The sequence below is a fragment of the Phascolarctos cinereus genome, unplaced genomic scaffold (genome assembly GCF_003287225.1).
Source record: "Phascolarctos cinereus isolate Bilbo 61053 unplaced genomic scaffold, phaCin_HiC Scaffold_726;HRSCAF=1367, whole genome shotgun sequence".
Classification (NCBI taxonomy): Eukaryota; Metazoa; Chordata; class Mammalia; order Diprotodontia; family Phascolarctidae; genus Phascolarctos; species Phascolarctos cinereus.
The window spans coordinates 263,239,115-263,311,203 of record NW_027556098.1 but is presented as its reverse complement, the minus strand read 5'-3'; the positions used below and the strand labels follow the sequence as shown (position 1 = coordinate 263,311,203).

General features: G+C 39.7%; 1 protein-coding gene across 1 annotated transcript; it reads left to right on the top strand.

The window, feature by feature from the left end:
- Positions 1 to 15,288: 15,288 nt before the first annotated feature.
- On the top strand, positions 15,289 to 46,487 carry LOC110195885 (potassium-transporting ATPase alpha chain 2). The gene is made up of 23 exons (XM_020968815.2): positions 15,289 to 15,518; positions 16,690 to 16,845; positions 20,032 to 20,091; positions 21,019 to 21,222; positions 21,793 to 21,906; positions 23,112 to 23,246; positions 23,597 to 23,714; positions 24,022 to 24,290; positions 25,376 to 25,574; positions 25,752 to 25,861; positions 29,273 to 29,407; positions 32,817 to 33,009; positions 34,357 to 34,532; positions 36,035 to 36,171; positions 37,539 to 37,689; positions 39,192 to 39,360; positions 39,475 to 39,629; positions 41,131 to 41,254; positions 41,432 to 41,577; positions 43,682 to 43,815; positions 44,859 to 44,960; positions 45,436 to 45,527; positions 45,658 to 46,487. The coding sequence occupies exons 1-23, from the start codon at positions 15,510 to 15,512 to the stop codon at positions 45,684 to 45,686; spliced, it is 3,117 nt and encodes a 1,038-aa protein (XP_020824474.1). The 5' UTR covers positions 15,289 to 15,509; the 3' UTR covers positions 45,687 to 46,487.
- Positions 46,488 to 72,089: the final 25,602 nt, after the last annotated feature.

Genomic DNA, 72,089 nt, shown 5'->3' with positions numbered 1-72,089 from the left:
CAGACATCCTTGAAGAAAGCTTTGTCACCTTCATCTTTAGTGATCTTTCTCCAGCAGTCAAGTGTCCCAGTGTACATGATATCAGCCCCTTTGCACCCAGACTACATCATTCTCCACCTTCCTGTATCGAAGGGATATGAGACCACACCTGTTATAGCAACCAATGTTTGTGCAATCATCCATCCAACTTATCACAATAGGAATGTTCTTAGGATCTGGGAGCCTACTTTTGCAGTATCATAGATTCCAAAGTAGGCTGTTTCATAGATAGTAATACCCTGAACTGAGACATTGAAACCTTGATATAAGCCGTGAATTCCATCAGACTTGGTGATTTTCACAAGGCAGTCTCCCAGGACTTCTGATTCTCTCTTGGGGCCTTTCCATGGTTTATCTGCAACAATTTGTTACTTGTAGACTATACCTGCAATAGTAGCTTGACTCTCTCAATTGAAGCCACCTCCTCTTGGAGATAGGCGTGGCAATGTCCACTGGCCAGAAAGGCCTTGGCAAAGGCGATGACCTGTTCCATCATGATTATGGAGGGCCAGGTGGTGGAGTTGGAGGCAGAGAGCTGGTGTGAGAGGGCTAAAAATCTGCAAACGCATTACTGCCTGCACAGCCAGGTAAGCATTAATTGTTAGAGAATATTCTTATTTCCACTGAACTGAAACCAACCTCCTTGTAATTTATGACTATTTATTCAATTTATGCACTCTTGAGCTAAATGAAATAATTGTAATTATTCCTTTTAGAGGAAGTATGGTAAATTGAAAAGATTACTGAATTTGAAATCAAGGCAACGGGATGTAACTCTCTGCAATTGATTACCTGTGGGACCTCAGACAAGTCACATAACCTCTCAGGGCCCTAGTTCTCCTTCTGTAAAAGGAAGGCATTAGATTAGATGACCTCTACGGTTTCTGCCAGCTCTAAATCTAGGATCTAGTTCCTTTTCCATTTTTAATGTAATTCAATAAAGTTAATTAATATGGTAAGCACTGGGATATGAGGCAGTGTGGTATATTAAAAAAGAACACTGGACCTGGAGGCAGAAGGGGAATTAAAATACCAGCTGTACCTCTTATTACCTGTGTGAATGGGTAAGTGATTTCCCTTCCCTGGGCCTCATCTTTTTCATCTGAAAAATAAAGGGCTTTTTTTCTTCTTTTAAATTGAAGGAGGGATGTGAGAAAGGAAATAAATATTTGTTCATTCCAGCTTAGCACAGTGCCTGATACATAGTAGGAATTTAATAAATGCTTATTGACTTAATTGAAAAAGAAGAAGAGAATTTGTGAGAATAGAGGAGGGGAAGGGAATAGAGAGGAGAAGAGAAGAGGAGAAAGGAGGAGGGAAAGGGAAGAGAGGCATTGGACTTGAGGACCCTCAGATGTCCCTTCCAGGTCTATAATCCTATGATCTCTGCCCTCAAATGGGTAACAATCTAGGAATATGACAGAGGGTAATATTCCAAAAGAATAGAAGATCATATACAATATTTTTTACCAACAAAAGGCAGCTAAAAAAACCCAGCAGCAATTGTGAACACATATGCCTGTTGTTTCATCCCCTTAAAAACCTTTATGAGAGGGGTCTATGCATGTATCAAAGGTATCCTTGATGAAAACATTAGAAGGAAACAGGAAAGCATTCACAGATAGTTTTCTACAGTGAACTACATCTTCAGAGTCAAACACATGAATTATAGAGAAGTGGGCCTGCCCCTATATGTAAGATATATGCATGTGTTTGCCTCACTCATAGCTCAATGTGTTGGCACTGCTCCAAGGTGGCATGGACAGATAGGATCTGGGGATTTGACATACCTTCATGTATCTTTATATATAGTATGAACAGGGCTATGATGGCACTGTCAGTAGCCTACTTAGGAGGAGCAGAAAAGATCCAGGCATACTCTCCTCTAATCTCCAAGAGGGGCCAGAATTATATCTATCTGACACCATTCAAATATTGCTAGTCTAGGGGTATGTGTATGGGTTAAGAATGAAAGCTGACACCCCTGATCACTTTGGGGGTAGGGAGAGAAGAGGGGAATAAAGGAGTCTTAACTTACACTCGCCAGTTTAGCACCTTCCCACCAAATGCTAATTACACAAAAAGCCATCACAAATATCAAGTAAACCTATTTATCCAAGCAAAACACTACACAGAGGTCAGAGAAGTTAATCAGATTGGAATAGGCCAAAAAACACGCTATAACAAAGGAAGTCTTTGTCTGGGAGTGAGATAAAATATGTCAGTTTGGCCATGGAGAAAAGAAACAATCTCACCAAGGGAAATCCATTCTTAGGGGCTGCAAAGGCTGGAAGTCAAGGGACTAATGTGGGCCTCTTTCCCTACCAGCTATGACCACATAGATTCCCATTAACCATTCAGAAGTTCATGCTTTACCTCTCTTAATCTCTTTTAAACTATCTCCAACAAAGCGAAGCAAGTTCCTGCTCTCTCGATCAGCATCAGTGTTCTCTCAACCAATCAGGAGTTATCTCCTCTTACAAAAATGTAAGGCAAGTCACAGGGCTATTCCTCAGGAAAGCTGTACCACCATGGGGTAGAAACAGGATTACAAAAGTCTGTGTTGTATCTATTTTGTGTTATTTTTTTTCAAAGCATTTGATTCAGCCAAACAAAATACAGCCTTAAATTTAGACTCTTCTCAAACGAGGCAATTCCCATTCATATTTAATAACATATAAGAGCCCAGAATAGAAAATATTCTAGATTCAAGTCTATTCAGCAACCTGCTTGCTAAGGATCAACATCAAACATAAAAGAATGCAACATGTTTGTCTTAAGTATTATTCAGTGTCATAGATGGTGTCTTGTACAGAGTCCATATAAAAGAGAGATTTCTCCTATAGATAACACAGTTCTATTGATTTTCCTGTTCACAGATGACATTGTACTGATAATATGAGAGTCTAGGCCAAAACAAGGGCTATTCAGTGAGTTATTCGGCAGAGGTCTCTCTGGTGACCTAAAATGGAAAAAGACAAAGTGTTTGAAAAGCACATATTGTCCAGAGAAAAACAAACAGATGCAAAAAGCAGTTCATTGAATTAGTCTTTCTCTCTCTCTCTTTCTCACACACACACACACACACACACACATACTATATATATGTATGTATGTATGAATGTATGTATGTTAGAGATGTATTTCTATAATATATATATATGTGTGTGTGTACATATGTGCATGTATACACACACACACATACATATATATATAGACACTCGCTATAGCTATGTGGTGAGCTGTGACCAGAACTGAACTGGTCAGAGAAGGAGATAAAACTTGACCATTTGAGACATTTTGTTGCATTGTAAATTATCCCAAGCTTAGGCAAAAAACAATGTTTTTATTACCAATATTCTCCCCATAATGATAAATGTCTCCAAACTGTGATCAGAAGAATGAACATTTCAGGAGATCCAAAGGGCACTGGAAAGAGGCAGAGTGGATACAAATAGGCTGCACCCTCTTACCAAATGAAGAAGTGCCACAAAATAATGACAGCGTGCATTTATAAAGCACTTTCAGGACTGTGGAGCACTTAGCATACATTACCTCATTTGATCCTTACCACAGCCTGTGAGGTAGATATGATGGATATTGCTGTCTCTTCTAAACAGGTAAAGAGGCTGAGGTTCAAAGAGGGAGCTGACTGCCCCCCAGCCACCCAACCATAAGGGTCAGAGATGGAATTCAAATGCTGGTCTCTCTGGTCTCAAAGTCTCTCACTCCTTACACATAGATGACCAAAAAATGGAAGGGAAATAGAAGGGAAACAAGCATGTAGGCAGGCCAAGTGCTGCCCTAGTAGCCATGAAATGTTAAAAGAAGCAGAGAAAAAATTCCAGGAAGGTGGGTAGAGCTAGCATTTATGTAGTGTTTACGGTCTACAAGATAACCTCATTTCAGTCCCCACAACCCTGACAGGCAGGTGCCATCATAATTCCCATTTTATAGATAAGGAAACTGAGTTAGAGGTTAAACAACTGGCCCAGGGCCACATAGTGTGTCAGGGCTTCCTAACTGTAAGTCCAGAGTTCTATCTGATGGGCCACCTGGCTGCCTGATAATAGCTAACATTTACAAGCTGGTTAAGGTTTGCCAAGCATTTTGCTTGTTTTACTTGATGGTCATGACAACTCTGACAGGGAGGTGCTATTATCATCCCCATTTTCCAAACGATAAAACTGAGACTGAGATAGGTTCAATGTCAAGGTCAGTTAATAAACATTTAAGCACCTGTTATGTGCCAGGCAGTGTGCTAACTGCTGGGGTTACAAAGAAAAGTAAAAGACAGGCCCTGGCCTCAGTGAGCTCATAATCTATTGGAGAAGACAACATGCAAATGGCTATGTATAAATAAGCTATGTATAGGATAAGTTGGGGGGTGGAAAATCAACTGTAGAAGGTGAGATTTTTTTTTTGCTTTTTTTAGTGAAGCAGTTGGGGTGAAGTGACTTGCCCAGGGTCACAGCTAGTGACCGTTACATATCTGAGGTCAGATTTGAACTCAGGTCCTCCTGACTCCAAGGCTGGAGCTCTATCCACTGCACCACCTAGCTGCTCCAGAAGGTGAGATTTTAGCTGGACTTGAAGGAAGCTGGGGAAGCCAGGAGATAGAAATGAGGAAGGGAAACATGGAAAGACTTGCAGGAAATAATGAAGAGTGAAATGAACAGAACCAAGAGAACGCTGTATACAGTAATAGCAATATTGTTGCTCTGCATGCAGAGAATGAACTGATAGATAGAAGTGCATATAGAATACCCTTACATACATACATACATGCATACACACACACACATGTATTTGCATCTAACAGTTCTCTAGGATGAGGGGGAGGAAACAATTTACATTATAACTTGGATATTTAAAAGGAATAGCAAATTGTACATACATGGTAAATTTGCAGTATGGTGTGCAATCATCTCTTTTATTATGTTGTTATGGAAATGCTTGTTTTATTCCATAAATTAAAAACAAAATAGCTATTCTTAAAAAAGAAAGAAATGAGGAGGAAGAGCAGTCCAGGCATGAGGGACAATCAGTGAAAATATCTAGAGTCTAGAAATGGAGGATGTTGTGCTCCAAAAAGAAGGTTAGTGTCATTACATCTCATAGTAAATGGAGGAATATAACCTATGAGAAGACTGGAAACGTATGTGTGGGTGAAGGTTTGGTTTTGAAGAGCTTTGAAAAGCAAACATAGCGGGGGCAGCTAGGTGGCACAGTGGATAGAGCACCAGCCCTGAAGTCAGGAGGACCTGAGTTCAAATCTGGCCTCAATCAAACACTTGACACTTACTAGCTGTGTGACCCTGGGCAAGTCACTTAGCCCTGATTGCCTCACAAAAAAAAAAAGAAAGGAAAAGAAAGAAAACCAAACAATAGGATCCTAGAGGTGATAAGGAGCCACTGGAATTCAGTGAATAGGGGGAGTGACATGGTCAGCCTTGCACCTTGGGAAGATCGTTTTGACAATTGAGGGGAAAGTGGACTAGAGTGGGGAAAGACTCACAGCAGACAGACCAACCAGCAGGCTATCTCAATAGTCCAGGTGTGAGGAAATGAAAACCTGCACCAAAGTGACAGCAGTGTCAGAGGATAGAAGGAGACATATTGAAGAGATGTTGTGAAGGTAAAACTGACAGGCCTTGACAACAGATTAGATGTGGGGGTGAGGGAGGCATGGATTGACAATGACATCTGCACTGAGAGTCAGAAGGCCTGGAAGGATGGTGGTAGCCTCTGTTAGTAGAGAAGTTTATAAAGGAGGAGTTGGGGGACAGATAATGAGTTCAGTTCTGGATATATTCAGTTCAAGATTTCTACAGGACATTTGGTTTGTGATGTCCAATGGGCATTTGGAGACGTGAAACTGGAGTCCAGCACAGAGCTTAGGGCTAGGTACATAGATTTGAGAATCATAACCATAGAAATGATAATTGAATCTATGGGAGTCAATGAGATCACCAAGAGAAATAATGGGCAGGGTGGGAGTGAGAGTACCCAGGACAAAGCCTGTAGGAAATCCAAGATTAGCAAAGACTTGGATTTTTTTTAAAAAGGCTGAAAAAAAAATAAAGTAAAATTCAAATGCAATAAAAAGAAGGCTGAAGAGGTGGAGCCAAGATGGTAGAGTAAAGGCAGGACTCACCTGAGCTTTCCCCCAAACCCCTCAAAATAGCTTTAAATAATGACTCTAAACAAATTCTAGAGCAGCAGAGCCCACGAAAAGATGGAGTGGAACAATTTTCCAGCCCAAGACAACTTAGAAGTTTGCAGGAAAGGTCTGTTACACCGGGGTGACAGAGGAGTACAGACCAGTGCTAGCCAGGCCCATGTTTCCCCTCCTCATTTCCACTCAGAGCAGGCCTTGAGAGCCACTGAATCAGCAGCAGGATCTGCTGCTTCCAGAGCTCTAAGCCCACAGACAGTAAGGGGGTCGAACAACCAGTCAGAAGGAGATTACAGGGGTCTCTTTGCTAGCACTGGGGCAGGACTCTGTTGCTTTGCCCATAATCAGAGCAGGGTCACAGTCCTGAGTGGCTGTCCATGGCAAGGAGGAGCATTAGCACACCAAAGCTTGCAGTTACAGTGGAGCAGGGACCTTCCTTACTGTTCCAGAGGAAAAAAAGAGTGCTTGTGGTCACTCACAGATCACAGCACAGACCAGAAAAGTAGTAAACACTTAGATTCTACCACCCTGGAAGAACTGAAAACTTACAGGTCCCTAGAAGTATCCCTGAAAACATCTGCAAAGAACCCTAAAGCTTAGGACAGTGCATTCTCTACCCTGGAAGCAGAGCCCTACTTTAACAAAGAGTTAAAAGTCAAATAATAAGCTGGGAAAATGAAGGCAAACAATAGAAAAAACAATTCTGACCACAGAAAGTTACTAAAGTCAAAGTTCCTAAATCCAAAGCCTCCAAGAAAAATATGAATTGTCTCAGGCCATGCAAGAGCTCAAAAAGGATTTTGAAAATCAAGTAAGAGAAGTAGAGGAAAAGTGGGAAGAGAAATGAGAGTGAGGCAAGAAAATCATGAAAAATGAATCAATAGCTTGGTAAAGGAGACACAAAAAAAAAATTGAAGAAAATAACACCTTAAAAAACAAACTAGGCCAAATGGTAAAAGAGGTACAAAAATCCAATGAGGAGAAGAACACCTTAAAAAGCAGTATTGGCCAAATGGGGGGGGGGGGAAGGTACAAAAATTCAATGAAGAAAAAACTCCTTAAAAAATAGAATTGGTCAAGTGGAAAAGGAAGTACAAAAGCTCACTGAAGAAAATAATTCCTCAAAAATTAGAATTGAGCAAATGGAAGCTAATGACTTTACAAGAAATCAAGAAACAATAAAACAAAACCAAAAGAATGAAAAATAGAAGACAATGTGAAATATCTCATAGGAAAAACAACTGACCTGGAAAATAGATCCAGGTGAGATAATTCAAAAATTATTGGGCTACCTGAAAGCCATGATCAAAAAAAGAGCCTAGACATCATCTTTCAAGAAATTATCGAGGAAAATGCTCTGATATTCTATAATCAAAGGATAAAATGGAAATTGAAAGAATCACCTCCTGAAAGAGATCCCAAAATGAAAACTCCTAGAAATATTGTAGCCAAATGCCAGAGCTCCCAGGTCAAGGAAAAATATTTCAAGCAGCCAGAAATAAACAATTCCAGTATTGTGGAGCCACAAGTCAGGATAACGCAAGATTTAGCAGCCTCTACATTAAAGTATTAGAGGGCTTAGAATATGATTTTCCAGAGGACAAAAGAGCTATGATTAAAACCAAGAATCGCCTACCCAGCAAAACTGTGTATAATCCTTCGGGGGAAAATGGATATTCAATGAAAGAAAGGACTTTCAAGCATTCTTAATGAAAAGACTGGAGCCAGAGAGAAAATTTGACTTTAAATACAACACTCAAAAGAAGCATGAAAAGGTAAACAAGAAAGGGAAATCATAACAGACTTAATAAAATTAAACTATTTACATTCCTACATGGGAATATGATACTTGTAACTCATAAGGACTTTCTCATTATTAGGGCAGTTAGAAGGAGTATGTATAGACAGAGGGCACAGGTATGAGTTGAATATGAAGGGATGACACCAAAAAAAATAAAATTAAGGGGTGAGAGAGGAATGTCCTGGGAGAAAGGGCTAAATTATCTCATACAAAAGAGGCAAGAGAAAGCTTTTACAGAGAAGGAGAAGATGAGGAAAGTGGGGGAAAGGGGAAGTGAGTGAACCTTATTCTCATCAAAATTGGCTCAAAGAAGGAATAACATACACACTTGATTGTGTATAGAAACTATCTTACCCTACAGGAAAGTAGGAGGGAAGAGGAATAAGAGAAGGTGGGAGGGGTGGTGGAAGGGAAGGCAGATTGGGAGAAGGGGTAGTCAGAAGCAAAACACTTTTGAGGAGGGATAGAGTAAAAGGAGAGAGAATATAATAAAAAGAGGAGGCGAGAAATAGGATAAAGGGAAATATAGTTAGCAATAGTAATTGTGAAAAAAAAAATTAAAGCAAGTTTCTCTGATAAAGGTCTCATTTCTCAAACATGTAGAGAACTGAATCAAATTTATAAAAATGAAAGCCATTCCCCAACTGGTAAATTATCAAAAGATATGAACAGTTTTCAGATGAAGTAATCAAAGCTATCTATGGCCATATGAAAAAATGTTCTAACTCACTATTGACTGGAGAAATATAAATTAAAACAATTCTGAGGTGCTACCTCATACCTATTAGATTGGCTAATAGAACAGAAGAGAAAATGACAAATGATGGAGGAGATGTGAGAAAATTGGGGCATTAATGCACTGTTGGTGGAGTTGTGAACTGATTCAACCGTTCTGTAGAGCAATTTGGAACAATGCCCAAAGGGCTATGAAATCATGTATACTCTTTGACCTAGCAATACCACCATGAGATCTGTATCCCAAAAGACATTAAAAAATAACAGGAAAAGGACCTATATGTAAAAAATATTTATAGCAGCTCTTTTATGGGGGTAAAGAATTGGAAATTGAGGTGATGCCCATCAATTAGGGAATGGCTGAACAAGTTGTAGTGTGTGATTGTGATGGAATACTATTGTGGTATAAGAAATGATGAGTGGAATGCTCTCAGAAAAGCCTGGAGAGAATTGCATGAGCTGATAGAAAGTGAAATATACTGTGTACTAAGTAACAGCAATATTGTAAGATGACCAGCTATGAATGGCTTAGCTATTCTCAGCCATATAATGATCCAAGACAACTCTGAAGAACTTATGATGAAAAATGCTATCCATTCCCAGAGACAGAACTGGTAGTGTCTGAATACATATTGAAGCATACTAATTTTTCACTTTATTTTTCTTGAGGGTTTTTTTTTTTGGTCTATGTTTTCTTTCACAACATGACTATTATGGAAATGTTTTGCATAACTACACATGTATAACCACCTATATCCAATTGCTTGCCTTCTCTGGGGGTGGGGAAGGAAAAAGAGGGAGAATATGGAACTCAAAGTTTTAAAAATGAATGTTAAAACTGTTTTTACATGCAACTGGGGGAAAATAAAATACTAACAATTTTTTAAAATTTTTTAAAAATAAAGAAAAGAAGGCTGAGAAGAAGCAGTCAGCTAGACAGGAGGAAAAACAGGAGAGAACAGTGTCTTGAAAACCTAGAGAGAAGAGAGTATCAAGGAGAAGAGAGTGATTCCAAGTGTCAAAGATTGCAGAGAGGGAACTGAAAAAAAAGGCCATTGGACTTGGCAACTAAGAATGATTAGTAACTTAGGAGAAAAGAGTTTGATTTAATGATGAGGTTGGAAGCCAGACTATATAAAATTGAGGAATAAGAGGTAAGATGTTGAGGTGTTTAGCCACAAATGGCAGCAGAGATATGGAATAATAACTAGCAAGAATGGATGGATCAAGTGAGAGCTTTCTGAGGATGGGAGAGATGTGGGCATGTTTATAGGCAATATGGAACAGCCAAAAGACAGGGGAAAATTAAAGATAAATAGGATAGTGGGGATGATAGAGGAGTCAGTCTGCTGGAGGAGACAGGATGGAATGAGATCATTTGTACTTTGACAAGGAGAAGGGCCATCTCTTCATGTGAGAAGGGTGAAGAAGGAGAAAGTGGCAGAAGACATATGGGTAATGTGAGATGAGGAAGAGGGGCAGAGAGGGAGCTCTTGGTGAATGATCTTATTTTTCTCAGTAAAATATGAGGCAAGGTTCTTAATAGAGAAGGTTGAGAGCAGGAGAGTCATGGGAGACTTAAGGAGGGATGAAAAAGTTTGGAAGAGCCACTATGAAAAGTGAGATAGTGAGTTAATTAATGAGTTAAAAATGCCTCATAGCAATGAGGAGTCAATTGAGGTTATGTAACATAAGTTTGTAGTGGACTCAGTCAGCACAGTTTCATTCATTCTACAGCATTCATTCATAGCAATTGTGTAGGAGCAAAGACAGAAGATGCTGGAGGTGATCCAAGGCTGAGGCTTGGTAGGGTACAATCAGTGCTATGAGAAGAGGGCAAGGGAATCAAGAGACCAGCATAGTTGAATAGATTCATCAAGGGGTGCAAATGAGAAAAGGAAGAGAGTGTAGTGTAGCTAGTGCAGTGCCAGGGTGACACCACGGCAGTGAATTAAGGGGTCAAGTGTTTGGAGGTCACATGGCAGATGAACAGTGTTTAGAGTTACAAGGCAGAGGGGGAGATGAAATGCTAGATCAGATGATCTGGCAATGAGCAGATAAGGGAATTTCAGAGTTCACGAACATGGAACATTCCATAACCATAACTATTTTTGTATGTGACTGAGGTGGAGTGGAGAAATTGGTCATGTGAAATGAATTAAGTTGAGGAATTATGAGGTTAGAGTATTTGACATAGTATCAGTATGTATGTCAAAGTTCCCTATTATGAGGGCAGGAGTTAGGGAGGAGCCAAAGACATTCAACTTGTCGAGGAAAGAAGAGGATTGCCCTGGAAATGGATTCTCCAACCTCTTGTGAGCAGGAGCTGTCCTCTGTTGGATTGCTTAGGGGATCCAGTTTGCAAATGGAGGTTGGTATACAGGTTTAGCTACCAGAATTTTCATGGGGTGGTAGATACTGATTGAGTGAAACTCATAGGGAGATTTCATCCTTCCCTGCTGCCTCCACAACATGACACCATACCTCCTGCCATTTCTAGCATCCATTTGTTTATTGCCATCCTCCATCAGAATGTAAGGTCCTTGAGGACAGAATTGTCATTACTTTTTATTTGTATCCTCACACCCTAGCACTTAATCCACACAATAAATTCTTTATCTATCTACCCTAAGGTTAGTTTTCCCTTTGAAAACCTTTAGCTATGCATTGTGAAAAGCATTTTCAGTGTCCTATTTTTAATCTTATTTTTAATTTATGTAATAAAATCAAGCATTTCCATAATATCATATAATAAAAAAGATTATAGCCTAAAATTGCAAATCTATTATGTATAACTTTCTATTTCTTTTAAATATACAATAAAGTTATTATGCAAATTTCTTTTTTTCTGCTTCTCTCCTCCCCCACCCTAGAGATGGCTACCATTAGATACAAATAGGGGTGTGTGTGTGTGTAAGATTATTTTATACATACCTCCTTTCTCTGGATGCAGATAGCGTCTTTCTTCATTAAAACTATATTTTAGGAATCCTATTATCTCTCACTGGACTTGGAGTCAACAAGACCTGAGTTTGCATCCTATGAGATAGTCATTAGCTGTGAGACTCTGGGCAAGTCACTTAATTTCTCTCAGCCTTAGTTTCCTAATCTGTAAAATGGGGTTAAACATAGCACCTCCTTCACAGGCTTCTTATGAGGATCAAATAAGATAATATATGTCAAGTACTTTGTAAACCTTAAGACTATAAAAATGCTAGCTATTATTCTTTTTTAACAGCATCAGGACCACTAGCAGGAGAGGTCCTTTTCACAGATACTGACACTTCTCCATAGTGAGCTTCTTTCAGCAAAATGGCCCCACATATTTGCCATTCTTGGGCATCTTAATCAACAAAGGTCTTTCATGTGAAATCATATTCAGCTAAAATCTTTTCACAATTTTCCTTCAGGCTCTGGGAAGCTCTCACTCAGTGGCAACTGGTCTAGCCATTACCTAAGGATGTAAGTGAGACACAGGTATCGAGAGGAATTATCAAAGGTGGGTCAGTGCTTAGTTGGAATATGAAGGGCAGATGAATCATAAATTGACTCAGATGTGGAACAGGAAGTAAAACCTTGCTCTCTCCATCTTAGCCCAATTATTCTCTTCCCTGGAGCCTAGCCACCACCTCTCTCAGTTTAGTTTACACTTTGGAATCCTTTTTGGGTAATGCAAGATGTACAATTCAGTAAGGGACTAACTATCCCCTTTTCTAGATAAGTGTTCTACAAAATGTGATTTCCAGGAATCCAGTAATCCAATATTCCTGGTTTCCAGAAATCCAATACCTTTCTTCTCTGCTCCGCCTTTCTGAGATGGAAGACCTGAGAAGTGGAGAAGCAAAAGGAAATAATGAGCAATTATGATCTTAATTAAAATCTTATTGGTCCTTTCCTGATCTATTTCTCCTTTAAGCTCTTAGAGTATTTATTCGCTCTTACTATACATTTTCAATTTCTCCCTGTTGTTTTGTGTGTCAGTCTTGTCTCTCCAATTAGACTGCAAACTCTTTAAAGGCAATGATTATGCCTGACATTTCTTCTATCACCACAAAGCACTGAGATTAACCCTGGGTAAAAAGAAGGTACACCACAATACTTGATTGATTGACTGAAAACCTTCCAAGAATAACTTACACATTCTGGTGAGCATGCAAAGTATTGCACATATAATTACTATGGCACAATGGAAAGAGTGCAACACCAAGGACCTGGGTTCAAATCCTGGCTCTATCAGTGTCCATCTATACATGCCCATAGCAATACATTTACTCCCTCCAGGTCTTAGTTTCTTTATCTTTAAAATGAAAGGTTTGAACTAGAAGACCCTTAAAGTCCTTACAGTAGTCAATTATAATCCCAAGTTCAAGTCTCAACTACTCCTTACACCTGATTATGACCCCAGGACAATACTTGAAGTGATCCCTGTCTTGAACCTTTTCTCTAACAGACGTCCATTTAAACACATAAACTCACTTGGAGAGAATCTAAGTTAGATTAGAGTAAAGAAAAGGTCTTCATTCCACTAGGTGGCACAGTGGAGAGAGAGCTGGCCTTGGATTCAGGAAGATCTGAGTTCAAATTTGAACTCAGATACTTCCTAGCTATGTGACTCTGGGCATATGATACTTTATCTCAGTTTCTTCAGCTGTAAAATAGTGATAGTGACAAACAAATGTGATATTTGTAAAATGCGTAGCATAGTGCCTGGCTCTTAATAAGTGCTTAACAAATGCTTATTCTTTTCTCTGACCCCTTCCCTCCTTCAGACTACAGTCACAATTCCACTTCCCTAAAAGATTCCCTAAAAAAATTAAAAAGATTCCCTAAAATATCCATTAGAGATAGGTAGAGTTCAGAAGTCATTGCCCAAAATTGTGTGGATGACTTCCCCCAGGGAAGGAGTTTCCCGAGAGGAAATCCATTCCATAGTTTTACAAGGTGGAGACCACACCAGGTGCCAGCTATGTTGCTTGAGTTATGGCATAACAAACACCTGGTGTTCACAGGGAAATTTAGAGGGCTCATCATCTCCCTTGTGCTGCAGGACACTGTGGAATACCCAGAAGGTAAGGTAGGAGGAGTTGTAACAACAAAAAAATGAGCCTGGAAGAAAAGTACCATTTGTTCTCCCTGGAACATGTCAACATACATGCCCCTCTGGGACACCTGAGAATCAGGCATCCAGTAGATGGCACATGGTCACCATAGTGGTGACCAAACACTAATGCCTGGAAAAGTTCAGGGGAAATGTCACCCAAAGGGACCTGTGGTACCCAAAGGAGGATAGGAGCTGATGTTTGAAACCTGTATGTCCAGTTAGGCAGAAATCCTTTTCTAAAATTAATGAAAAAGAGAATGACTAGACATTCTCCCATTGTCAGTTTATAAATGGTATTAGTTTTTTAAATCTCTGTACTCTCTTTCCCTCCTCTCCCCCCACCCCAAAAAAAGAAGCATATCAACAATTCAGGTTTTTACTTTCCTTGATGACCACATCTAGATCTGAGTTCATTGACATCAGCTTCTCTGTTCCATGGTTTCTGAAGATGGTGATAGTCAGTGGAGTAGTGGATTGTAAGGAGAAACAGGGGAGTTGCAGTTGTTACTTGCTGTGAAGCCTGTGTTTTCTTTCCAGCAACCACCAGAAAGTCAGCTTTATGTTCATAGCAAATTGCCTATCTTCTGACCTAGGGGAAATAGCAGTTACTTCTTCATTTGATAAACATCATTTAAAAAGAAAGCATCTTCCAAGCAGATGGCTCTAGGTTGAATGTGTGTGCACATAAATGTATGTGTATTCCTTTAGCAAGCAAATCTTATCTCTCACATGAAGATACCAACACATGAAAGGATGTGCGTAAGTCAATAGAGACTTTAATCCCACTATATGCAAAGAAAGGGAGGAGGTACTTTTTTTTGCACCTAGGTGGGCCACATAGGGGTTTGCCCTCACGGGAGAAACAGGCTGGGGAGCAGAAAGGGAATTTATTAAAACACAAATTACAGAATTATGTCAAGTAGAGTTTCCTATTTCTTCAAGGTCTTGCTGGCCCTTGAATTGGCAAGTGAATGAAACACAGCCTGAGCATCTCACAGACCGTCCCCCTCCACCACCCCCAATAGCAATTCCCCTTCTCAGATACTCCTGATACTGTTTTCAATTAAGGCTTGAGAATGGTGAGGGTTTTGTTTGTTTGCTTGTTTGTTTTTGATATTATTTATGTGGGGAGGTGAAAATTAAAGCTTAGATTAAAAGCAAGCTCCTTTCCTTTCTTCCTCCACCTCTCCCCACCCCCACCCCACCGCTGACCCCGAGTGCCTACTGACCCTAGATGGCCTTGTGTCTGGACTCCAGGTTCTGCATCCCTACCCAAGGGGTTCGCATACTTGTAGTATTATTGTCCCGCCTCCCCAGAGAAGGCAGAGACCCGGTTAGACCAGCACTCAGAGGTGAGAGTGGGAGGGGCCCAGGTGTTGATTCAAAAGGAGGAGGGCATGGGCTCACTGCCCTACAGGGAGTAGTGCACTGAACCTGTCAGGATGTCAGCAGAGGGAGAAGCCTGCAGCTAACATTTGATTTGCCGCTGGGACTCGGTAACTGTCCAACCCTAACCTGCGAGCTCCTGTGACCTGATCGCCGGACTCCTGAGTTCTTTGACTTGCGGCTCAATTCCTTGAATTCTCCACTCTCTCTCAGCCCCGGACCCCACCGCCTCACCCCGGCATCAGACCTAAGCCAAGCCATCAGCACTTATGGGCAAGGTGCGTGTTGCGTTGAGCCTCACCTCAAACCCTTACCGCTCATTCTTGGACTGATCGGGGAGGAAGAGCATTAGGCTGATGGGGCAAATAGGCACTCTCACAGCTGTCCGCACCACTTTACGGTGCCTGTCTTTGCCTGGAGAGAGCTGACCACCACCCTGACAGACCCCAGGGGTTGGGAAAGGCAGGGGAAAATGCGGGTTGGGGGAATTCTACAGAGTAGATGGAAGGATTGAAATCTGTTCATTAGAATCTGTCCTCAGGTTTTATTCGTTTCTGCAGAAATGGAGTGGCATTATCTCCACATAAGTTTCCCCAATCCAACTATCTACAGTAAATTTCTAAAAACTTCAGATTCAGTGTGAAGAGTTGAGCCCAGATCGGCTGTGGTCGGGGAAGAGAAAAAGAATAAACCTACTCAGGGACCTTGGAGATGCGAGAAAGCTAAAAGAAAATGAGTAATCATGGTCCTGGGGAGCTGCCTTCTGTTTTAGCTTCTCCAGCTCATGTCATTTGGACCTACATCCCCTTTTTTCAGAAAGGGGACTTAGCCAGTTGGGTTTGATGGAGGGCAAGTGAAGTCTTGGCTTCAAGTCTGGGATGTTTATTTTAGCCAAAGGAAAATATCTGAGGGATATGAGACTTCTTGATCAAAGGAGATATTTGTAAAGTGCTTTCATACAGTGCCTGGGACATAGTAAGTACTTAATAAATGTTTGCTTCATTGAAAAACTGTACTCTAGAGTTAAGGAAGAGTGGGACATTTTCCTTTCTGGTCTACCCTAAGATTGCATCACCCTGCCCCTACATCCACTTTAAGGGATCATCCATTTTAATCATCTGTTTTTAAAAAAGTATTTAGCTAGCTTGTCTGTGTGTATCTTGCCTTTCCTAAAGAGTAACACAGAAATCCTAAGGCCTTTGCATAAGGGAAGGAAAGAAAAAGGATGTTATCTTTGGGGTTAATGGCAGGAAGATAACTTGTTCATGCATACTCCACTTATCTCTCCCTTTCTTTAAGGTTGTGGAGATGAGACAGGGGAACCAGAGGAGATGTTTGTAGACCTATCATGATACAGTCTCTTTTTTCTCACCTCCCTGACCTGAGATGACCTCAACCCAATTCCTCAAAAGACCAATTTTCAGCTGACAATCTTTGTTTCCATTTCAGAAAAAATCAGAAGTTTACTCTGTTGAGGTCAATGGAATAAAAGACATCGAAACAACAGATGAGAGGGATGGCAAAGAAGAGTACAGGGGCCTGAAGAACCACTTGGGATATAAGAAGGACCACCAGAAAGAAGAACTAAAGAAAGAACTTGATCTGGTCAGTTTTCTCAAGGAGCATCCTGTTGTTTTCATGGCACATTTATTTTGCCAAAGGATCACAAATGTTTTAGAGCTAGAATTGACCTGAACAATCATCTAGTCCAACAATATAATTTTGCAGATGAGGAAACTGAGGCACAAAGACTGTTACACAAGTGGTAATTAGTAGAATCAGGATTCAAATCTCTATCTTCTAGATTCTATAACCCAATGTTATTTTCATTAATTATATCATCCTGTCCATAGGAGCGAAGGTCCCATTGAGGTCTGCCCCTTTAAGATACCTCTTGCAGAAGAAAAATACAGTGTCTGAGATTTTAAAAGAAAATGGACCCAAGAAATTTGTCCCATGTTAAAATTAGGCTGATACAATCTTTGCCTGGAGGCCAGCTATACTAGATGGTTCCTGTACTCTGCATAAAGGCACTGAAGTGTAGAGCTCAGAGTTAGTAATCCTAATCAGAAAGATCATTGGCACATAGTTTAGGATTTCTTTTCTACCTGACTGCTTAAAGTGAGATGGAACAAAATTATTTTAAGTCCTTATAGTGACATTAGTGGGGCAAGAGACTAATAGAGAAGCCTTAAATTTCTGTTTATCACACTTTAAAATGGGAACAATAGCCAAAGGTTGGAGGAAGAAGGATTATGCCTTTTCTTGCTGGGGAAAAGTGGATTGAAATCGGAGTAGGGAATTCCCACTACAGAAATACATATATATTTTGCAGGTAAGATCTACTGCCAACATATACTGTTAGTTGACTGAGGAATTGAGTGATTAGGTAATTTACCCAATATCTGATCACACAGACATTATATATGAGAAGCAAGACATGAATCTAAGTCTTCCTGACTCCAAAGGCAGCTATCTATAGACTCTCCTGTCATTTTGCCTCTAGATTACCCATCTGTACATATTCACTGTGTGTGTGTGTATGTGGGTATATGTGTGTGGATGTGCATGTATGTATGTGTATATATATGTATATGTATATGTGTGTGTGTGTGTATATGTATATATGTATGTATGTATGTATATCCCACTTCTGATACCATGAGGCAGCTGGTGGCTCATGGATAGAGCACTGGGCCTAGAATCCTCAGGAAACCCTGAGTTCAAATCCAGCCTCAGACATTTCCTAGCTGTGTGATTCTGGGCAAGTGACTTAACCTCTGATTGCCTGACAAAAAGGATCCGCTGGGGAAGGAAATGGCAAACAACTCCAGTATCTTTACCAAGAAAACCCCATGGAAAGATATGGTCCACAGAGAGTAGAACATGACTGAACAAAAAAATATACCCAGTATCAGGAAAGGCTCTCTAACAATGGAACTGCTCAGCCATCTTAACAGTTCTGCCACACAAAGTAGGAAGTTCCCTGTTACTGAAAGTGATCAAGTAAATAAGGTTCAAGACCATCTGTCAGAAGTTTTGTGGAAGGGTTTACTGTATTTGCAAGAGAAGCTGTTTATTTCAACATTAAAATCACAAATTAATACTGATACATGTGAAGCATCTAAAATTAAGATTGAAGAAATGCCTTTTTTTCTCTATGAAAGGATTACTTTTAATGAAGATATAATTCTAAATTTTATTGTGACTCTTTATGATAGTAACCTTCTTTCTCTAGGCATTTCATATTTTTCTGAGATGATAAATGTCTCTGAAGTAGTGTAGGGAAAAGAGTAAGACACTGGTGGTCTGGAGATCTGAGTTCTGGTCATAGCTATGTGTGATGTTAAGCAATTATTCCAGCTGTCTGAGTTTCAGTTTCCTCACCTGGAAAATGAAGGATTTGGACTAAATGATCTCCAAGATCCCTTGCAGTCCTAAAGGCTTGTGACCCAAGGATTCCTAGCATATTTGGTCAAAGTGTTCTCTTTCCTTTCCTGATACCAATAGGCCCATAGGTAAGGTGGTGTTCTGAGGAATTCCTTCCCCTCTAGCCAATCCATTTGTCCTGTGGACCACTTTGGGACCTGTTACCTTTTCACTTCTGCCCTGGGAGCTCTAGCTGCATAGAGCATGACTGGGCTTGAGGGTGGAGAGAGGGAAGGTCTCTTTACTGCCTAGTTGAGATCGTTTGCATTGTGCTATTATTACACAATGTCTAGGAACAAGAGTCCAGGACCTTGTACCAAAATAGACTAGTTCATTATCAAAGCCACTTTTTAAAGCAGTGGAAAGAAACAACAGTAGGAGAAATTGTTCTAAACAAAGCAGAACTGAAGTTGCGAGAGGAAGGCTAGAATTTAAATTTAATTCTTTTCATGGGAAATGGAGTGTTTTCCCATCCAGGGCAAAGTAAAATCCTGAAAGTTGAAGGCAAAGGCTGTTGCTGATATAAGTTCTAATGCTAACCAACATGAAGTAATGATACTTAGGGTCTGAAGAATAAGACCTCAGACCTGCAGGACTTTTGATCACTTAACCTCACATTTAGCTTGAATTTTCATGGGGATTGGCATTCATAGGGAACCTTGGAGTTTGTTTGAATTAAGAGGAAGGTTATGTTCCCTTAGCCTAGAAATGAGGTGGTAGAATAAGGGATTATAAGCATTACTGCTGGTGAGTTTCACATAGGAAGAACATTTATGCCAGATAGTACACATCATCCTGGGATAGTAGGAAGGCAAAAATCCTAACAGAAATAAGCCAATGAGACCAGGGGCCAGACTGTGTGAGAAGATGAGCATCAGTTCTTTGCTCAACAGCTAGCAGCCTTCTCTCAGGGCAATTCACAGTGTCATGAACACAGCTATCTGTGAGTCCTAAGATGTGTGTCCTGGGAAACTAGGAAATATTTAGCCTGGAGAAGAGGCTTAGTGAGAGACAGCATAGTTGTAAAAGGTACATATTTGTTTCAATGTAAGGAAGAGCTTTCCATCAATCTGTGTTGCTCATCAATGGAATGAGGTGTGTTATGAGGTCATGAGCTGCCTAGCTGTAGAAGAACTTAAGCAGAAGCTGGACTACCACTTGCTAGGGATGTTGTAAACAAAATGAGTGTATTAAGGTAGAAGATTAATTCAGGTGTTTTCCAAGACACCTTGTAATTCTGGGATTCTATAACCTGAATCCAGTTCTACCCCCATCTTCCAACAGCTTTTCAAAAATATAGCCACTTAATTCAAATGGCATCTCCTTTACTTGGTTCTCTCTCTTTTTTCTCTTGAATGTTAGGATGACCACAAACTCAACACTAAGGAATTAGAAGACAAGTATGGAACAAACACCATCCGAGTAAGTCACAGAGAGGATGAATGATCAATATCAGGGATTTGCCTTCTGTCAGGGATTGGGTAAAGGTGGAAAACAATTTTTACTGTGAGTAATTCATTGTAGCAAGGGAGAGAAAATGGGTACCATGTACACAAATAAATATAACACAAGGCAGTATATATTAAGTGTAAGAATGGTACAACCAAAATTGTTTAGACTGGCCATGACAGAAACATATTTCTTAGAGGTCACATAGTACTAGAATAACAGAACAATGTTTCATGGAGGAGGTGAAATGTAAGTCATTGAAGGATGGAGAAGATTTCATAGTTGATAGATGACATGCTTTGTTGGGGAGATATAGAGAAAAGGGCTGGATATAATGTCTACTAGAGAAGTTTCAGTTGAAGGTGTTTTTCTGTGTAAGAGCTGTTTTGATTTTAATCCTGGTTAGTATTGAAAAATCAATGATCTATAGTTATGAAGAATCTCAGAGACCTTCTAACCCAACCCACTAATTTTACAGAAGAAAAAACTGAGAACCGTGGAGATTGTAACTTGTCCAAGGTCACACAAATAGTGTCAGAGGCAAGATTTGGACCAAGATTCTCTGTCTCCAGAGCTACCATCCCCTTGTTTTTACTTAATCTCTACAAATCCTTGTTCTGTGCCCAAGAAAAGATATTTCTCTCTTTTTATATAAACATAATGGATAGGAAATTTGAATTTGAATTTAGGGAATTTGAATTAGTCTTTGTCTTGTTCTGAAAACACAATAACCCAAAGGTAAAAGTTGAAGGATTGCTTGGAGCTTTATGAAGCCAGGATGTTCACTCCACAAACAAAGTCCCCTTCCAACTGCCCTTTTCCCCCACCCCCACATCTGCATGGTTAGGAATGTCCAGTCAATCTTTAACAACTATTTTTCTCTTGGCTGTGTCCTTGAAGGGTCTCACCAGCACAAAAGCAGCGGAGATCTTGGCTCAAGACGGCCCTAATGCTCTTTCTCCACCCAAAGAAACTTCCGAAATAATAAAATTCCTCAAACAAATGGTGGGTGGATTCTCCATCCTCCTGTGGGCAGGAGCTGTCCTCTGTTGGATTGCTTATGGGATCCAGTTTTCAGAGGACAAGTCTGCTTCCTTGGACAATGTAAGTACCTACCAGGCTTCTTACAATGATTTTGTCATTGGCTTCTCTGTCATAGGAGGGATACCAGAGGCTAAGGGCTCTCATAACCAGTCCTGGATAAAGCATGAGGGAAAAAAATAATTCAATCCTATTACTGCCATGGAATCATTCTTGAGTGGGGTCAAGAATGCTGGACCTTTCCAGGCTGCAATTTCTACATCTATAAAAGAGGAGGTAGGGATCTACTGATTGCTGCCATTCCTGTACCACAGAAATAAAATAGGAAAGGATTGTGAGTTCCTAAGTTACAAAAGTTCTATTTCAATAATCAGCACACTTGGGGCTCTAACCTCCTCCTTCCCAAAGCCTGTTTTCCCTCTTCTTGGTTTAGTAAATAAGGCATTTAGGAAAGCTTTTAGGAAATTCATTGTGCTTGGTAACCAAAATGTATGAAATGATTCCACATTGAACTATAGAACAAATACTTGGGCATCTAACTTGCTTGCAGGTAGAGATTCTCACCCTAAAAGGTACGTGCTTTATTTTAAGCACTTGCGTCTCTGACTTGGGTCTCCTTTCTCTTTCATGCAGGTCTATTTAGGTGTTGTGCTTGCCGTGGTGGTCATCCTCACTGGGATTTTTGCTTATTACCAAGAGGCAAAAAGCACCAATATCATTGCCAGCTTCAGTAAAATGATTCCTCGGGTAAGTAGCTCAAAACTCCCTTGACTTACGTCATAGCAAACACTTCTTGTTGCTACCTCTAAGTCTTCTCATATGGTTCTGTCTGATTATTGTTATTCATTCATAAAGTGCCACCTGAGGGGTTCAGACAGTAACCTTTAATGAGCTATTTACTAGAACGGAGAGTCATTATATCTACCTGGGGTGATGAGCCTGACTTTTCTGCCCCTTTTCATTCCTCAACTCATTACTCATTTCCATTCACATTGCCACCAAAAGGACAGCAGAATGGCTTAACCCGATGTCCTTCCTACTGCATATTGAATGGTCTTCCTATGGCAGGTTTTCTGGATTATGTTTGAAACTGACCATTTCCCTCCACAATGGCCAAAGGAATGCCAACCTTAATTGGGGGAGGGGAAAGGGAGTGGGCTCCCTTCTTTGCATAAAGAAGGGAAGAATACAGCTCATCACTGGTACAATTACCACTTATATCACACAAAGATGGCATGCCATCAGGGATAGGGTACTGGACTTGGAGTCAGGAAGACTTGGCTTGAGATCTTATCTCAGATAATTCCTAGCCAGTCACCTCTCTGAGCCTCTAGTCTCAGCTGTATAATGAGGGCATTTGACTTGAAATTCCTTATAGCTTTAAATCTAAGATCCTGAATTTTGGCTTATGTCTTCACTGTTCAAGCTAAGTTTCTTCCTAAACTATAGCTAGCTATAATTCCAGCAGGTCTCATTCTTTGTCAAGCCTGCAACCCACTCCAAATCTTCTTCTATGAATGTCTTCTGGTCCCCCTGTGCACTGTTTCACTTAGAGGCTTTCTGAGTTTAAGAGAAACATGTATTGCCCTATTTACAGAGAGGTAACATAATGGACAGAATGTTGGACTTGAAGCCAGGAGGACCCAAGTTGAAATTTTGCCTCAAACACTAGTTTTGTGACTCAGATATGTCACTTAACCTATCTTGACCTCAGTTTTTTCATCTGAAAGATGGGGACAATAACAGCATCTACTTCTCAGGGTTGTGGTGTGAATCAAATGAGATAGCATGAAGAATTTTGCAAATGTTACAGCATTATTTACATGCTAGCTTTCACTTTTACCTACAATTTATAGCTGCCATTCCCCCTGATCATGAGCATTCAGACCAAAGGACGTAAATGAAAATGTCATGTCAGGTTCTGAAGTTACTTTTACATTGTCATTTCCCAGCAAGCCCTGGTCATCAGAGATGGAGAAAAGAGGGAGATCCCTGCAGAGCAGCTGGTTGTAGGAGATATTGTAGAGATTAAAGGTGGAGACCAGATTCCTGCTGATATCAGGATCCTGGCCTCACATGGATGTAAGGTAAGCACCAACGTGGTCCCCTCTAAGAATGGCTGGATCTAGTCCCAATTACTATAACCTACAGCCTCACCCAATACTCTTTCCTGGATACACCAAATGGGGAAGAGAGCCAAAGTATCTAACTCTAGACTTTTCTCAGATTTATTTTCATGAAATTACTTTAGATTGTTAAGTATATGTTTTGTGTTTATTTCTGTGCATGTTGTTTCTTTTACCCCTCATTATAAAGTAAGGTCTTTAATGGTTGACACTGTATTTTTTGTCTTTATAACCTCAGTACCTACCACTGCTCCTTCCACATAGTGGGTACTTCATAAATGTTTCTCAAATTGAATTGAATTCATTCACAGGTAGATAATTCATCTCTTACTGGAGAATCAGAGCCTCAATCTCGATCTTGTGATTTTACCCATGAGAATCCCTTGGAGACGAAGAACATTGGCTTTTACTCTACAACCTGCCTGGAAGGTAGGTCTGGTGTGATATATGTAGCAAACATTCCATAAAAATTAAGAGTCCCTCTGGTCAGTCTCTACTTTTTGGTATCCTTTACACTACTTTATACAAAATCTTTTCCAAAGGGAATAAAAAAAACCAAAAACATAGTTGTACCCAATAAGCCAACACTTGATCTAATATTATGTAGTTCTTCAGATCAGGACAATGCCTGTTTGGCAGCTTATGTAAAGCCAGAGTATGAAGACAGAAGCTCAAGCAGCCTGTGCCCCTTATAGGTAAGATCTCCTGGAACATCATTCATATACTTTCTTTGCAGGAACAGCAACTGGCATGGTCATTAACACAGGGGACCGGACTATCATTGGAAGAATTGCCTCACTGGCTTCTGGTGTTGGGAATGAGAAGACACCCATTGCTATTGAAATTGAGCACTTTGTCCATATTGTGGCAGGGGTGGCTGTTTCTATTGGTGTCATCTTCTTCATCATTTCAGTATCCATGAAATACGCAGTCCTACAATCTGTCATCTTCCTCATTGGCATCATTGTGGCCAATGTACCAGAGGGTCTTCTGGCTGCTGTGACTGTAAGTCCATGATGTGATCTATGCACTCTGATTTGATCCCTTTACTCTGTATGTCATGGATCTGTATGTTACAAGTTATCTCTATGTTTTAAAGTGAAATAGTTTCCCCATGAGGGACAATAATGAATGTTTTACATAGATTGGGTCTTGGAGGATCAAATAGGATTAATCAGGATAGTTTCAACATTGGAAATGCAAGATTATAAGGTATTAGTCTTCCTTTTTAGGAGATCTGTTAAAGTAAGCTTAAGTATTCATTTTTCTGCTGTACTTTCCCCTAGAAACAAGGCAAAAGATGCAAAGAAATTGTAAATCAGTCTCTATAATGGTCTCTTACCTGGACTCAACTTGCAAACTGAGGTTTAAGATAGTGGACACTAGAGTGTCTTTGAGATTTCTGAGTTCAACAGAAACCAAAAGATTTTGAGATGTCAAGTTTTAATATGGTACATAATAGCTCCTTGAAGACCCAGAGGATGAGATGAGTACTATAGGATGCCCACTTTGACACAAGTCAGTCCAGCAGTCTTACAGTCTTTTTGGAGAGGTGCACAGTTGCTGAAATGGGTCTATGACCAAATGGTTTGCATCCATATGGTATAAACATGATGACTTTGCCTTAAAAACTGAATCACTGGGGATCACTTTATTCAAAGGAGGAAAGAACCAAAGTTGGGGTTTTGTTTACCTTTAATAAAAACTCTCAGGGCAACTAGGTGGTACAGTGGATAGAGCACCGGCCCTGGAGTCAGGAGGACCTGTGTTCAAATCCGGACTCAGTCACATAACACTTACTAGTTGTGTGACTCTGGGCAAGGCACTTAACCCTAATTGCCTCAAAACAAATAACAATAATTAAAAAAAAAAAAACTCTCTTGGCATTGTTCGACCAATAGCCTACCAAAATTTTCTACATAACAAGCATGACTATTTATTTTCCCAAAAATTCATCCAGCCACAAATATTGAGCATGGTTAGTCATCAAAGATGGGTCAAAGTGTGGTCTCTACATTAATGGTTAAGCAAAAGTCTTCTAATACTCTGATTCAGTAGCATTCACATTTCTTTCCTTCTTTCATTTCTAGGTGAGTCTGTCCCTGACAGCAAAAAGGATGGCCAAGAAGAACTGTCTGGTGAAGAACCTCGAAGCAGTAGAAACTCTGGGCTCCACCTCCATCATCTGCTCTGACAAGACTGGGACCTTAACACAAAACAGAATGACTGTGGCCCATCTGTGGTTTGACAACCAGATCTATCAGGCTGATACTAGTGAAGATCAGAATGGTGAGGTTTTGGAAGCAATTTCAAGGTTGTGGGACTGAGCAGGGAAGTTAATGCCAACCCTGATAGGGTGAGCAGGCTGTTTCTGAGATCTGTTTGGACCCTGTGGATATACAAACTCATTCTCCTCTCCCACAGCAGTCTTCTATGTGCTACATCATTCTTTCTCTTGCTTTCTAGCCCAGATCTTCGACCAAAGTTCTGCAACCTGGGCCTCCTTATCCAAAATTGTAACACTGTGCAACCGAGCTGAGTTCAGACCAGGACAGGAAAGTGTCCCCATCATGAAGGTAGGTCTTCTGCTCATTTTGGTGTGATATCAAAGCCAATCTCCAGGTCATCTTGATGTCTTCCATCCCCTTCAGCTGTACTGCTACTTAATGAGATGGGAAGAAGTTAGTATATGTAAGAGCAAGTTTGAATTGCCATCATGTTATCTAGTCAAGTAACAAAGTAGTACTTTGGCTATATTCTACTTTGCTTTGTAGAGTCACAGGAAAAACCAAAAGAGCTCTCAAAATACTGACTTTGAGATTTTGTGTTGTAGTAGTTTGAACAAGGCAGCTAGGTGGTGCAGTGCATAGAACCCTGGGCTTGGAGTCAAGAAGACCTGTGTTCAAATCCAGCCTCAGAAACTTCCTAGCTATGTGACTTTGGGCAAGTCACTTAACCTCTGTTTACCACTGAAAAAGGAAATGGCAAACCACACCAGTTAGTCTCTTTGCTAAGAAAACCCCATGGGCAGGTGTCCAAGGGGTCATGAAGAGTAGGACATGACTACAACAACTGAAAAAGGTTACGGTTCATTATGGCTCTTACTGAGTAGGACCCAGAATACTGGATCAATATTTTGTTACAGGAAAATTTATGATCTTGCTCTCCAATGTTGAAACTATGTAAATTAAAAAAAAAAAAGAAACTATGTAAATTAATCCTATTTGTTCCTCCAAGACCAAACTCATCTAAACCATTGAATTCAGCACTTCCTAAGTATTTACTCCAATAAGCACTAAGGGAACAAGAGCTTACTTTCTACTGGGGGAAAATTACATGTGCAAAGATAAACATTAAAAAAAATTAAGTGGGAAGCACTAGCAACTGGGGGAATAAAAAAAGTGTATCTTCTAATGAGGGTATTAGGACTGAAAATCACAGGAAACAAAAGGCAGATAATAATAAGATAAAAGAAAATAGCAGGAAATAAAAGGCAGATAATAATAGTAAGAGGCAGAATTGAAGAGAGTGTGGATCTCAGCCCTGAGAGCCTGTCAAAAGCAAGAACATGAGAGGTAGAATGCTGTTTAAGGGGAGCAGTAAACAAACAGTCTGCTTTGGTCACAATGACTGCTAAGAGTAGTAATGTGAAATCAGCCAGAAAGGATAGGTAGGATAGAGAGCCAGGTTATGAAGGGCTTTAAATGCTAAATAGAAGAGTTTATATTGTGTACTAGAATACAATAGGGAGCCAATGAAGCTCTTGAGCAGAAGAATGATAGTCACAAATGAACATGGCCTTATGTAACCTATTTTATTTCCTCAACTTCTGCTTATCTAAGTTGGTGTGATAAGGAAAATGTTTCTTTATTATATCATTCAGAAATGTCTGAAATCCTAAATTGAATGGAATGCCCCAGGTAATTCTCTAAGACTGTAGTTGTATAGCAGGTTTGCCTACAAGACTATTTTATGGAGAACTCTCACAGAGCAAGTGCTCACATGATGGGCAGAATAAGTGATACAAGGACACTCTCAAGGTCTCTCTTAAGAATTTTGTGGTTGATTGGGAGACATAGGAGACACTGGCACAGGACCTCCCAGCGTGGTGTGCCCACATCAGAGAAGGCGCTGTGCTCTATGAGCAAGCAGAATTGCAGTAGCTCGAAAGAAAGGCGAGATGTGCAAATTTAGAGACATCTCCACTCCAAATGTTCATATGGACTATTTGTGCCCAACTTGTGTTAGAGCCTTCTAAGCTTGTACTGGTTTGATCAGCCACAGTCAGGCATACTGTGGGTACATTGACCCTGATATAGTGATGTCATTTTTGGTCCTCTTTGAATATGAAGGACAACCACCATAACAGATGCTTATCTTCATTAGTAGATAGGATTACTTACTTCAAAAGAATCACAGGTTTAGGTTTTTTTTTTATTGTACTAATCAGATTAAATCTAGAGCTATTCTTCTCATCTAGGGTATCCAGCTGTGAACACTGGCGTGCTAGAGTATACTTCATTCTCTCTGTACTTCTTGCCAGAGTTGCTATGTTGAAATTGCCCTAGTTTCTCCTCTTACTTCCTCTCCCACTCTGCTCTGTTGCCTTTTATTGTGCATTTCTCTTCTGCCTCTCACTATGGGTATGTTTCCAAAGCTTAGTCCCCAGGCCTTTCGGCTTACCTCAATATTAACATCCAGTCTTATCTAACCCAAGTTTCAATCCCATATCTATCCTCCAAATAATTAATAGATCTTGCCACCTAGCCAACCCACTCTCACCTACCCTGAAAGCAACATATCTAAAAGCCAAGATTAAGTTCTTCCACTTCTCAGTGAAGATACAAGAAAAATGAATTCGATAAGATAATATGATTAAGCATTGAATTGTGTTTTCTAGACAGTAAGTTTAAGGGGACATCCACAAGAACTGGAGTGGTTGAGGTAGGGAAAGCTTTCTTTCATGGTGAATGTATATCTCCATTTCTCAACTTTAAAGACAGAGATCACTTAGTTCAATTCACTTATAATTTGAAAGGAAATTTAGGCTCAGAAAGGTTAGAACTTGCCCAAAGATACAGAACAGATGCACAGATACAGAGGCAGAATACAAGCATCCCTGTCTAAATTTCCTTTGTGTCTCTCAACACCACATTCTTTCTGCCACCCAAGCCCTAATTTTGGAGTCACCTTTGGCTCTCTCCTTCATTTCCTATATCCACAAGATGACTGTAAATTTTTTTTTTCTCTGTAAAATGCCACTCACCTCTAACTGCTTGGGTTATGTCCTCATCACCTTTTACCCAGACTGTTATAGCAACCACCTAACTGGGCTTCTGGATTGTAGATTTGTGCTATTCTAATCCTTCATACATCCCACTGCTAGACTTATACTCCTTAAACTTTGTTTTCCCCACTCTTCCTTCTGTTCATTCTTCAGTGGTTCCTTAGTCTATTATGTTATCTAAATTCTGCCTGGTTTTCAAACCCCTCTGTAACATGGCCCCACCTTGCCCTTTCTAAACTTGTTTCTCCACTATTTTACAGCTTTATTCAAGTCTACTTTAGTACTGTCTTGAACAGCAATGTGCCAACCTTGTTTCTTTCTTCATAACTCACTTTTCCCCCTTTTTTTTCTACTTCATTTCTCCTTTCTGGCATTTCTAGGCCTAGCTTAAATGCGCCATGAAAGAAAACTATTCCTACCTCAACTACTCCAGCACTTTTTGATCTCTCCTTTCTCTAAATTTATGGTCTAGAAAACACAATTCAATGTTTAATCATGTTATCTAGTCTCATTTATTTTTCTTTTATCTTCAATAAGATTAGAGACTTTGAGCATCCTCTTCTCCTCTCTCTCCTATTACCTCCAATACTTAAGCATACGGCAGGCAGGCAGTAAATACATAGGTTAATTTTAAATGCCATGGAAGAGCCAGAATGTGGTTATGATGACTTATTTGTTTTAACCTTTTCTTTAAATATAGAAAATTATAGTGGGAGATGCTTCAGAAACTGCCCTCCTAAAGTTCTCAGAAGTCATCATGGGTGATGTAATGGAAAGAAGAAAAAGAAACAGAAAAGTGGCTGAAATCCCTTTTAATTCCACCAACAAATTCCAGGTGGGTTTTTCTTCATGACTAGGGATCTTATTTCTGAGCCCAGTGATGTTCTTATCTACAAATTGGTAAATGCCTTCACAGGTCTGGAGCCTGAGGAATATGGGCTAGTAATCTCTGATCAAGGCCACTTTGGCTTTTGTTTTCCAGAAGGATAGCGGATAAAGAAGGATGAGTCTAAAATTTATAAGAACACAAGCCATTCCCCAATCGATAAATGGTCAAAGGATATGAACAGGCAGTTCTCAGATGAAGAAATTAAAGCCATCTATAGTCATATGAAAAAATGCTCTAAATCATTATTGATTAGAGAAATGCAAATCAAAACAACTCTAAGGTACCACATCACACCTATCAGATTGGCCAACATGACAAAACAGGAAAATGATAAATGTTGGAGAGGATGTGGGAAAATTGGAACGCTAATACATTGTTGGTGGAGTTGTGAAATGATCCAACCATTTGGGAAAACAATTTGGAACTATGCCCAAAGGGCTACAAAAATGTGCATACCCTTTGATCCAGCAATAGCCCTTCTAGGGATATATCCCAAAGAGATCAAACAAATGGGAAAAGGACCCACATGTACAAAAATATACACAGCAGCTCTTTTTGTGGTGGCAAAGAATTGGAAATTGAGAGGATGCCCATCATTTGGGGAATGGCTGAGCAAGTTGTGGTACATGAATGTAATGGAATACTATTGTGCTATAAGAAATGATGAACAGACTGACTTCAGAAAAACCTGGTTGATGCTGAGTGAAGTGAGCAGAACCAAGAGGACTTTGTACACAATAACAGCCACGTTATGCAATAACTAAGAATGTTAAACTGAACCCTTCTCAGCATTACGAGGATCTAAGACATCTCCAGAGGCCTCGGGATGGAAAATGCTGTCCACATCCAAAGAAAGAACTATGGAAGTCGAATCGCTCTCACTTAATTTTACCTTAAGTTGAATTTTGTTTCATCTTTCTGATGGTTCCTCCTATTGGTTTTAATTTTTACTTACAACTTCACTAATGTGAAAATATGTTTAATGGGTATGTAAATGTAAAGCCTATGTCAGATTGTGCGCCGTCTTGGGGAGGGTGGGGGGGAGAAAAAGGGAGAAAAGTTTTCAACTCTAAATTCTGGTCCTCCAGACTTTTTGTTAATTACATAATAAATAATGAAGAGGGGGAAAAAAAAGAAGGATGAGTCTAGAGAAACTAGGGTGTGGGTCTCCCTGCAATTATCCATCCATGTATACTGTCTCAGTTTCTGGTGCTGAGGGATTGGGGGGGGGGTCTAAGTTTTTGTTACAATATTGTTTTAGAAACAACTTTAAGTGAATAAGTCATTTTGACTATTATAAATGCCCAAATTAACTACAAAGGACATATGAAGGAAGATACTATCTGCATCCAGAGAAAGAACTGATAAATAGAAGCATATATAGAATGATTTTACATATATACATATACATATTTATGTCTAATGGTAGCCATCTCTAGGGTGGAAGAGGGAGGAGGGAAGGAAGAAAAGAAAAAAACAAGAAATTTACAAGTTAACTTTATTATATATTTAAAGGAATAGCAAATTGTACATAATAGATTTGCAGTTTCATGTACAATCTTTTTTTAACTATGCTGTGTTATGGAAATGCTTGTTTTATTCCACAAATTAAAAATAAAATACTTTTTTTTAAAAAAATCTCAAAAGACAATGAAGCAGTTAAGACTCCACATTAGGTAGAGACAAATAAATACCCTTTCTGATAGCATGTGGATAATCTGTGGACAAACCAGGATGGTTCTAGATTTAATCCCATTCCATGCAGTTGAGCTTCTAGGAATCTATGGGGTCTTCTTTGCCAATATCTTAGGAAATCAGCCTAGTAACAATTGGTGCTTTTACTTCAGGAGTGTCCAAAGGCTGACTGCCTCTGAAAATCACTCTTCAGAGTCCAAAGTGTTGGGGCAGCTGGTAGTGTGAGAAAAGTCTAGTTAATGTTACAAATTCCACTGTGACTTTCTTGCTCAGTCTGGAATAAAGTGGAATTGAGCAGTAAAGAAAAAAACTCTTTCCCCCTTCCCAACCTTCCTCTCATACAAACATACACTTTCTTTCCAACCTCCTAAAAATATACTTAATTAAATGAGTTTAGGTTGATGTTTACCTTGGTGATACTGTTCTCCCAGGTGCTGGTCAGAGAGAATAACATGTATGTAAGATTTTCTTCATTGATAGTGGGCTGAAAAGAAAGCCCCAGGTGAGTTTAACTTGACTAAAACCTAATGGAATTTAAGTCTCTGGGTTCCCTGAATTTCTTTTTCTTTTTTCAATGTTACCTCTCTTGACAGGACCCTGTACTTCTCTCCTGTTTTGGTTAATGTTTAGGAGACCCTGATGGAATATAATGAGACCAGTGCAAGTATATCAGCGTGCAATTCATTTCATGGATAGAAAGAAGCAGAGGGAATCTTTGCTGGTCTCAGTTCTCTATGCCACATAGAAACAATGTCCAGCTCTAATATTGGGACTATGGACCTAATGCTCAATGTTTATAAAAACAGCCTGAAACCTCGAATAGAGGAAGGAATTGCAGAAGTAGATATCTACTGCTGCTCTGAAAACTGTAGTAGATAAACCATCCCTGGGCATGAAATTCAGTGGAATTTATGCTGCCACCTAAAAGGACCTTGCTTCATCTTTAAATTTTTTAATTTATTACAAATATCCTTTTTTAAAATTTTGAGTTCCAAATTCTCTCCCTCTCTCCCACCTCTCCATCATCCACTGATCAGTCATTTTTCTAATGAGATATTTCACATTTTCTTCTATTTTTTTCATTCTTTTGTCTTGTTTCTTGATGTTTCATGGAGTCATTAGCTTCTACTTGCCCAATTCTAATTTTTAAAGACTTTCTTTAGTGAATTTTTGCATCTCCTTTTCCATTTGGCCTATTCATTTAGCCTCACTGGGCTTTAGGTCTTTCACTGTAAAATGAGGAGCCTGGACCATAAGGTCTCTAAGTTCCCTTCCAGCTCTGGCTCCTTGATCCAGTTAATGGAGGAGGTTTTAGTACACACCAAGGGCATCAATATGTCTCTTGTTTCTGCTGCAAGGAAGTGAAGTGTACAAAGAGGAAGAGATGATTTTCCTTCTCCTGGCATGTGGCTAGTTGTGGAGGAGCTCTTCAGGCCTCTTAGAAGTAACAGTAATAAGGGGCAGCTAGGTGATGCAGTGGATACAGCACTGGCCCTGGAGTCAGGAGGACCTGGGTTCAAATCTGACCTCAGACACTTGATGCTTACTAGCTATTATGACCCTGGGCAAGTCATTTAACCCCAATTACCTCACCAAAAAAAAAGTAACAGTAATAGCGACATGCCCCATTTAACACATTCACTGCATTCTTTCCTCCCAGCTCTCCATCCACGAGACAGAAGACCCTAATGACAAGCGCTTCCTCTTGGTGATGAAAGGAGCCCCCGAGAGGATCCTGGAGAAATGCAGCACCATCATGATCCATGGCCACGAACAGCCTCTTGATGAAAGCACAGCAGAGGCCTTCCAGACTGCATACATGGAGCTGGGGGGCTTAGGGGAGAGAGTGCTGGGTGAGTTGGCCTGGGAAGGTGACAGAGAAGGGGCCACTAGGTACTACTACATAAAGGATTGAAGTTGAGAAAATGGACAGCAAGTTTATTAAAAACAGTGGACGGTGATTTCAAGGGAAGTAAATGAATATGCATTGATGAAGTTTGTATTTCTAAAGGACATTGGAGTTTGTGAGGAGTGAGGATGGGGGAAGAAAAAAAGCATATGGTTGGTGCTTAAACATATTCTTAAAAACACTTCAAAGATCTTTGATTTTATTAATGATCCACTATTCCTTAATGCAGAAGCTATTAATGAACTCATGGTTTCTTGACTGAATACTCTATGCTTTTTTTTAATTTTTTTAATGGTTGGGAACCAATTTTGTTCATGTGGGGAGTTCCCAACACAGAAACTTCTGGGTTTTTCTGCCTGTCAAAATTTTATCACCATGTAATCTCCTTTAGTCGATCAATACACATTATCAGGCTCCTACTAAATGCTAGGCGCTTAGCACTAGGGATACAAATACAAATAAAAACAAAGATAGATTCTGACCTCAAGGAGCTTAAAATCTAAAATCTAATAGAGAAGACAACATGAAAGAAAGAGGGAAAGGGGGGGGCACTCAGGGGCATAATGGAAAGTTCTAAAAACGTCCCAAAAGTGGGGAAATGGGGAGAAAAACTCTGCCTCTTTAAATAGAGGCCCTGGAGCCCATGGCCCTACCCTCCAGTCATAGGGTCCAGTCAGAATAGCTGAGGGTATTGATAAGATATACCAGGAAGATTTAATCTTGCAGCATAATAAGATTTCCCAATGATGAGACTGGGGAAGGATGATATGCTGGAGAGTTCTTAAGAAGCTCAAAAGTATTGCATTGTAGCTACTGGGAAATGGTGAGATTTTTAAACATCACCTTTGTTTAACCCAAGGAGGATGGCTTTTAGGAGCTGTCCTACCTGAACTTTCAAGTCCAGGCCTCAGTTTCCTTATGTGTAAAATTGAGGAGGTTGGACTAGTGGGCATGTAAGGTCTCTATCAGTTCAAATACCTGGGATTCTTTGACCTAATTTTCAACCTGATTCAGGAATGGCTTTTTACAATATCCTAGAACTAGACAGATACTCCTTGTGATAATCAGAGGATTCTATCCTGTCCCTAATAAGATTCCTTTCCCACAAGTATCTACTGCGTCTTTTTTAAGGAAGGTACAGGGAAGGGACTCAAGTTTCCATTCAAGAAAAAGAACTTTGTTGCCTCAATGTGCTTGTATGGTACAGAAGCATGGTCTCTTTTATTTTTTATCTTCTTCCTGTTCTTATTAATGCCTTCCCCTGCTTGTTCCCCATGTGTATCTATTCCAGGTTTCTGTCATCTCTACCTGCCAGAAGACGAGTTTCCAGATACCTATCCCTTTGATGTAGAGACCGTGAACTTTCCCACCTCTGACCTCTGCTTTGTGGGGCTACTATCATTGATTGATCCCCCTCGATCCACTGTCCCTGACGCAGTCACCAAGTGTCGCAGTGCTGGCATCAAGGTAGGGTTCCTTTTCTCTACCTCTTGTAGTCCTTCACTGGTTCAAAAGATTCTTCCAGTAGGGGCAGCTAGGTGATGCAGTGGATAGAGCACCGGCCCTGAAGTCAGGAGGACCTGAGTTCAAATCCAGCCTCAGACCAAACACTTGACGCTTACTAGCTGTGTGGCCTTGGGCAAGTCACTTAACCCCAATTGCCTAAAAAAAAAATGAACAAAAGATTCTTTGAGGAAGTTTCGTTTTACTATAAAGTCTTGTCTACCAGTCCCATGTATTTTTCTTTCCTCTTTTACATTTGAGAGGCATCATGACAGAATAAAGAAAGAGCTGGCCTTAAAGCCAGAAAGACTTAGGTTCCAGTCCCTCCTCAGATACAACAGACTCAGGTCCTACATTGATATATACTGGCTAAGTGACCCTGGACATGACACTAATAACCTCTCAGTCCTGTAGACAACTCTCTTAAGACTATAAATTGCAGAGAAGGGGCACCAATCTGCAATGATAAAGGGCATTTCCACATTGAAGAAATTACAAGTCCAACCTTAATCCCTATTCTTTTTAAGTTGACTATGTCAAATTTTAAGTGATTGGTGCCTTTCAAGACATCACAAAGAATTCTGTAGAGAAGTTTCTTCTCACTACAATTATTGTTTAGCTAACATCTTGATACCCTACTTTGGTGGAGTGGAGACAGCCACAGTAATGATTGAATAATAACAATAGCTTACATGTGTAACACACTTCTGTGGTTTGCAAAGTGCTTTACATAGATTATCTTATTGAATCCCATTATATTTTCCCCATGAACCATGACAAGCAATGAAAAGACAAAGGAAAGACTATTTTTTAAATCCATGGTTGCTTTTGGTGGATTGGCATAAGACTCTATGCCTAAATCCATTTATTAGCTCTCTGATTTTGGTCAAATCTCTTAACCTCCCTGAAATTCTGTTTCCTCATCTAAAAAGAGGATTAAATACTTTACAAACCTTGAAGTGTCATATAATTATAAGCTACTGTGGTTAAAGTGTTGAAATAAATAGATACAAAATAGCCTTTTAAGCTATAACGTACTATATAAATCCAAGGTAACAGTAGCTTTTAGCATTTTCTCAATTCTATTTCTTTGTAATTCTTTGGAATATTAAATTCCACATTTATGCATGGTTTTAAAAAACAATCAAAGACTGTCCCATATGTTTTTCCTAGAAGGACAAATAAGAATAGCACCAGAGACAAAGGTTTCCTCTTTTGAAGGAGGAAAGAATCAACAAACACCAGAGCAAGCAGATATGTATGGGAAATGTACTAGTGCTGGTCTTTTCCTGGGGGAAGAAAGACACATATCACAACTAAAGGTCCCCCAAAGAGGAAAATCTGTCATTAGCACTGATTATACCCTACCAGCTCTTGGTTCAGACAAGAGCAGTCGTGCTCACTTTTCCATCTGCTTTTACTGGTCCTGCTTCTCATTGGTTATATCTGTTTCTCACCCACTTCAGGTTATCATGGTGACAGGTGATCATCCAATCACAGCCAAAGCTATTGCCAGAAGTGTGGGCATCATTTCAGCCAACAGCGAGACTGTGGAAGACATAGCAAACCGTCTTAATGTTCCGGTGGAGCAGGTTAACAAAACGTAAGAGCAGTGGTGATGTGACTCTGTGAGTGAGCCAGCCCCCTTTGATTCCAAAGAGCTGAAATGTTTTGGGGCTCACCACTTTTGGGTCTGTAGCCTTTTAGGCTGCCACTGAGGTGTTGTTTATATACACATATACAAACACACAATTACTTTTCCTCTAAAGAGTTCAGAAAACCACCAAAAATGTTATTTTTATCTAATATTAGGTCCACGTTAGAATTAAAAAGGTGTTCTTAACATGAGGTTCATGAATTTTTTTTGAAAAAAAATTTAATAGCTGCATCTCAATATAAATGGTTTTCTTTGTGATCTATTTCTTTCATGCATTTAAGACCTTTATTCTGAGAAGGGATCCATGGGCTTTGTGTTGTTCAGTCATTTTCAGTCATGTCCAAGTCTTCATGACCTCATTTGGGGTTCTCTTGGCAAAGAAACTAGAGTGCTTTGCTATTTCCTTCTCCAACTCATTTCGCAGAGGAGGAAACTGAGGCAAACAGGAATAAGTGGTTTGTTCAGGGTCACACAGCTAGTAAGTGTCTAAAGCCAGATTTGAACTCAGGAAGATGAGTTTCTGACTCCAGGCGCTCTACCTACTGCACCACCTACCTGTCCCCTATGTTTTGCCAGACTGTTAAAGAGGTCTATGACACAAAAAGGGTTAAGAACCTCCTTGTAAAGGTTGTTTCCCCCACCTAAAATGTAATTACTTCTGACCTATACTTCTAAAAATTCCCAATTTTGTTCAAGATTTATCTCTGCTGCCACCTCCTCTGTGAATCTGCCTGTGCTCTCACCCTCCTGAAATCACTTTTCCCTTTGTGTCTTTGGTGCCAGACATACTACCTTCCATATAATTGGGACTTAATAAACATTTGTTGGATTGAATACAGAATAATACATACCCGGATGAATACACAAGCAATACACTAGGAGGCTCAAGAAAGGAAAGAGTCGCCACCAGCTAGGAGAAACAGGGAAGGCTTCATTGAAGAGATAAAATGTTGCTTTGGGATTTTGAAGATGAGTAGGAATTCAACAGGCAGAAGATAATGGTAAGGGAGGTCATTCCAGTCACAGGGAACAGCCAGACATTCTCACTGCCAGCCTTTTTGAGGTCCCCTGTATAAGGTAGTATTCATTACAAGGGCTCCAATGTGAGTCCCCTGCTAGCCTCTGTTTCACATCTAGAATGGAGACGTCAAAGCCTATTACTAAGCTAGGCTTCTCTATTTTGCAACAGTATAGGAAGCATTAGTGAAGAAGTGAGGGACTAGTCACCTTGTTACCTACTGGGCTTCTCAGTGCAGAACAGTCCCTCTGCGTTAGTCCTTTTTGCTAAGTAGGCATTGCTTTGGCCCTTCTAGGGAGGCAAAGGCAGCTGTGGTCAATGGAATGGAGCTGAAGGAGATGAGCCCAGAGCAGCTGGATGAGGTCTTGGTCAACCACACCGAAATTGTCTTTGCAAGGACATCTCCTCAGCAGAAGCTGATCATTGTGGAGGGCTGTCAGAGACAGGTGAGTGATGATGGAGGCGGTACTTACCAAGGTACCTGACGCATAGTAGGTGCTTCTCAAATGTTTATTGACTGACAGGCACCTGGTGAGTCCAAGTCAGATACCTTCAGACTGCCATTTAGTATGGCTTTGTTAGAACAGAAAGCTCTTTCCTAAAATACAGCTGAGGTTCCCTCACAAGCATCAGGAAAAGAAATGGCTGGTTCTTTCAAGGAAATTCAACTGAATTCCACAAGCATTCATTAGGTATTTACTATGTTCAAGGCCCTGTGCCAAGCATTGGAAATAGAAAGAAAAAAAGAACAATAATTATAATTAGCATTTATGTATTGCTTTCTATGTGCCAGGCTTTGTGCTAAGAGCTTGATAAATATTATTTCATTTGATCCCCACAACAACCCCATGAATTAGGGTTATTCTCTAATTTTTGCCTCCATTTTTATAATTGAGGAAATTGAGGCAAACATATGTTAAGTGACTTGCCCAGGTCACACAGCTAGTAATCATTTGAGGCTGCACTTAAACTGTGGTCTTTCTGACTCCAAGCCCAACACTCTAGCCACTGTGCCACCTAGCTCCTGGGGCATACATATATTTGACTTCAGGAAAAAGAAAGTTCCCTATATTCCATTTCAATATCAAGTATATCCTCCTGTCCTTAACTTTTAACATTATATTTAATTTTTCAATTCACAAAAAAAACTACTTCTCTTCCTCCCACATTGGTGAAAAAAAAAAGAGTCAAAAACTGAAAACAAAAATTTTTGTAATAAACATGCATGTTCAAACAAAGCAAATTCCCTCATTGTCCACGTCCCAAAAAAAATCTCATTCTGTCTCATTGACTCTACCTGTCAGGTGGGGAGCATGCTTCATCATCAGTCTGCTGGAATAGTGGTGGATCATTGTGTTGATTGAGCATTTCAAAGCCTTTTGTCTTTGCACTATTGTTACGTAAATTATTTTGGTTTTGCTCTCTTCACTCTATAACAGCTCATACAAGTTTTTCCAGGTTTTTCTGAAATGGTCCCTTTCATTATTGCCATTCCACTCCATTATATGCCATTACATTCATATACCACCTCCTTGACTTGGAACAAGTTTTCTTCTCTTACTGTTTAAAGAAGACGGTGGCCCATCTAATGGTCATTCTCTAATTTATGAATTCTCTTTTGAGTGAATTCATTTGGCTGGGCTCAGATGCAGAGACAACCAAAGGAAAAATAAGAACGTGTGTTCAGTATTTTATCCCTAGAGCTGGAGATGCCCATCTCTGTCCTCTGTCGCGTTATTATCTGCATTAGTTTAAAAGAAGCTCAGTGAATGCTTATTTCATATCACATGGAAACATGACCCTTTTCCCAGAAAAGACTCTTGCAGAACATAAGGTCATCCTATCTTTGAGAGAAGATGGAGGATATTATTTTTATCAATACTCAAATCACTTGGGTACTCCTTGAAGTTACTGGATTTAAAGTTTGAATTGCATGTTGTTCTTCCAGGATGCTGTTGTTGCAGTGACAGGGGATGGTGTTAATGATTCCCCAGCCCTGAAGAAGGCCGATATTGGGATTGCCATGGGAATTGCAGGTTCTGATGCAGCAAAAAATGCAGCAGATATGGTCTTACTGGATGACAACTTTGCCTCTATAGTGACAGGTATAGAGGAAGGTAAGTAAAATACCTTCCGTACAAGGGACATCTTACAAATGCATTTACAGAGTATTGATTTAATCTTGTGGACGAAGAGCAGTTTTTTTTCTAAAGAGAACATTCTCCTTACAGGTCGCCTAATCTTTGATAATTTGAAGAAAATCATTGCTTTCACCCTGACCAAAAACATCGCTGAGCTTTGTCCTTTCCTGATCTTCATTATTGCTGGGATCCCCCTGCCCATCGGTACTATCACCATCTTGTTCATTGACTTGGGCACTGATGTTGTAAGTAGATTTCCGGAGTACCAAGGAATAAAATAAATAAAGCATCAATTGCCATAAACTTTTGGGACCATTTTTTCCCTTCTGCATTTCCTTTCTTCTGAAGAGACTTAGATGACTTGTCAAGACACTGATCTTATTACTCTATCCTGTAGTACTAGGGAATAAAATACAGTATCAGGTGTCATAAACTGTTGGGACCATTTTCCCTTCTGAGTTTCCTTTCCCCTGAAGAGACTTAAATAACTTGCCAAGAAATTGGTAATATGGGGCAGCTCGGTGGTGCAGTGGATAGAGCACTGGCCCTGGATTCAGGAGGACCTGAGTTCAAATCCAGCCTCAGACACATAACACTTACTAGCTGTGTGACCCTGGGCAAGTCACTTAACCCCCATTGCCCAACCAAAATACAAAAAAAAAAGAAAGAAAGAAATTGGTAATAAAATCAATTCTCTCTTGAATGGAGCTTTCCAAACCATTCCTGACCCTCAAAAACTATGTGTGGTCCATTATCTCAGGTTCCTTATCCCTGAATTGGGAATAATGATCAAGGACCACGAGTGAAACTACTACCAAAAAGAGTCTTCCCAAAGCTTAGGAGCCTAGAAATGTTTAAGAGGCCCAAGAAATATAGTAGGATACAGCCCCCTAACTAATCCAAGGCTCTCTTAATTCAATAAAAAATAGAATGTTCTCAAAGATGTCTTAAAACTCTTAAGATGAAAATACTGCCTTTACATAGGAAAGTTCAACTAAATCTTCCCTAGTTCAAAGAGAAGTATAGACTTACTAAAGGTATGTATAATGGAAACTAATGAATGGAGTAATAAATGGACTGAAAGAGGGAAATATGGCATTATTCACCTTTCAATGATCCTTTGTTTTAATGATAAAATGCTAAAAAATAGGTCCCTGTACTTCCTTTAGTCATCTTTGCATCTAGGTTCAGTCAAGTTAATTCATAGGCTCATGGATCTAAAGCTGGAAGATTAGCAGTCATCTAGTTCAATGTCTTCGTTTTATAGATAAGGAAACTGAAGCCTAATGATTCATACTCTGACACACCAGATAGACATCTTTAGGCTGAGATTCTCTAAATCTGCAACAGACAATAATTAGAGAATAGTAGAAGAATAAGCAACGTTGTTGAGTTCAAATTATTCATATGGTTTGGGAATGAATAAAGATTAAGTAGAGGATAGAGAGCAAATCAGAGACAAAGCAAATGAAATGGCCCTCGCCAACCTTCCTTCCTTTCTTCTCTATAGTCAGTAATATACTGGGTTGCTCATACATTGTGGCATGGTTAGAGATCTGTTTGTTTTGAAACTAATAGTAAATGATTTGTTGTTTGAGGACTTGAAAGTTTTCTGGCCAAGCTGCTTCCAGAGTCTTGGGATTCATTTATTCTCTCTATTTTATTTTCTCTCTAAATATTAACTGGCTGTGTTGTAGCTACAGGACAGTGGTGACAGTGTTTCACTATGTTCTTTCCCTTCCATAGATTCCTTCCATTGCCTTAGCCTATGAGAAAGCCGAGAGTGACATCATGAACCGGAAACCACGCCACAAGAAGAAAGACAGATTGGTGAATCAACAGCTGGCTTTGTATTCTTATCTGCATATAGGTATGCTGAGATCTCTGTCATGTGTTATTTTGGTATCAAAGGTCTTCTGGGTCCCTATCCCCTAATGAGTTCAGAGAATGACTTTTTGTTTTTTTAATGAGTGGGGACAATTGGAAAGACAATACCTTGAACTCATCAGAGCTCCTAAATTCTTAGCATGTTTCATGTGTCCCATAGGAATCCTGCAATCTTTGGGAGGCTTCCTTGCCTATTTCACTGTCTATGCAGAGCAAGGATTCAAACCTGCCTCACTCGTTTTCTTACGGTCAGAATGGGAAGATGATTATATAAATGACCTTGAAGACAGCTATGGACAAGAATGGGTAAGAGAGGTCAAAGTTCTAACCCTGTTTAATCTCCATTCTATTGCCCATTTGACCTGATTGATCCTGAAACGCCATCTTCTGGACTGCCCTAGTAAGACTACCTTATTAGAATCAATGAGTGAATGAAAAAGTCAACAGGTATTTACTAATTACTGTACCCCAGACACTACTAAGTACATAAAATACAAATTCAATGAATGAAAATATTCTCTTGCCCTCAGAAATCATGCATTCTAATGGTAGGAGAAAACACTGGAAAGATTTGGTGACTCATAGCCCAGGAGGGCAGCTTGGTTGCACATAGTGGTTAGGGTACTGGACCTGAAGTCAGGAAGATTCAGCTTCCTGAGTCCCAATCCAGACTCAGATACTTACTTTCTGTGTGACTCTGGGCAAGTCACTTAACCCTGCTTGCCTCAGTTTCTTCATCTGTAAAATGAGCTGGAGAAAGAAATGGCAAATCACTCTGGTAACTTTGCCAAGAAAACCCCAAATGGAGTCACGAAGAGTCAGGTACAACTGAAAAACAACTGGACAACAAAGCCTAGGAGAAGGCACTTTGGCGCTTTCCCTCTCCCAGACAGGAGGCTGTAAGCGAGTAAGCTGACACACATACCCAAGAACAACCTAGTTGATTCTATCACCTTCTAGAACCAGAAGATAGCTGACATAAAGGAGAAAAAGGTTACTCTCATGGCAGTAAGCTCTGGCAATGAAAATGTTGAAACCTCCAGGTCATGCAATGTTTCTTCTGATTGAGAGATGGTGAACAATAGGTGGGGAATGTCATGTGGTCGATATACCGGTTTTCTCCTCTTAACTAATTTTCTTTATCACAAATGGAATGAAGCAGTTACTGGGAAGTGACTAACGGAGAAAAAAGTATGAATAAAATATTTTTCAAACAAAATATAAAAATAATTAAAATGGAGAAAATAGAACAAAAATATGCATACTGCCTTCAACTATAGACTACATTAAACAACATCAGATCTCAGGTTAAATATAGTGGACAACATTAGTTACTACTTCATTAGTGATTTTTGGAGTTTCAGATGGCACAGTGGCTAGAGCTGTGGGCTTGAAAGCAGGAAGACCTAAAATCAAATCCCACTTCAGACACTTGCTAGCTGGGTTACCATGGGCAAGTCACTTAAAGTCTGTGAACCTTAGTTTCTTCATCTGTAAAATGGGAATAATAATGCTCCCAAATTCACAGAACCAAATGAGATAAAATTTTAAATACTAAATAAGTGTTCATTTTTTTTATTAAAATGAATGCTTGCATGTGTGCAAATGTGTATCTTTTGTTAAAAACAAAATTTGTTAGTTAAAATTTTTTTTTAAAACAGCAGTGAGATGAGATTCTCACGGAAGAAAACTTGGTTTCTGATTGAAGACTGTCCCTTGGGTAATGCATTGCATCATAAGAAAGAAATGTCACTTGTCTCAGCCTAGATTGTTAGTGTTATCTGTAGTTTAAAGTGGTCAGAAAAGCAGAAAATGAAAATTATGTTTACTGGAACCATAGCTGATTTTCCAGAATGGAAATGACAGAGAGATACAAAATGTTTGAATAACTCTGACCTTTATCAGGACTTTATCCTGGCCTTTGATAAAAATTTGCTAGAAGTAGCTAGCTCATTGAGTTGGATAGAGTACTGTGCTTGGAATCAGGAAGACCTGAATCCAATCCAGCCTCAGACACTGTGTGACCCTGGACAAATTGTTTAACCTCTGTTTGCCTTAATCTGCTGGAGAAGGAACTGGCAAACCACTCCTCTCTCTGCCAAGAAAACCCCATGGACAGTATAGGCATGATATTGTCTATGGCATCACAAAGAGTAGGACAAAACTGAACAACAACAAAGTTGACACATGTCAGCTTTGTAACAGATACAAAAGAACAATTAGGCTGCAAGGTACCATATATTGGGATAAGTAAAAGAAATGACATCGTCTCAACTGTTACCCTTTCTAGACAACTAAGTGACCAGTTGTTTGCACACCTAGGAATGGGCCCTTATGAAGCTTCCATTAACATTCCCAAAAGCTTTATCTGCTGGGTCTCAAAGCTTTCTCCTTTCCTGATCATTTGCAGACAAGATATCAGCGGGAATACTTGGAATGGACTGGATATACTGCTTTCTTTGTTGCAATCATGGTCCAGCAAATAGCAGATTTAATTATCAGAAAGACTCGGAGAAATTCTATTTTCCAGCAAGGTCTCTTCAGGTATCAACTATACTATATTTCAAAGGCTTATGTTGTAAAGAAAGCGAGGTTCTATTGGCTCATCCAAGAAACTAATATTATGATACCTACTATGGTAAAAGATCTTCTGATATTACTCTGGATCATATTAGCCTGATGGACATCTGTCATTCAATAAATTTCAAGCACCCTATCATGTGTTGACATGGCATTGTGCTAAATACTGAGACACAAAGAGAGGCAAAAGGACATTCACAATCTAATTGGGGAGATAACAGCATTCAAATAACTATATGCAAACAAAATATATGCAGGATAAATTGGAGATTATCAACAAAGGGAAGGCATTATAATTAAGAGAGATTGGGAAAGTCTTCCTGTAGGAGGCAGAATTTTAGCTGGATGTGAAGAAACCCAGGAAAGCCAGAAGGCAAAGATGAGGAGGGAAGACATTACAGGAATGGAGGACAGTGAAAATATCCAGAATTTGGGAGATGGAGTGTCTTGTGTGAGGAACAGCAAGGAGGTCAGAATCACTGGATCACAAAATGGGGGAGGAGGGGATGGTAGTATAAAGGTATAAGACTGAAGAGGTAGGGAGCAGATTATAAAGGGTTTTGAATGCCAAATAGGATTTTATATTTGGTCCTGGATGTGATAGGGAACCACTGGGGTTTATTGAATGGGAAATAAGGAGATTGACACCTTCAGACCTGAATTTTGGAAGCTGAGTGGAGGATGGACTGAAGGCGTGAGAGTCTTGTGGCAGGGAAACCCATTAATGGGCTATTACAATAGGCAAGGCATAAGGTAGATGACAGTCTGCACCAGGATGATGGCAGATGTCAAAGTATATACATGAGATGTCACACAGGTGAAATCTACAAGTCTTGGCAGTTGATTGGATGTGGAGGGTGGAAGATGGTGAGGAGACCAGGATGATTCCTAAATTGGGAACCTGAGGGGTTGGGAGGATGGCGGTACCCTCTACATTAATAGGGAAGGTAGGAGGGGAGGAATAACTAAATGGATTCAAAATCTGTTCATGTTTGTATTTCTTACAGAAATAAAGTCATCTGGCTAGGGATTGCATCTCAAATTATCATAGCACTAATCCTCTCCTTTGGCTTTGGAAGCATTACAGCCCTGAATTTCACCACACTTCGGTGAGTCATCTGCCCTACTGTGTCAAGGGAAAGCACTGGCCTCCATTCTGAGGAAAGTCTCAAGTTAGGGGATGAGGTTGGGCTAGGATGAAGATGGCTGGATCAGATATGAGGTAGTAAGGATTGGAGACCAAATATCCCCTCTTGGGAAAAAAAAAATTGGTTAGGCCTAGTCAAGCCATTGAGGTAAATGAGATCAAATTCAAAGCCACATTCCCTTTGGAAAGATTTGAAGGAAAAAAGCACACTTTGTGTCTTCGTCTTTGAGTATCCCTTGCTTTCTATTGTACTTTGAAAGAAAAGAACTGTTTTGAGTCAGTTTAGAAAAAGCCTTCCTTCCTTTGTATCTACCTAAAATCGTTGAAATTGCCAAGAAAGCAGTGAAGTTACCAGCCCCACCGCCATTTACCTGAGAAGCTGGTTCTTGTCTTCTGATACACTTTGACTCTTGCATTTGGCTCCATTTCATTTCCAGGGTTCAGTATTGGTTTGTGGCAGTACCATACGCCGTTGTCATCTGGCTATATGATGAGTTCCGAAAACTCCTAATCAGGCGCTATCCAGGAAGTAAGTAACCTCAAAGGAGAAGAATTTGGGTCCAGATTTGGAAGACCCTGCTGAGGTTTATTGGACATTTGCCTTTTTCTATCTCCCATAGGTTCCATATTTCTTATTGACTCTCTTTCTCCCCCTACAGGCTGGTGGGATAAGAACATGTATTACTGAAATTGCTTTTGGTTCCCAAGACTCTTCCTAATTTCTCCCTGATGATGTTCAGCGTTCTCCAGTCACCTCTGCTGGCAAGTCTCCTGTGCAATATGGGCACTATCAAGATCCAAACACTAGAAGAAATTTGTATGAGTCTCAGTTAATGTACTGTAAAAATGAGATTTGACTTTTTGTATAGGCTGTTTTCTGCACCTTGCCCTCTGTCCCTCTTGTTTGTTTAAAATGTATAAATTTTAAAAGAGGCAGAGGAGAAAAATAACCTGTTGATATGTATGTAAGTTTCCACAATATTTAATTCTATTGTACTTGTGCTATGTATGAAACTATTGAGTTTTATGAATTCAACCCAGACATGATCGTGCATAGAATAAATCTTAGTAGATGGGCCTTAGAGGCCACATTATAAAGTAAAGGGTATTTTATAAAATAAGTTTGTGACTGTGTTGTTCTTAGACTCCCTGAGAAGGTGCTCTATTTCAACTAGGAAGGTAGTTGAAAACTTAAGGGAGCAGGATGGTACAGTAGATAGAACACTGAGCCTGGAGCCAAGAAAACCGGAAATTGACACTTAACAGCATCTTACCTGACACTTTACTGTGACCCTGGGCAAGTGTCTTAACATCTCTTGGCCTCAGTTTACTCATTTGTAAAATAAAGGTGATAATAGCCCCTATTTCACAGGACTGTTATGAAAATCAAATGAGATTAAATGCATAGTACTTTGCAAACCTTAAAACACTATCTAAAAGCTACCTATTATTGTTATTACTATAATTAAAGAAAAGTCCTATAAGAATTAGAAAGTTTCAGAGTATGGAATAAAAGCTAAAAGGTACATGTTGACTTTTTTGGCTCTTCTGTCTCTGCTGTCAATGGCCTAAGGCTGTAAAAAATCTCCCCTTTCTTTGTCATCCTTTCAAGCCCTTATTCTTTCTCTGTACCCTGTGTTCATTTTGTGCTCTGATAACCATGGTTTTCATGGACTCCATGTAGACTATAAATGAAAGGCTCTTATCTGGGGTGTGTAAACTTTTTTTAAAATATTTTGATTACTACCTCAATATAATTTATTTCTCTCATAGTCCTATGCATTTAAAAACATTCTTCTTGGAAGGCTTCACTAGACTGACAAAGTGAGTCCTTACATGGAGGTTAAGAACCTCTGCTAGAGAAAAATTTGGATTTCCTCATGCCATAGGGGTAATGGAAGGAAAAAGATATCAAGTATGTGTTTGAGCGATTCATCATTTCATTGCCCCTCCCTCCTCTGTTTAAAAACTTTTCCACGTTTTCTTTAAAAAGTGTATAGTAGGAGTGGGGTTACAGAGCCAGAGAAAATGGATAGGTCGACTTAATTTTTTTAGCTGAAATGGAAAAACTCAAAGCAGGACATGATTAGGTTAGAGTTCAATCAGAAAAGTCCAACTGTTTCCAAATTAGACTGGAAACTTTCCTAAGATTGGAGTTTCTGGTACCTCATTATAGAGATCCAAAATAGACTAGAGAAAGTATTTCCCAGAATCCCTCCTAGGATTTCAAGCCACTGAATAATGAGCCTAATCCAAACATGGTATAACCTAAAAAGAACCTCTGGTTTAAATTTTTCCTTTAACCAGCTTGCCCTGTTACTTATCCCATCCTTTATCCCATAACTGTCATTTAGAACACTTTTAGCCTTCTTGGACTGATTCCTCGGGGAATAAAGGTCAGGAAATTTACCATATAATGGCATGGTATATTACAACCCCACAGCCCATATCTACTTATAGGATAAGACTTCTCTCCTTCCATTTATTTTACTTGCATGTTTAGACTGTATATGCTAATTCCTGGTATATTTTAATTTAAAGCATTAGCCCCATAGCTAAGCTAGTGGGCTTGTTTTGTGTAGGACCCCTACATATAAGATGATGACTAAAAATACTGTAAACACATCTCATAGTTATCTTTGCATTTTGTTAAAGTTTGGTCTATTAAATTATAAACCAGGAGTTTATAGCACAGTTAAAATATAGGTTATACTATATGTTATTATAACATTATGTGTGGGGTCCAAAGACCCTCACCAATAAATTGGAGACTCAGAGATATTAGCAAAAAGAATAGTTCATTTATTGGCTTTCTGGAGAAAGGGCTCCCTTAGAGCACCCAAAAATGGTGCCGACCAAAGACAGCGGAAGTGTGTTCAGCTCAGCAGATTATATAGATCCTAACCTCAATCCCCTCCTCCCTAGCCCCCTTCCCCTTATCCCATTGTCTGGGCTTTCAGAGGGTACAATCTATTCACAGAGACACAAGTTTGCCCAGAGACAAGAAAAGGTGGGAAGTTTTTCAAGGGCAAGCAGTTCAGGTTGGGGGTAGGGCTATTCTTTCTGCTAAGTACTTAAAAACAGGGTCTGAGCAGGGGAGGGTTTTGAAAGCAACTATCAAGAACTATTAACAAGAACTATTGACCCTTTGAGGAGGCTTCGCTTCTGAGAGATCGTCTCTCACAATTATAATATAGATTATACATGGCTTACACAACTTTAACTTATACACAGGGTCTTATATGTAAAAAGTAGAGCTGAATACCAAAAGAGGGTGCCACAAAACCACATTTTACCATGTCCACTACAAATTTATGTTGTCTAATCTCAGCTGGGCAGTTAGGTGGTGCAATGGATAGAGCCTCAGGCCTGGAGTCAGGAAGACTCGAGTTCAAATCTAGCCTCAGACACGAGCAGTGTGACCCTGGCCAAGACACGTAAACCTGTTTCCCTTAGTTCCTCATCTGTAAAATGAGCTGGAGAAGGAAATGGCAAACCACTCCAGTATCTCTGCCAAGAAAACCCCAAATGGGGTCATGAAGTGACTGAAAGCACTGAACACAACAACAACAATCTTAGCTGGACTTCCACAGTTGCATAGACAACATTTTCCTCCCTGATTGTCTGCCATGTCCCCAGAGCTTCTGTCCCAAACCTCTTTTCTTCTCAGGCAACATATACCACCCCATCCATGAGAGCAGATAATGTTACCTCATAATTTACTGGTAAAATTAAGGCCATCCATCTTGAGTTCCCTTTTCTTCCCAAGGCTATGCTTCAAATCTCCTCAACATCATCCCTGAATCTCTCCTCCTTTGCTTCAGGGAAGAAATAGCCCTCCTTCTTGAACAGGACCACTCCTCTTCTGGTGCCTTTATCCCTCCTTCTTTCTCTTCCAGGATATGGACCCTTTGATCTTCCCCTCTTCTGATATTAATTCTCTCTTTACCCACTGGCTCCTTCCCTTCTGCCTACAAACATGCCCAGATCTCTCCAAGCCTTAAAAAAATTTGTCCATTTTATCCCCTCAAGATATTATTTACATCCCCTTTTCGCAGCTGGACTCTTGGGGGGGGGGGAGAAATCTACATTTATTGCCTCTACTTCTCACCTCCCACTCAATTCTCAGTCTATTACAATTGGTTTCTGGACCCTCTACCCAATTAACATCACTCTCACCAAGGTCACCAATGATCTCTATTGTCAAATCCACTGGCCTTTTCTCAGTCCTTGTCCTTCTTGACTTTCCTGCAACTTTTGATACTGTTGACCACCTCCTCCTCCTAGATACTCCCTCTTCCCTGGGTTTTCCTAGCACTGCTTTCTCCTGATTCTCCCCTTGTCTCACTGACTAATCCTTAGCATCTGGATCATCATCTATGATCTGCCTTCTTTGTGCAGAGTCCATCAGGACTCTGTCCTGGGCTCTCTTTTCTCTCTAGAATTTCATTCGGCATCTTAGTTCTTTATAAGAGTCAGTTATCATCTCTACGCATATGACTACCGAATCACTATATCCAGCTCTCCTTTCTCCTGTCCTGAGCTTCAGTCCTGTATTACCAGGTGGGTATCTCTACATCCATGTTCCATAAGCATTTTAAACTCATGTCTACAATTTATCTTGACACCCCTCCCCCAACCCTTTCCTCTGTCTAATTTTCCTATTTCTGCTGAGGGCACGACAATCCTCTAATTCAGCCAGGTTGATGACCTCAGAGTTTTCTTGATGTTCATCCCCTATACCCAATTAGTTGCCACCTCTTTGTTGATTCTGCTTTCATGATCCCTTCCCATATGTCCTTTCTCTCTTCTCACATGGCTACCACCCCATTCAGGACCTCATTAAATCTTTCCTTAACTGTGTACTAGGCTCCTAATTGGTCTGTCTTCTACTTTCTCCCCTTTCCCATTCATTCTCCATGTAGATGCTAAACTAATATCTGTCAGACTTAGAATTGGCAATTATCTCTCTCCAATTAACTCTCTCAAGTCAGGAGGCATTTACTAAGCACTTGCTATGTCCCAGGTACTGTGATAAGTGCTGGGAATAAAAGTACAAGAAGAAAGATAGTTCTTGTCCTCAAAAGGCTTACATTCTAATGGGAGAAGACAACACATAAAAGGAAGCTGAAAAGAAAGCTTGGAAGTAAGGAGAAGGTGTCTGCTGAGGGAGAGGTGGATAAAATTTGGAGCCCACAAAGGAATGAAGACATGGCTGTCCTGGGCACTTTCCTTAAAATGGAGGTTCTGGGACAAGCCAACTAGCCAGAGGAAGGGGCCATGGAGGGGAGTGTACTTCTAGTTGAAAAGGCCAGGGACAGAGAAAATCAACAGGAGGCTACCGCGGCATGGTTGAGAAAATCAGCAGAGTTAGGAGCAGATCCCAGAGAGAAATGAACCTTCAATGCCTCCCTATTGCCCTGGGATAAAATACAATCTCCTCTTTTGACTTTTAAAACCCTTCAAAATCTGAATTTCATTTATGGTTTCGGACTTTTTTTCTTATTCTTCCCACTCTTACACTTTTCAATGCAATCAAACCAGTCTAGTATATCTTCCACCGCCTTCATTTTTTTTCCACAGGCTTTCCCCCTTTCATTGTTCTCCCTCCCCATCTCTAGCTTTAACTCCTGTCTCTCTTGTAGGCTCAGCACCAATACCACCCCTTTCACTGGACCTTTCCTTATCTCCATAATAGTTAACTCTTCCACCTTGAAATTATTTGTTTATATTTCTTATCTTTGTACATGTTGCTCCCCTCAAGTAGAATGTAAGCTCCTTGAGGGCAGAGATTTTTCATTTTTGTCTTTGTATTCCCAGTTTCTGACATAGTGCCTGGTACTCAGAAAGTGCTTAATAAGTTCTTGATGAATTGAATTAAATACTCATTTGCAAACTAAATTGATTAAAAGTTACCAGGGCCATACTTGATTAATTTAGCAGCCGTATTTTGATCTTGTAACTTGGAAATTTGTACTGGGAATTAGTTAGCCTATAAAGAAAAAGAAACATTTTAGAAAGAATGAAGCAAAGAAAATATAAACCCATTTGTTGTAGCTGAAAAAAAAACAACTGCCAACTGGGCTTGTAATCAAAATGTAGTGAGATACCAACTAGTTTTATTTAAAGATGATCATTCTGGTCAGCCATGATGCCAGGTGGTGTTAGTTCCTCTGAACCTAGCCTATCTTCTGGAAGATTTTACAGCTGAGGAGAAGTTTGATGGTTGCATAATACTGTTGGATTTTAGAAAGCCTAACTATGTGTGGGAATAGATGCATCCATGTGCATATATACATGTTTTCACCTGCACAAATTACATAAAGTAATTATCTTTTGGGGCAGCTAGGTTGCACAGTGGCTACAGCACTAGCCCTGAAGTCAGGAAGACCTGAGTTCAAATTCAGCCTCAGATACTTACTAGTTGTGTGACCCCAGGCACGTCACTTAACCCCAATTGCCAGAGAGAGAGACAGAGAGAGAGAGAGAGACTGAGAGAGAGAGAGAGAGACAGAGAGAGAGACAGACAGAGAGAGAGAGAGAGACAGAGAGATTGAGATTCTCTTAGCAACAATTTGCACACAAAGTCAAAGTCAAGAGAATGCCTGTATGTTGATGCCTTCATTTTCTATAGCTTTTTAAATGATGAAGAGAGGAGTGAAAATCCAAAACCCTGAAAGGGAAGAGAAAGCATGTTTAGGAAAAGATAGGAACATTGCTGAAGTGGGAAGAGAAGTCCACAGGTTATGAGCAAGGTCCAACAAAGGCCAGACAAATTCCCAAGATGCCAGACAATAAAGCTTTGAATATAAAAATCTGTATGTTCCTATGTTGAAAATGGCCATGACAAGTGAGGCAGGTACTTTTGACTAATAATATTTACAAATCTGAAAGCAATATTCATCTTTAGCAATTCTACCTTGGGTCTGCTCATTTGCATCCTAAGCTCTGAAGAGTATATGCAATAAGATGTGGGGATGGATGAGATAACCTCTAAGGTTCCTTTCAGCTCTCAAGCCTATGAACCTCAGATTTGGGTTCTTTCAAATACAGATATGAAGAGCTTTTTTCATTTCAAATGAGTCTAAAGGCAAGCAAGGAAAATAGAGGCAGTGAAGGAAAACATTAGCCATCCCCATTGCTACAAGAATTCCCTGTTTTGACTAATGTAGAAATATGTTTGCCGTGATGGCACGTGTATAACCTATATCAGATCGCTTGCATCTTGGGGAGGGGCAAGGGGAGGAAGGGAAGGAGGAAAAAAAGAGAGGGAGGGAGAAAAATTTGAAACTCAAAATCTTATAAAAATGGATATTTAAAACTATCTTTACATGTAATTGAAAAAATAATAAAATACTATTTACCAAAAAAAAAAAAAAGAATTCCCTGTTTGATACCCCACCAGCTGAAGGCCGTGCCTGTGTGGAATTGCCCTGTCCTGCTCTGATCTCAGCTAAACCAGCAGAGCCACTTGGTCTCAGTGCTTTTGAATTCCGTGACACAAATTCCATTTCCCAGTCTTTGTCCTTTCGTAACCTTGTTCTTGTCACGCTTTCTTCTACTTCAAACTAGTTCTCTGGCAGACTCCTTGCTTGTCCCACCCCACCCCCTTATTCCCTGTCCCCTCACCTCTGTCTTACTGTAACTGCTTTTTAGAAAATTTTATCTTCTTGGTCCATAGATTTCAAGATAAATTTTTAATGTGTACTGAGGTGAAGCCTAGGGTGACTTTAAAGGGACCGAAGTTCTTTCTCATCAGACACACTGGTTCTTTCCAGAATGAGCCTTTTTTTTTCTCTTGCTTTTGTTAATGTCCTGGGGAATGGACCCTACTTTAGTCCTAGTCAGGTGTTTTTCACTGTATCCAGAGCCGAGTCTATAGAACTGATTTTTAACAAGGACTGTAGTTATTCAAAAATACCTTAATATGTTACAATTATATTATGGTACTTGTGTATCAGCACAATTCCTCTAAATGTTTCAAAGGCTAATCTCATGCAATTTCAGAATTAAGCCTGGATTCTACATGCTCTGTGTATATATGTGTCTTTTTCCCTTTTCTCTCCTCTTCTTCTAATTCATCTCCTCTCACTGACATACCTCAAAGATAATACAGGGTCAATTCCAGGATACCCAGTAGATGCCAGGGAAAGCAAACATTCAGGGAAAAGGAGATGGTAAGGGATACTCCCAAATCCTAGTCAGGTGGCTAATGCTTACTAAATCTCAATTTGTGTCAGATTGTCTTAGAGCAACTCTGGGGGCCTGTTCACTCTTATTGCCCTGGATTTAATGACTAGAAGTCCCACGGAGTACCAGACATTCCAGCATTTCCATTTCAATTAACCAGAACCATGTCAGAACAGCTGTTTCCTAGGCATATTTCAATTGTAAACATATTATTGGCAAAAACTGAATAACTGAATTTGGTGTAAAATACACAAGTGAAATATTCTCTGCCCTCTTATTATATTCCATCATTCATTCATTCATTCATTCATTCAACAAAAGTTTGTTGAGTTGATAGCACATATGCTAAAGGGGAAAATATATATGTTTACATATGTATGTATGTATGTATAAGTATGTGTATATATATATGTGTGTGTGTGTGTTTGTGTGTAAAGAACAGAAGTGATTGTCAGACAAGCCTTGGAATGATGATAGCTTGGTTTCGAGTGCCCCTCTGACACATATTGCCTTTATGACCCAGTACAAGTTATTTAATCTCTTATGACCCCCAGGCAATATACAATCTAATTACAATCTAATTATGATGTAATATTGTAGATTATAAAGTCCACACTAGTTGCCAAGTTAGTAAGAGGGATTTTCCTTACCTGAAGCTTTTCAGTGAAGCTAGAGATCTAGACTGCTACCTTTAGTAGTCTGTGTATCCTTTTTTAGCTTTTATTTTGATCTTTCTCAAGGCCCAGCTGGATTTCTTTCAGGCCCCAGGTCACTTGGTCTGTGTTAATTTATATGGTGGCAAATTGTCCCCTGCCATCAAATTAACAACTGCCCATCCATTCAGCTGAGGTGCAGGACAGCTCATTTTGAGCTGTCATCTTTACCACACGGTGGGGTAGAGTGAGGTGGGAGCCCAGGCTGGTCTCTTACGAGCTCTCCTTTGCAAGGTTGTTGTCTTTACCTGGCAATGAAGCTACCTCTGGACTACAGCAAGTCAGCTAGGGGTTCTACCTGGGAAGGTCACTCTTCCATGAGACTGTGAGGAAAAGAAAATGACTGAGGCTACCCAACTGACCTGCAGTAGTGACCACGGGGACAGACAGAACGGTCACCCTCTTCTTGAGGCCCAATGTATCTTGAGAAGTGAAGGTTCCTTGGAAACATGGAGATGTCCTTTGATGAAGAAGGAAAAATAACAAAATAAATCATTAATAATTGCTAACATTTATATGGTGCTTTAAGGTTTGCAAAGTGCATATTATCTCATTTTTATCCTCACAACAACCCTGTGAGATAAGATGAGACTAGAGAGTAAAAATCAGTAAAGGACAAAGAGAAGAGAAACAAAAGAAAAGAAACAGCTTGATTCTTAAGTCTCATTGCATTTAGAGTTAAGATTCAATTCAACTTGACACTTACTAGCTGTGTGACCTGGGCAAGTCACTTAACCCCAATTGCCTCACCAAAAAAAGCAAAAAAAAAAAAAAGATTCAGCATTTGTTGAGTGCTTAATGTTTCTGAGATACTTGGTTTTCTGACTTCTTATTTAAAAATTAGAGTGGAGACAGAAGAAAGATGTGTCCAATACCAAGAAAGACAAGAAGGGATAAGGGACCCCAAGAGTATGAGCTTCAGGAATCTGGGAGGAACATGCTTCACCTAAAAAAGATGCATCCTTCTTTTACTAGAGACATCAATTCACAGAAAAAGGCAAATTAGTACGTTGCTTATGAATTCAAATTGGAAATATTTAATACATCTCTTAACTAACTCACAAATAGGGGACAAAACGTATTCCCAGGGGAAATATTTTAGCATTCACATTGTTATCTGAGACAGCTTGAATTTGCAGCTAACAGGGCAGCTAGGCTGCACAGTGGATAGAGTGCCAGGCCTGGAGTCAGGAAGACTCATCTTTGTGAGTTCAAATCCATCCTCTGACACTCACTAGCTGTGTGACCTGGACAAGTCACTTAAACCTGTTTGCCTCAGTTCCTTATCTATAAAATGAGCTGAAGAAGGAAATGGCAAACCACTCTAGTATCTTTGCCAAGAAAACCCCAAGTGGGGTCACGAAGAATCAGACCAGAATGAACAGCAACAACTGGTATCTTAGAGGTGATTAAAAGAATCCAATCACCTCATTTTACAAAAGAGGAAACTGAGTCACAGGAAGAAGTAATTTGTCTAAAGTTATACAACTAGCTAGTTGCAGGGCTGGAATTTGAACCTAGATATTCTGGCTTCAAATCCAGGGCTACTTTCCACCATACCATGTTGTCTGGTCTCACATAACCGTCAAAGGACCATTCTAGCCCTGCGGGTTCTTTGTGCTTATTAAGTGAGGTTGGGAAAGGGTGAGGGAAGGAAGGAATGGGACAGCAGAGGTTCACAAAAGTGACTTGTGAAGAGATGAGTTAATTGGAACAACAAGCGATGGAGTAGGACTATGGAGGGGAAGGGGTACAGAACAGTAGCAGAGGAAGGTCATGAAGGAGAATTAAGGGTAACAGGGAGACATAGCTTGTTGGTATACAGTTGTCGGCACATTTTTTCCATGAGATTGTGACCTCCTGGAGGGCAGGGACTGTCTTTTGTCTTTCTTTATATTCCCAGTGCTTAGCACAGTGCCTGCACACAAAAGATACTTACTAAATGCTGTTGATTGATTGACTGATTGATTGATCCTAGAGGCAATAGGGAGTTGGTGAAAGAATGAGACAAGATAGTTTAAAGAGACTACTGTACATACCAGCAGGACAGTAGGCCCAATGCAACCTGGGTTCTTTTGTGCCATATTCTGGGCAGTAGCACCCTGGAGGGCAAGGAAGGTTGAGCCCTGGTTTGGCTAGTATTGCCTTGGGAGGCATGGAGCAGGATGAGCTGCACCTGACTGGCAGAAATGACCCAGAAGACCAAACACAAGCCGTGCAAACCCTCAAGTCCTGTATAAAGAGATGGAAGGTGGGTGGTAAGGTTAGGTACATGTAGAAGTGCTCACAGTCACTTTTTTGGGCTGGGCTAAGCCAACTTTGTATAATGGGCTTACAATGACTTCATGGTAACAATAAATGAACAGAGTAGAGGAAACATAAGCAGAACTTGGGACCTCAGGGAAGGAGGAGCAACTGGGTATTTACTGGGCCAGGGAAGTTATTATTTAGAACAAGTATGCTGTCAGTGATGTTCAAGCAAAGTCATACAAATATGACAAATAGATTGAGGCAGCTAGGTGGTATTGGGAAGAGAGTGCTGAACTTGGAGTCAGGAAGGCCTGAGTTCAAATCCTTCATTAACCTCTCTCAGCCTCAGTTTCCTTATATATAAACTTGGGATAATAATAGCCCCTACCTCTCAGAGTTGTTTTGAAATAACTATCAAAAGAGAGAACATCTATAAAGCCCTTTGTAAGCCTTAAAGTGTCATATAAATGCTAGGTATTATCATTGTTATTGAATGAGGGCATTTTAATGTTAATGTTTCTCAGTGAAGGGCTCAAGCTTTTTTTGCTTGCTGCATTGGGTTATTGTAAGCTCCTGGGCTGCCAAATATGGCCCCTGGAGGCAGAATTTTCTCTCTCACTCCTCTGGGTAGGGAAGTGGGTGCTGGTAACCGAGGGCACTGGATCTCTGTGGAACTGAAGTCAGAAGGGCAATAGAATCTAGCTGCACAGTATTTCATGAGGGAGCGGAGGCCTAGGGCGGTGCAGAGGACCCTGGCTGGGCAACAGCCCCCAAAGCAGCCACCTGGGGAAAGGAAAGCATCTCAGTGCCAAGGGGGCATCTTGACTGGAGCTACCTTTGGCACATCAGCTAACCCAAGTTAGCCAATAACACTGAGCATCTAATTGGAGGGCTGTGCTGAGATAGCAAGGAAGGAGAGAGCATAATCGTAGAGCAATAGATGAGGCCTTTGAGACTCTGTAATGTAATCTCCTCATTTTATAGTTGAGGAATCTGAATCCCACAGAGGCTAAGTGATTCACCCAGACTCACCTAGCTAGGGTCAGAACCAAGAGGTGAACTCAGATGTTCCTGAGTTCCTGATTCCAAGTCCAGCATTCTATCCATTATGCCATGCTGTCTTGGGTAAAGAAGGATACACATACCTGTGTGACCCTGGGCAAGTCACTTAATCCTGTTTGCCTCCATTTCATCACCTGTGAAATGAGCCTGGAGAAGGAAATGGCAAACCACTCCAGTATCTTTGCCAAAGAGAAATATGATGAAATAAATAAACAAAAAAAGAATATGCATATGAGTATGTGTATGTATGTATGTTTATATAAAAGGTTCTGAGCAGCATTGAAAAGGGGTAGGGGCATAGCTAGGGGTAGTTAACAGTCATGTTTCTTAGAGGCCTTAGAATACAAAATATTGGAATTTATCATATTATTCTTGGGAAAATATCCTCCAAATTATTCTCAGAATGTAACAGAAGGCAAAAGAGCTAGGATTACAACCAAGAACAACCAACACAGCAAAACTGGATATAATTCTTCAGGTGAAAAAAAATAAACATTTAATGAAATAAGGAACTTTCCAGCATTCCTGATGAAAAGACCAGAGCTGAATAGGAAATTTGACATTCAAACACAAGACTCAAGAAAAGCATAAAAATGTAAATATGAAAGAGAAATCCTAAGAGACTTAATAAGATTAAACTGTTTTGTTGTGCACAACTAGTTCACTTGGCTATAGAGCCTACCTAGGGCCTAGGATTTCCCAATCACCTGATGAATCAAGGCCAGCTTGATTTTCTATCTCAAATGCACATTGATGAGGCGGGAGACAAGATGGAAGCAACTCTGTTTAATTTTTGCAAAGCATTCACTTAAGCAGTAAAGTAACAGGAACTTCTTATCAAGTTACAATGAGGTAGAGCTCATGCTGTGCTAAGGACAGTGCATGCATATCTTGTGCACTTATCTGACCCCAATCCCAGAATAGACTGCTAATGACCATACAATAACTAGGGGAGTTAAAGATTGTTGAAGATTCACACAATGGAGCACCAAACCAGGCAACCTTTACTCAAAGATCAGCACCCGAGAGGGGCCTCTGCCTGTCAGTGAGACCTCATGAACAGCCTGTGGCCCTCTACATCCTTACAGATCCCCAACACTGTTTATGTTCTTATATAGGAAGATAATACATGTAATTACCAAGAATTTTGTCATTATTGGGGCAGTTAGAAGGAGTCTACATAAACATAGGGCACAAACGTAAGTCAATCATGTTGGGATGGTATAAAAAATTAGAGAGGTGGAAAAGAGGGATGCGCTGGGAGAAGGGAGAATGGAGAGGAAGAATGGGGGAAATAATCTCACATAAAAAAGACTTACAAGGAAGAACTTTTACAGTGGAAAGGAAAATAAGAAGAGAAGATGGCAGACAATACTTGAATCTCACTCTCATCAGAACTGAATCAAAGAGAGAAATACACACATACATACACACACAATCAGTGGGGTATAGAAATCTATCTTACCCAACAGGTAAGTAGAAATAGAAAAGGATAACAGAAGAGGGAATCAAAGGGAGGGCGGATACAGGGAGGCAGTGTTCAGAAGGAGGGAGATGGTGGGAATGATGCAGGACTAAAGTTTGTTAAAAGAACAGTAATAAGGTCAAGGGGGCAAAGGACTCAAGGGCAGAGGACAGTGGAGAATATGGGCTTGAGAAAGTACTAAGGAGTGGATGGAATGCAGTATAGCTCACTCAAACTTGGCCAACAGAATTTTTAACTTAGAAAACCGATCATTTGAAAGCTTATTTGTTTTGCAATATCAGAAATCATGAACTTTTAAAAATTGTGGCTGAGACTCATTTTATGTAACATAGTGACATCTACTGACAAAATAAAATTTTGCAGTTCAGCTCCATAAGAAATACGTGTGTGTGTGTTAGAAAGAAAAGTAGACTTAGAACCAAATCTTGGTTCCAGCACTTACTATGTAAGCTGTATAACCATGGTCAAGCCAATTAACCTCTTTGACCCTCAGTCTCATCTGTAAAATGAAGATAACATACATTATATATATATATATACATATGTATAATGTATATATATGTATATACACACACATATACATATACATATCTATATAAAACATATATATGCCTACTTCATATGGTTGTTGTGAGAAAAGTAGATTTATTAAACAAATTTTATTATCATAAGCCAAAAAATTCCATGGAGAAAATCTGCATGGCCTAGAGAATCCACTAGCAAACTGGAGATCCTAGAGTTTTGGCTAAAAGGGAAAGAAGTCAAAGAATTGAAGACCAGCGTTCCAGCCTAAATTCTACCACTAATTAGCTCCTGACTCTGAACTGAACTCTCTTAATCTCTCTTATAAAGGGAAAGGGATTGTATCAAATTATCTGTAGGTCTTTCCATCTCTGAAATATTATGATTGTATCATTTTCTAAATATACTTAGATCTTTCTTTTTTTCCCATTCCAGACTTGTGTAGGGCAGAGGTGGCAAACTCACAGCCTCCTGGCTGCATGTAGCCAGCAAAAGTCTCAAGTGCAGCCCAAACCAGACTAAAATGTAATTGACTAAGGCCTCTGCTTCTTTAACACGGAAGCTGCTAGTTCTTGTGTGATCCTGACTGGCTCCACAATATTTGAATTGTTTCTTTCTGGCTTCTTGTAATATTTTCTCCTTAACCTGGGAGCTCTGAAGTTTGGCTATATTCCTCAGAGTTTTCATTTTGGGATCTCTTTCTGTTTCTATTTGAGTCTGACACTACCGGTGCAGGGAATATTAAAAAAAAAAGAGCCAATCAATCAATAAGCATGTATTATGCAGCTACTATGCAATAGGCATCGGAATAAAAACACAAATGAAAAAATCCCTGCTCTCAAGGAGCTTACATTCTAATGGAGGAGACAAGCACATATGTACTTATTTACAAAATGAATATAAAGAGAATACAATGTCCTGAGATACAAGTTGTTTTGGGAGGAAGGACATTAGCAGTTGGAGAGAATCAGGAAAGGATTTATGTAAATGGTGATAGAAAGAAGAGAAAATCTATGAAGATGAGTGGAGGAGTGAGGGCATTCCAGGCATGGAGATGAAAGATGGAAGGGTGTGGGATAAAAGAGAGAAGGCCAGTTTGAATGGTAACATGGAGGAGGTGGGAGAGGAATAATGTCCAAATAAAGATGGAAAGACAGTTGAAGCCAGGTTACAAGAGCTTTAAAAGCTAAATAGAGGAGTTCATATTTGATCTTAGAGGCAATAAAGAACTTCTGGAATTTAATGAGTAGGGAATGACATAGTTAAATCTGGGCTTTAAGGGAAATCACTGGCAGTAGTGTGGAGGATGCACCAGAGCAGGGGAGAGAATTAATTAAAGCAGGAAAACCAATTAAGAAGCTGATAAAATCAACCTCAACACAAGAAGTGATAAGGGCTTGAACTAAGGTAGTAATTGTGTGAATGGAAAGAAGGGGGTTGGATATTTGAGATGCTGTGCAAGTAGAAATGGAAATACTTGACCACTGATTGGAAATGTGAAGTGAGGAGTCCAGGATACTGCCAAAGCTACAGACCTGGGAAACTGAAAGAATGGTGACGTCTTTGGCAGAAATGATGAAGTTTGCAAGAAGGGCAAAGTTTTGGGGAAAAGATAATGAGTTTTGTTTTGGAGATGTTGAGTTTGAAATGTACCCAGGATAGTCAATTTGAAATGACCAAAAGGTAATGTGACTGAGGGAATCGTGGGAATTGAGTGAACCACACTGACGCTCTCCTGTAACTCGATTCTGGATCTATCTCAGTTCCATTTCTATTTAATTGTAGGTCTAATCCAGTTTCTGGCTTGTGAGAAAACTTTATTACATTGTTTGAACCTAGCCCTATGTAACCAGAAAACTAGACCACTTCCACCTGTTGTTTAAAGAGCCTTAACTAAGGACTTCAGTTATGCTGACCAAAAATCCAGTCAGATCCAAAGATTGATGCAAGGAGAAGGACACCTCTTTTTCTGATTTCAGGGATTTGCACCGGTTTGCTCTCCCCATCTTACCTGGGAAAGCCCCTGCTTTTTCTTCCAATTGGAAATCGGATTACCTAAACTTCTATCCTGGTTTATATCCCATTGATTGTTTTCTTTTGAAGCATAAAAATCTGTCTCCCCCTATATTCAGGATCCAGTGCCAAGCTAAGAATGGCCTGGTCTCAATTTGTTTTGAAATTGTCATGGATCACTTAATAAATCAATGTGCTCAGAAGCCCAAACCTTTTTTTCTTCAGTCATTTCAGATTCCACCAGCCACATGACTGAAGTGTATAGGAGATACAAAAATGCAACTGTCATTTGACCCTTCACTTGTCATTCTTTTCCTTCCGAAACTGGGATTTACCTTCTCTACTCTATCAATCCCACCCCCATTCATTCCTTACTTAATATTTGGAATCTGAGTTCTTCTACCACCACTCTGGTGATATTAGCACATCTGGGTTTGTGGTTCAGGGCAAAGAGCCTTGGGTTTGGAGTTCAACAGCCCTGGGTTTAAATTTCACATCTGCTACTATTTATATGGCCTTGGTAATGTCATTTAACCTTTTTGTGGGCCTTGGTTTCTTCATCTGTTAAATGAAGAAATTGAAATAGATGACTTTTAAGGTCTTACTACCTCTAAATCTAGTGGTCCACTGATAGAAAGATGCTTTCATTTTTGTCCTTGTATTCCCAGTGCCTAAGACAGTACCTGGATTGTAGGAAATGTTTAATAAATTCTTAATGATTGATCCTATTGCTCATTCTCTACTTCTCTGAAAAATGACACTGCTACTCATAATGCCTCCTTAAAATTCTCTCTTGCTATGAGATCATAAATGCAGTGCTAGAAGGGACTTTGACGGTCTTTTGGTCAAATCCCCTCATTCTCTGTAATACTTTATTTTTCTTCCTGCTTCTGTGACTGCAATTTTCTTTGTCGCCTCCTCTTTTTGCTCACATCTCTAACTGTAAGGATTTTCCAAGGTCTGTCCTTAACCCTACTTTTTCTGTATACTTTCTTCCTGATTAGTTTCTTTACTCCTGGCTTCACATAGCAATACTATGGGAATGATCCCCACACATAAAGATTCCCTGGCTTCTCTGCCAAGTTCCAGACCCACCACCTGTGTGAACCTGGGCAAATCTCTCATCCTTTTCCAGCTGTAGTTTCCTCAGCTGTAAACTGGAAATAATAATAGCTTCTGCCTTACAGGATTATTGTGAGGATCAAATGAGATCGTAGATCTAGATGTAGATATGGAAATAGATATAATTTAGATATATCTTTCAAACTTTTTTTGTCTTTTTTTATTTGGTATTTTATTTTTCCCCAGTTACATGTAAAAACAACTTTTAACATTTGTCTTTAAAACTTTGAATTCCAAATTCTCTCCCTTCCTCCCTCTCTACCTCCCCCTTCAGTGAGAAAACAAGCAATTCTATATAGGTTAAACATGTTAGTCATGCAAAACATTTCCACAATAGTCATGTGGTGAAAGAAAATATAGATTTAAAAAAATCTTCAAGAAAAATAAAGAAATTTTTAAAAAGTAATCTGCATTCAGACACCATCAGTTCTTTCTCTGGGGATGGATAGCTTTTTTCATCATTAAGTCCTTCAGAGTTGTCTTGGATCACTGTATTGCTGAGAATAGCTAAGTCATTCACAACTGATCATCTTACAATACTGCTGTTATTTTGTACACAGTACATTTCATTTTGCATCAGTTCATGTGACTTTGCAAGCTTTAAGAGTTTATATAATATGAATACAACAAAAATGACAATTTTACTTAAACTAATTTGTATATTCAATGCCACCCCAATTAAATTACCAAAAAAAATACTGAATTAGGAAAAACAATAACAAAATTCATTTGGAAAAACAAAAAAGTCAAGAATACCAAAGGAAGTAATGAAAAAATGTAAAGGAAAGAGATTTAGCAGTATCTAAACTGTGTTATAAGGCAGTAATTATCAACACTATCTGTTACTGGCTAAAAAATAGAAAAGTAGATCAATGGAATAGAGCAGACACAATTTACAACAGCAGATAAACATAATAACCTTGTATTTGACAAGTGTGAAGACTTAAGATTTTGAGATAAAAATTCATTACTTGGTAAAAATTGTTGGGAAAACTGGAAAGCAGTGTGGCAGAAACTGGGCATAGACCAATATCTTATACTATTTACCAAGATAAGATCAAAATGGATACATGACCTAGATATAAAGAGATATTACAAGAAAACTGGAACATGAAACATATTACTTATCAGACATAGATAGGTAAACAATTTCTAAATAAGCAAGAGATAGAAAGCAAAGTTAGTTGTAAAAAGGATAATTTCAATTACATTAAATTTAAAAGTTTTTGTACAAATAAAACTAATGTAGCCAAGATCAGAAGGAAAGCAGAAAATTTTGGGGGGAAAATTTATAGACAGTTTATGAGATAAAGGCCTCATATCTAAAATATATAGAAAATTAAGTCAAATTTATAAGAAAACAAGTCATTCCTTAACTGATAAATGGTCAAAGAACATGAACAGGCAGTTTTCCAATGAAGAAATCAAAACAACTTATAGTCATATTAAAAAATACTCTAAACCATTATTGATTAGAGAAATACAAATTAAAACAGCCTTGAGATATCATTTATACCTACTAGATTGACTAAAATGATTGAAGGGGAAAAGAGACAAATGTTGGAGGGGATGTGGAAAAATTGAGACACTAATTCATTGTTGGTGAAATTGTGAATGGATCTAACCATTTTGGAGAGCAATCTGGAATTATGCCCAAAGAGTTATTAAACTACCTATACTTTTTGACCCAGTAAAAACACTGCTAGGTCTATTTCCAAAGATGATTAGGGAAAAAGGAAAAGAACCTATATGTTCTAGAATGTTTATAGCAGTTGTCTTTGTGGTGGCAAAGAATGGACATTGCAGGGATTCCCATCAATTGGGGAACGGCTGAACAAGTAGTATATGATTGTGATGGAATACTACTGTGATATAAGAAAGATGAGTTCAATGATTTTAGAAAAACATGGAAAGACTTGAATGAAATAAAAAGTGAAATGAACAGAACCAAGAAAACGTTGAAGAACCACTTTGAGTGAATAAGCTATTTATCTATGATAAATACCCAAATTCCCTATAAAGAACATAAGAAAGACACTGTCTGCACCCAGAGGAAGAGCTGATAAATAAAAGTATGTATAAAATAATTTTACATGCACACACACACACACACACACACACACACACACACATACCTATTTATGTCTAATGGTAGCCATCTATAGAGCAGGGTGGGGGAGAGTAGGAAAAAAAAGGAGAAAAAAAGTAATTTATATGATAATTTTATTATATATTTTGAAAGGAATAGCAAGTCATACATAGTAGATGTGCAGTTTCATGTACAATCATCTATTATATTACTTTATAGAAATGCTTCTTTTATTCCATAAAAATGTATTAATGTAATAAAAAGAAAAAAGTATCTGTATAAATATTTTGTTTTTCAGTCATTTCAATCTTGCCTGACTCTTCATGACCCCTTTTGGGGTTTTCTTGGCAAAGGTACTAGAGTGGTTTGCCATTTCTTTCTTTGGCTCATTTTACAGATGAGGGACTGAGATAAACAGGTTAAGTGCTTTGCTCAGGGTCATTTAGCTAGTAAGTATCTGAGGCTGGATTTGAACTCAGGAAGATTAGTCTTCCTAATTCCAGGCCTGGTACTGCCCCACATAAATATTAACTGTGATTATTATTCTCTTTCATAAATCCTAACATGGTGCATCCTCTTTCCTCTGTTGTTCAATTTTTTTTTTAACCTTGGAAACTAGTACCTCCTTGCTGGTCATTGTTGGGTCCAGAGGAGCAATTCCCATCATTTTTTCCTTCGCTTTTTGAAGGATGATGTTACCATTAAGACAAACTAAGAAAGGCTTAGCTTCTTTTCTTTTGGGAAGGAGAGAACTCCAACCATTTGGAAACTCCTTCTACCCACAATCTTCATCCCTGCTCCATTGCTATTGTATCACAGCTCTTTGCTAGATTCATGATTTGTTTCCCAAATGCTACATCCATTTCCTCCTTCTCTCCTTCCTACTTTAAAATAAACCTTTGTAAAAGTTCAATCCTTTGGCCTGGGAAGGAGCATTCACCATGACATTTACTCTTCTTATATTATAATGTGATAACACATGATGGAAGAGTTGTGCTAGCACATTCTATTCTCACTACATGACAGTAGGGATGTGTTTTGTTATAGGGTAAGTGTTTGAACAACTCTCACATGGAAAAAGTCTTATTCTTCTTTAAAGCTAAGAGTGCTGGTGGACAATCATTGATGGAGTTGGGCTTATTGTAAGGAAAGACTTCCCCTAACAATTGGAGCTATGCCAACAGTGGAAGGGGGAGGTTTCCTAGCTTCCTCCTCTGTTTCCAATCTTCTTACACTTACTGTCCTCCATACTTTCTATGATCCAGCTACACTGACCTATACTCCATCTCCTGACTCTCTGCCTTTATACTAACCATCCCCTGTGCTTGGAATGCTCTCCTCCTTGACCCCTGCCTCTTCATCTCTCTGGCTTCCTTCAGGTGTCCACTCAAATCTTGACTTCTTCAGATCTTTCCTGGATTCCAGAGCTGATGGTGTCTTCCCATCTCCAATTACCTTTTATCTGATCTGTATAAATCTTATATGCAGTGGTTTGCATTTTGTTTCTTCTATTAGAATGTGATCTACTTGAAGGTAAGGGCTATTTTTGCTTTTCTTTCTATCCTCAGTGTTTCATGCCAGGCACGCAGCAAGGATTTATTAATGCTTGTTGACTGGCAGTGTTACTGGACAGGTCTGATATTCCTTCTGAGTCAGATTCTATATGAATACACCAGATGGCACCAGATTCACACAAAATGTCCATCTCTGTGCTCTGGTTAGTTTTCAATTTGAATTTTTAGGCTTTGTTTCTTTGTATCTTTCATGCCAACTTGAAGCAGCAAGGTACCCTGAGGGAGAAACATAGTGGTGTGTGCCAGGCAAACCACCATCAGCACCTTGAACCCCACCCTCCCTCAAACACAGATGGAGAAAACCCAAGGCAATGAGCCCTAGAGCCTTGGGAACAGTTGCAACCTCTCAGACCATTGGCCTTACATCCAACCTGGTTCCTGCAGCCATCTCTGAGGGGAACAGTTACTGTAGAGAAGTACTGTACCTTCCTTGCCACAGTCAACACCTATTGGCAGCTAAGCCTGTGAGACTTGAAAAGAATTTGGGGGATTCTATAAGAAGCTTCCTCCTAAATTGATATCAAATCATTAATGACTATTCTTTAAGTCAAACAAGTCCAAATCTTTCTAACCATGTGACTGCGGAGTCCTCATTTCTCCATCTTATCTATGTGAATAGTACAAAAGACTGTCAAATGATCTGCTGAAAATCTAGGTAATCTATATCTACAACATTATCATGCTCTAGTAACACTATCAAAAAAGGAAACGAGGTTTGTCAGGCATGTCTTGTTTTTCCTGAAGACATGCTGACTCTTGGTAATCAACACTTCCATTTCTAAATGTTAACTAATATTTTTCTTCTAATTAAAAGTTTTAAAATTCTGCCTGGAATTAAAGTGAACTAATCTCAGTGGCCTATAGTTTGCAGAGCTGTTTCTCTTTCCTCTTGTGGGGGGAAAAAAAAGCATAAGACTTGCTTTTCTCCATCCCTGATGCACCTCTCCTCTCCATAATTTCTTTGAAAAAAAAATTATAATTGAACTTGAAAAAATGTGACTATTTCCATATGCAAAAGAAACAGAAAAGGTAGCTGGTATATGAAATTTATGAAATTACGCATCTCTTGTATATAGCTTGGTTTTTTTTCCCCTTGCTTTTTTTTATATCACTATCTCTGTGTCATCACCACAACAAGCATTTGTTAAACACCAACTGTGTGCCAATTATGGTGCTAAACATTAGAGATACTAAGAAAGGCAAAAGAGAGTCCCTGCTCTCAAGGAATCACAATCTAATGGGCGAGACAACGTGCCAAAGATTATGGACCAGATAAACATGAAGTGATCAACAGAAGAAAGGCCCTGCAGTGAAGGACTGGTCATTTGTCAATTTACATTTATATGAACTTGTTGCAGAATGAAGTGAGCAGAACCAAGAGAACATAGTAACAGCAGTATTGGAAACATAATTAACTGCGCAAGACTTAGCAACTTTAATCAACACAACGACCAATGATAGTTCAGAAGGACTCATGATGAAGTATGCTATCCAGAAGGAGAACTGTACTCAAAATACAAAATGAAGAATATTTTGTACTATTTCTTTTTCTTGTTTTTTTTGCGGGGGGGTGGGGGTTGCAGGGGGGTTTGATGTTGTGGAAATTTCTTTCGCCTGTCTATATGTAATTGGGTTTAGTTTTTTGTTGTTTTTGTTTGTTTGTTTGTCTTTGGCCTTCTCAGTGAGTAGGGGAAGAAGAGAATTTGGAACTGAAAATAAAACAGAAGTGAATTTAAAATTTTTAGGAAGAGGGATTAGTAGAGATTTTCTGTAGAAGATGGGATTTTACCAGCAACTCGAAGGAAGCTAGAAAAGCCAAGAGGAGACGTGAAGAGGGAGAGAATTCCAGGCATGAAGGGCAGCCAGCAAAAGCACCTGGAGTCTAGAGATGGAGCCCCTTGTTCATGGTACTGCAAGGAGGGCAGTGTCACTGGATTGAAAAACATATTTCATAGGAGGGTGGGTGGAGGGTGTAAGGTATAAGAAAACTAGAAAGGTAAGAGAGACTAGATTGGGCTTTGAATGCTAAAGAGAAGATTTTATATTTGATCCTGGCAGTGATAGGGAAAGACATTGTAGTTTATTTATTAAGTGGGTGGATGGTGGGTGTGGGTAAAATGGCTGGACCTATATTTTAGGAAGGGGCAGCTATGTGGCACAGTGAATAGAGCTCTGGGCCTACAATCAGGAAGATTCATCTTCCTGAGTTTGTATCTAGCATCAGACACTTAATAGTTGTGTGACCCTGGACAAGTCACTTAACCCTGTTTGCCTCAGTTTCCTTATCTGTAAAATGAGCTGGAGAGCAAAATGGCAAACCACTCCAATATCTTTGCCAAGAAAACTCCAAATGGAGTCATGAAGAGTTAGACAGGACTGAAAAATGACTAAACAAAATGCTTTAGGAAAATCACTTTGAGGATTGAATGAAGAACGGACTAGAGTAGGGAAAGATTTGTTACAGGGACACCAATCAGCAGCACATTGCAATAGTCTATGTGTGAGGAGATACACTAGGATGGTGGTAGTATCAGAGGCGAGACAAGGCATATTTGAGAGTTATTGCACAGGTGAAATCAACAAGCCTTAACAACAGATTAGATATGGGGGAGTGAGCAGTAGTAAGGTGACACCTAGATTGTGAGCCTGGGAGAGTGCCAGGATGGTGGTGCCTTTGATACTTATAGAAAATTTTGGAATTGAAGATTTGGGGGGGAGGGGGAGGAAGATAATGACTTCAGTTTTGGATGTGTTGAGCTTAATTGGACATCCAGTACAAGAAGACTGATTAGTACTTGGAGAAAGGAGACTAGAAGTCAACAGAGATAGTAGCCAGATAAGTGGATTTGGAAATTGTCAGATGCAGATAGGTGATCATTTAATCCTTGGAAGTGAATGAGATCACCCAGTGAAGTAGAATAGAGGAACAGGGAAAAGGGTACACCTATAGTTGGATGACAATCTGGATGAGGAGATTCACTTAGATGAAGATCTAGCAAAGGACACTGAGGAGTGGTCAGATACATTAGGAGGAAACCATGAGAATGACTCAACAACCTAGAGAGAAGCGAGAACCTAGAAGGGGGGGATCAATGGTGTCAAAAACTAGAAAAGTCAAGAAGAATGAGAAAGGTCATTGGATGTGACAATTAAGGAATCATTGGTAACCTTAGAAAGAGCAATTTCGGTTCAAAAATGAGGCTAGAAGTCAAGTTGTAGAGAGTTAAGAAGAAAATAAGAGGAAAGTGGAAGTTCCTCCTGTAGATGGTTTTCTCAAGGAGTTTAGCCACAAAAAGCAGAAATTATATGGGACAACAGTTAGTGGGAATGAAAGGATTAAATGAGAAGATTTTTTTTAAAGATGAGGGAGATATGAATATGTTTGTAGGAAAATAGCCAGCAGACAGGGAAATATTGTAGAGAAGTGAGAGAGTAGGACATTAGAGAGGGCAATTTGATGGAGAAGATGGGATGGGGTGCAATCACTTGTGTAAGTGGAGGGGTTTGCTTTGCAAGGAAAAGGGCCACTTCTTCATGTGAGACAAGGGTGAAGAACATAGTAGTAGAAAGGGATATAGCAGGGAAAGGAAAAGATCTAAGATGAAAGCAAGTCTGTTGCCTATATATCAGGCAGTCCAGAAAGCTCAGTGGAAGGTGTTGGTAGTGCTTGGTGGAAACTTTGGGGTATTAAGAGGATAGAAATATGAAATCAAGAAGAGAGATTTTTGATTTAGAGAGATTTTCAGAGTCAATAACATCAAAACTCAATAAAGTCAATAAATTCGTAATTATGGTCTAAGGATGGAGCCCCTTCAGAGCCTTGAGAAGCTCCAATGATGGGGCAAGAATTTGGAACGGGAATGCTAATGCTCTCCTTTCCTAAGTCAAGAGACCAGCCTGGAGACTTGATGGATGGCATTTTTTTCCCACACTGCAGCAATAGGAGACTGCTAAGATAGAATGATGGTTCTCCTCTTCCTACAGGAAGCTAGAGACCATGTAAGAGGAGTGTAGGTAAAATGGTACGTTTCTCCTCTTCCCCCACCTCTCCACTTCACATTCCCAGCAGAGGTTGGAGATCAGGCAGGAGATGAGAGCAGCACATAGAAGGAATGGAGCCATAAAAGGGCTCCTCTTGCCTCTCCTCTTTACAATCCTGTAAGAGTCTAGAGATCAGACAGGAAATGGGTACTGGAAGATGGAACTACAGGTTTCCTTTCATCTGAGTTTCCTGCCCTGGTTATTCCAACTGCAGTCTTCAGTTTAAGCTGGGGTCTAGAAGGGAGACCCTACTCAATTCCTGGAATCAGAGCCACTTAGCTAATTTGTTTCTGGGCTAGTTCCTCAGTACACAGCCTGTGGCCAACAGCCACTCTTCACCCTGGAATAGCACCAGGTCCCCTACTCTGAATTGAATCTGTGACCCAGAAATGGGTAGTGAACTACAGAACTGATATTTGGCACCTGCCCAAAGTTGGGGGTCTCTCTAGATGGCTCTTGGACGTTCTGCCACGGTGCACAGCCTTTATTTTCTTTCAGCTAGAATGATAAAGGGGCAAGCTAGGTGTCGCAGTGGATAAAGCATCAGCCCTGGAGTCAAGAGGACCTGAGCTCAAATCTGGCCTCAGACACATGATTATCACTAGTTGTGTGACTGTGGGCAACTCATTTAACCCCAATTGCCTTGCCAAAAAAAAAAAAAAGGAATGCTCTGCCATCCCATGGCCAGACCCCATGCCCAGTGTCCATAGATCTTCCTGTCTGTTTCCCTATGCTGACCTGGGCTGAAAATAAATAGCACACTGTGATGTTTTTTCCCTTGGATTTCCCAGTCAGGACTCAGTCTAATATCTTTCCTAGATCTTTGTGGAGTTGTGAAGTAGAACTAGACTATATTTCCTGCTACTCCGCCATCTTGGCTCTGACTTCTTAGCATAACTCTAAACCAAGTTAAGATTGGAGACTCCGATTATGACTCTAACCATTAAAGGTTTCATCCAGATTTGTGTCCTGGATGAGGCTTGGAAAGGGACATACACTCTGTATCCTCTCCTTGAGAGGCAATGGGACATTAGGCAAAGATAATAATAACAATAATAACAACTGCTGGCACTTCAACTACTTTAAGATTTTACAAAGTTCTTGATATACATTATCCCATTCAGCCTCTCAAAAACCAAAGATGGTGATAAATAAATCAATGAGCATTCTGTAGGGTAGATACAAAGACAAAAATAGTCCCTGCTCTCAAAGAGTTTTTACATTCTATTGAGGTAGGCAATATGTACACATAAATATATACAAAATAAATACAGGTAAAGTTTGAGGGACAGGGGTGGGAGGCACTAGCAGCTGGTGGGATCAGTAAGATCAGTCCGGTGAGGAAAGAATGCTCTGGGCATGGGGAATGGCCAAGATAAAAAACAAAGACATGAGATGGAGTGACATATATATAAGAAGCAAACAGCATGAAGAGTAGCTGATCTGCAGAGTACATAAAGAAAATTAATGTGTAATGAGAAGGAGGTATGTAATGTATGATTAACCTTATTGTACAGCTAAGGAAACCAGGCAGAGAAATTAAGTGGTTTAGTCATATAGCTACTGAAGAGGAGAGAGAGGAGTGTGGAATTCAAATCCAGGTCATTGTGACTCCAGGTCCATCAGTCTATTCTCTATCCCACGATTCCCCAAACCAGAAGCTTATGGGCTCGTTCCAACCCTCTGGAATATGATTTCTATCTTTGTGTCTCCTCTGAATGTTTAAGGAGAATGGGTGTGGTCCTTACTTCTTTGAAGCCCTTAGGTATCTCTTGTTAGAAAGGTTAATGCCTAGGAGGCTTTAGAGAGTATATGCCATAATCCTGAATAGCTGGCCACATGGAAACTTTTCAGGGTTTCACCTTGGCCTGTCTTTCCTAAGTAAAATTTTTAATATTCTGACAGTTTGTTCCACTAGCGTACAAATCATAACCCAAGGGACTTAAAAATTCCGACCACATTAGCCAACTCTGCTTTGTTGGTTTTACCTGAAACCAACTCTCTTTTGTGGTCATTTTGATCTTTATCT

Excerpts from the sequence above, each read along its gene's own strand:
- LOC110195885 (XM_020968815.2), top strand. Across the intron at positions 34,533-36,034 it reads GTCGCAGTGCTGGCATCAAG|GTTATCATGGTGACAGGTGA; the intron begins GTAGGGTTCCTT and ends CACCCACTTCAG. Across the intron at positions 39,361-39,474 it reads AGTGACAGGTATAGAGGAAG|GTCGCCTAATCTTTGATAAT; the intron begins GTAAGTAAAATA and ends TTCTCCTTACAG.